This window comes from Stylophora pistillata, chromosome 11, assembly GCF_964205215.1.
Source record: "Stylophora pistillata chromosome 11, jaStyPist1.2, whole genome shotgun sequence".
In the NCBI taxonomy this organism is placed as follows: domain Eukaryota; kingdom Metazoa; phylum Cnidaria; class Anthozoa; order Scleractinia; family Pocilloporidae; genus Stylophora; species Stylophora pistillata.
In genome coordinates, this window is record NC_142529.1 from 6,095,752 (window position 1) to 6,167,840 (window position 72,089).

At 38.7% G+C, this 72,089-nt stretch overlaps 1 protein-coding gene and 3 pseudogenes across 4 annotated transcripts in view; all 4 read left to right on the forward strand.

Moving 5' to 3' along the window:
• Positions 1-1,870, forward strand: part of LOC111342855 (protein sidekick-1-like) — a 33,746-nt pseudogene extending 31,876 nt beyond the window's left edge. Inside the window, exon 21 of the transcript XR_015992882.1 lies at positions 37-1,870. The product of XR_015992882.1 is annotated as a protein sidekick-1-like (transcript). The remainder of the gene's footprint in view (positions 1-36) is intronic.
• A 2,985-nt stretch (positions 1,871-4,855) lies between these two features.
• LOC148719806 (uncharacterized) lies at positions 4,856-6,606 on the forward strand. Its single transcript, XM_088737475.1, has 2 exons — positions 4,856-5,442; positions 5,874-6,606. Exons 1-2 carry the CDS (start codon positions 5,111-5,113, stop codon positions 6,382-6,384), a joined length of 843 nt encoding a protein of 280 aa, XP_088593601.1. The 5' UTR covers positions 4,856-5,110; the 3' UTR covers positions 6,385-6,606.
• Positions 6,607-9,949: 3,343 nt separating this feature from the next.
• Positions 9,950-46,720, forward strand: LOC148719807 (uncharacterized; annotated as a pseudogene). The gene is made up of 27 exons (XR_015992881.1): positions 9,950-10,202; positions 11,727-12,040; positions 12,294-12,438; positions 13,350-13,663; positions 17,756-17,903; positions 18,823-19,128; positions 19,465-19,764; positions 20,571-20,884; positions 23,935-24,079; positions 24,670-24,983; positions 25,508-25,658; positions 26,326-26,631; positions 27,265-27,569; positions 28,019-28,163; positions 28,539-28,861; positions 31,359-31,506; positions 32,539-32,844; positions 33,064-33,366; positions 34,217-34,519; positions 39,861-40,157; positions 40,524-40,817; positions 41,105-41,410; positions 42,041-42,141; positions 42,702-42,888; positions 43,102-43,204; positions 43,732-43,999; positions 44,247-46,720. The product of XR_015992881.1 is annotated as an uncharacterized LOC148719807 (transcript).
• Positions 46,721-66,658: 19,938 nt separating this feature from the next.
• LOC148719808 (uncharacterized) overlaps positions 66,659-72,089 on the forward strand; it is an 8,356-nt pseudogene continuing 2,925 nt past the window's right edge. Inside the window, exons 1-7 of the transcript XR_015993346.1 lie at positions 66,659-66,809; positions 66,861-66,967; positions 68,631-68,819; positions 68,989-69,136; positions 69,716-70,021; positions 70,347-70,649; positions 70,994-71,306. The product of XR_015993346.1 is annotated as an uncharacterized LOC148719808 (transcript). The remainder of the gene's footprint in view (positions 66,810-66,860; positions 66,968-68,630; positions 68,820-68,988; positions 69,137-69,715; positions 70,022-70,346; positions 70,650-70,993; positions 71,307-72,089) is intronic.

Sequence of the window (72,089 nt, forward strand, 5' to 3'; positions counted from 1 at the left end):
TAGCTGGTTCGAAAGTTGTTTGTTTTCTTTTACCAGACACACAAAGCATCTTACTTGCCGGTGTCATCGCATTGTCTTTTATTGTGTTCGTATTGCTCATTATAATTTGTGGGCTGATATGGCAGCGAAGACGAGCTGTTCCTAATAAAAGAATACAGAGTAAAGAAGAAGTTGACTTTGATGGCGTCAAATCTTCACCTGATCAACAGTCAAGTAACGAACAAGCTTCAGACCCAAACACATATATGGAACTCAAACCCAGGCCTTCGAACCAGGAGTCTCATGTTCCTTCTGAGTATCAGTCGTTACAGGAAAAACCCGAGAGTCCCGGATATTACAATATGGTGCTTCAGAAGCAAAGTGGCGAGAAACAAAATGAAGAAGTTTATGAGGAAATACAATAATTCCAAAACTGATTTCGTAAACTTTGAGCTCAGATTGTCCATCCTGTTTAATATGATAAGCTTAATTATATACTCATTCTCTATGTATAATCTCATGGAGAACAGACGCCTAGTTGACGTCACCATTAACACCATCCTGCTTCCCCATTGTATGTTGACGTCAAAATTTGGTAAGAATGTCAGTGCTACACTCGGCTGGACTTCGTGTGCCACTGTTTTATCCTCACTGCATTTTGACGTCATCTGTGATCAAAGACGAAACAGACGCACGGGAACATCCAAGTGTTACTTCGGTTCGTGACACACTTCTTGTTCTAGTTCGCTAAAAGAAGCGATAAGTAAATTTGCAATGAAATTAATTGATTTGAACTGTCTTCCTCATTCATTCAAAATTAATTTCTTAAACCTTTCTTATATTTTACTTGTATCTGTGTGATTATATCTTATACTTTTAATGTCTGTAAAATGTACAGCTCGATCGTAACCTTTAGTTATAACCCTCGGATGAGGCTAGGGGTAAATTAGATTAATAACTTTGGGCGAAGTTCCCAAACTAAATGAAACCTCTTAAAAGAAGATCACACATAACTTCGTCAATTTGGCTTAACGAATCCTTCTTGTCAAATGTGATTTAATATATCTTATTAATCAAGCGCGAGGGCCGTACTGGGAGAGTATCGGCCCGAGGTCTTGACAGTACGGACCGAGCGCAGCGAGGTCCGTACAAAAAAGACCGAGGGCCGATATTCTTCCAGTACGATCCCGAGCAAGCTTGGTTAATAAGAGATTTATTATATACGACTGAAGTTCAAAGGGACACAAGTGCGGTATCATTCGGGACCATTCGGGACAGTGCCCGTTCCAATACTGAGAGAATATTTACCGGCAATAGAGCATTTTGATTGGTTGATTTTAGTTATTGGCCCTCTGACTGCGTGAGTCGTGTAATAAATGTTGATATACCATTAGAGTTAGTGTTATAGCATGAGCATTTGAATTCAAATTAAGGTGTGTTTCAGTAAACCACTAATAAAAATAAGAGCCATTAGATGTAAACAATAGCAAAGCTTAATAAAGTGATATCTCTTTCACTCATAAATTACCTTTTAAAGACTGAAGATTCTATTTTTTTAGTCGTTTATTGGACATTAGGAATGTTTTCAATATATTTTTATGTGCAGTAAATTCTTTTCAATTGTAAAAGCAATATATTACTTTGCTTTCTTTAAAGCAATTGAAAAAAGCGAGGGCACAGAATATTATTGTTGGGTGTTTGTAGATAAGAGAATAGAAGATGGTAGAATATTTTCACTCCTTAAGATATTTTTAGATTGTAGAGTATTTACAGATGGTAGAAAATGCTGGGAAAATTGTTCCAAGGCAATAAGATCTAAATAGGTTCTAAATGTAAAGAAGCAATAGAATAGTTGTAGAATAAAATACTAGAATAAAATGTTTTCACGAAAGGAAGTGTCTGATCGCGGTGGACCATCTCCTTTTTAAACCAGACATTCAAGGCAAAACTGCATGTATTCAACATACAGTTTTAGCGCCAGGCTTGTCGCAGAGCTTCAGTTGCTTTTAAAATTATTCACCACGCATTTACTTGCTCTGCGTTGTGCCCGCAACGCAGCTTCTAATGAAATACCGTAGATAGTTCGAATGTATTGTCATCCAGTGACGTTCTTCATCCTTAATTTCAATACTTTCAGTACATTTGATTAGGTATCCAGTTTTCTTAATTATGGGACTTCGCTTGCACGCTAAAAGCGAGCAACACGGCTGTGGAAACCACGCGTGAGACTCTAACTTGAGGTGTTTACGCCGGGTTTGTCGAAATTATGGACAAGAACTTTAAACTTGTTGAGTGAATATCCCTCGGCCGATAACATTTCAAGACATGACATTCCTGCAAAATAGCGAGGGTCTCCCAGGGGTTTTGGGGAACAGGGGAACAAGGGAACGTTGGCAAAATATTGAAGGGAACAAGGGAACATAAGCCTATTTTTTAGGGAACAGGGGAACGAAACTGTACAAATTAGAGGAGAAAATATTGCTTTTGGTGTCTTTCTCTTTTGCGGGAGGGAATTGAGGGAGGTGATAAGTGGCAAGCAAATTTACTAAACGGGGAACAAATAAGGAAACAGTGTGGGAACATGGGAACATAGGACAATTTTGGAAGGGAACAAGGGAACAAGGATGAACACGAGATAGGCTCTTTTGTTCAGTATAATTAATGCATCTCACGAAAACAGAGGCCATGTGGTTGGGGGCGTGGCGTAAGCGCGGCGACCAACCACTTGGCCTCAAATGGGTGACAAAAATTAAAATTCTAGGCGTTGTTTTCGGCCGCGATACTGAATTAGATAATTGGCAGCCAAGACTAGAGAAATTAGAAAAACATCTAAATTTATGGAAATCCCGCTCTCTTTCTCTTGTCGGCCGATCACTCATCGTTAACACCCTCGGAATTAGGAAGCTCCTATATCTCTCTACAGTTTTGTGTGTCCCAAAATGGGTAATTTCTAAGGTGAATGCTTTAATCTGGCCATTCGTCTGGGGTTGTCGAATTGAAACAGTGAGCCGAGCGACCTGCCACCAGTCTCTTAACAGTGGCGGTCTCGGCATTTTGAATTTCCTGATCAAAGGTAAATCTCTTAAATTAGCCTCAGTAGTTTCTAATCTAGATAATCGCGAATCAAAATCCTTTTATTTGGCCAGATATTTTCTAGGCTCTAGGCTTGCCTCTTGTCGCTCGGAGTGGAGCTCTCTTCGAGATAACTCCACCCCGAGTACACAGATCTTGACGCCCTATTATGAGAATGTTCTCTCGGCTCTCACCACTCTACGTGGGATTCTCTCCCGCACGGAGTGGTGCGATTTTGAATTTTCTTCCAAGAAATGTTATCGAACTCTTTTGAAGGAAAACTCCACATCTCCAATTCTTCATCGTTTTTGGACTCCCTTCCTTCCGATTGACTTTAATCTTGACAAATTTTGGAATTTAGTGCGAGATGACTTTTCTGAAAATTATAAGAACGACATACTCTGGAAAATTGTACTTCGCGCTATTAAGGTCCGCGATTCTCTAAAGAATTGGGGATATATCGACTCAGATAAGTGCACCTCCTGTTCCCGTAAAGAAACTATAGATCACTGTTTTCTCAATTGCCCCCGTGTGAAATCTGTATGGACCTACTTTTACCCTATTATCTCCTCTATCCTTGGAACTAGCTTTTTCCCATCCTGTACCTATGTTTTCTTCTTTCGTTGGACCCCCGCTAGTCCAAAACAGAATCGTATTGCCCGCTTTCTAATTAAGACGATTCTGTGCAGCATCTGGAAATTTCGAAATAAATCTACCTTCCACAATGGGAATGACCCCCCTGAGGGTATAATTCGCTATGCCCTCAGCGAGACCAAAAACAGAATTGCGTGCGACTACTTCCGACTCTCGTTATCTAACTTTAGAAACGCTTGGGAGTCCCCATCAATCTGTACAATTGATGGGGACTCCTATAGAATACTTTTGTAAATAGATTACCTTAAGCTTTAGTTAACATTTTATTAAATTAACTTGGAATTATTTAAAACTTAGAATTAGCATTAAACAATCCTAGAGTTACATTAATATTAGTCTATGTTAGCCCTAGCCATACCAATATTATAGATTAAGCATATATTAATATTAGACCTAACTATTTTGGAATTATTTATAACCTTACATTAATATTAGTAATATTTAATACTCGTATATAATTAACAACTCTTGAACTTTGGAACTTTGGACTGTTTATTAATAATTAGTTGGGGCCGAGCCCACGTGCGTTGGCACTTTTATTTTGTAACTTATGTGGTTTGTTATGAATAAACCCTTTTCAAAACTTAAAAAATAATTAATGCATAGAAACTCTTTGGACGCGTCTAAGAAAGTATGAAGGTTGACACAAGGAAAGGTTTGTTTGATGATTGCTGCCTTTGCTGTATTTCTATGCTGGTCAGGTTTCTCTAAAATGCGTACCGCGAAGAAAGCCTTTTCACGAAATCCAGCAATAATTAGATTTTTCGACACCTTTCTCGCAAAGACAATTTTTTTCCTCCACCCTCACTGCTGTCCGTTAACCCAAACTTGTTTCAATATAGTACATCCGTATTTTAGCAGGATGTCGCAACAGTATAATTTTTAGGATTTTTATGAAGAAAGCAATTGCATTCGGAAACCCTAAAATGTCCGGGATTAACGTTTAAAGAATCCTGATTCCGCCGTTTAGTCAAGCAGTTTTATTTCTTGCAGATGTAATTTTTAAGTCAGTTATAATGATTTCACCGGCTTGAAATCCTTTGCCTTTTCTCTAGTACATGGAAATGAGAATGTATTCTGACTGCCATTAGAGAACTTCGAGGGGCCCATCTTAGACAAAGTATTTACATTTTAAATTGTAAGGCCCGGTTCAAACGTCGAACTTTACATGTGCCGAACCTAATAATTAGGTTCGGCACATGTAAAGTTCGACGTTTGAATCAATTAGGTCCGGCAGATTTGTATTCGGGTCGACCTGCCGTTCTATTCGACCGGGCTTGTCGGATAGAACGGCAAAAGATCAACTTTGATTCATACGTCGAACCGTTTCATGTGCCGAATCTAATGCATACATTACAAATACATTAAATAAATTAATTTTTACCCAGAGTTCTGCACGATTCTTATGTTTGACATGCGCATACGACTTGTTTTGATCTTTTCAAACAAAATGGCGGGAAGAGCGGAAGATATGTGTTCCTCTTGCTTCGAGAACACGAAATATACGTGTCTGAGGTGTAAGAATTACTTTTGTATGCGGTGTTCCGTATTTGAAAATGATGAAAGTGTAGCGGGTTGGAAAGCAGGCAGTTCGGTAGCGTACTGCGAGTCATGTTTTCGAGAGAAAATGATTCTTGAAGAAACCGAAGGCAATGATCACGAGGAGACCAGTGTGGGTCAGAAAAGCCAAGAGTCAAGCTTGAATGTTAAGTCCACAAAGCCACCCGCTATGAAAAGGTATGCTTCTCAGGTCATTCTGATATTATTTCTCTGAAAAGCCCCGAGGGGACGTGAATTAAGTAAAGTACGTAAGCTTAAGCATTGATAATGTCCCTTCTTTTGTTCTAAATGGGCTACACACTCAAATTAAATTTGCTTGTTTGGTCAGTTTGAGCTAATAAGCAAATGCTAAGGTTTGCCATGGATATCTCGGTCATAAACTTGTTTTGTTTACTTTTTTACTGAAAGGTCATGAGAAAAGACATTTTTGAAGAAAAACATGTGATCATTTCAGTTAACATCATTATATTCATAATTTCCTCAGCGGAGATTGTAGGAAGTTTCAAATAGTAAAATTTGGTTGTCTAATTTTCACCAACCCAGGTTATGAAACATAATTATAATAAGCTGATGAAGCTAATATCTAGGTTTGAATGTTTGTCCTATAGCAAAAACATTGACGCAAATGAGGATGAAGATGATGTTACAAGTGAAGAGGGTGATGACAATGAAGATGTGGACAAAGCTTTGTCACTATTTGTAAAGAAAGGAAAGGCCAGGAAGGGCAAAAGACCTGGGCGAAGACCTCAATGGTGCCCGAAAGTTCTTGATGATTTCATTGACATTGTTGTTAACAGCAATGAGTTTAAGACCAAACTGATTTTTACGAACACCAAGAATCAGAGAAATAGTCCAATTTATGCCAAAATCTTGGATGAGCTGAAAGGCAGGGCATCAGCAAGAGGTGACAAGTTCAACATGTCAATTGCCCAGCTGAGGACCAAGTTCAAAAAGTGTGTCAGCCAGTGTAAACAAGCTGCACTAACTCAGAAAACTGCAACAGGAATAAAGAGGTACCAGGAAGACCATGGGTTTGGAAGCTGGTTCAATGCCTTGTTTGCAGTGGTTAAAACAAGGGATTCCTGTCAGCCCGAACGTGCTTTTGCAAAATATACATAACAATCAAAGGAGTTTTATTTAACATGAATAAACTACAAGGAAAATGTGTGTATATCAGAAGTAAAATAATTATATGTTGAATGTTTTTTTTTTCAACAATATTTGCAGTACATAAAAATTGAATGTTTAAACTTTATTTTTCTATTAATATTAAATTTATGAAAGTCATCTTTCATTGTTGTTTCAGAACATAAATGCAATTAAAAGCAATTTACCATTTAAGCTGCATAGTCAATGGACAAGTTCTCCTTACTGGTCTCTTTGTTTCCTTTAGTATTAGTTGGGAGAATTTTTAATTATTCAAGGGGATGTCTATTTGCTGATCACTTCCTTAATTCTCACAACCTTTTTATGACTGGATTGACACTGTGAAGAAAAAATTTGATCTTGACAACAATGAAATCGAAGAGGGGATGAAACTTTTCCTTTGGTACCCTCAACAAGCAGTAATTTTTGTGAAGTGGCTCAACATTTTTCTCCAAGATTGAAGATCTTAGTGGGCACCCATATAAAGGGAATAATGCAAAGTTTATCCAATTATTCCAATACTTAAAATGTGGGACCCAAAATAACTTATAACAACAAAATTGCCACCATCAAATTAACATCAAAATCAATTTCACTGCACATAGACCACATATGCTCTACCACAATATAACCAACGGAAAACACAAGATCTAACTATAAACAACCTAGTATTATCATTAACAGTTCTTTTTTACTGAACATGGCTGACTTTCATGTGGTGTCTCTGTCAGTGCTGCTGATCAGATTGAATGTATAGCCTGCAAGGCAGCCAGACATGTATTAAACAGCAACAACAACAACGAAAAAAAGAAACAGCTGTTTAGTTTGTCTGCGCTGCAGGCTAATTAAATCTTGCACTTGATACAATCATATGAAAACAATTTGGTGAAAATAGTAAATGTATCAGTACTGAATTAACAGACTTTGCCAGTTTCCTTCTCAAGCCATAGTTTTTCACATAGTGCATTCCTTACTTTTTTTGCCTCCAGTGACACATCTCTGATGCTTGAACAATTTCTCATCTGCAACAGTTTTCTTATTTCCTCACGATTTCTCTTTTGACCATTTGCATCCAAACTCAAATCAAGCTTTTTTGAAATGGCATCTCCTCGTGCAATGCATATATTGTGGAGAACCATACATGCCAATGTTGTTAAGCGGACATTATCTTGACTGCTTTCACTCTTTCGGAGTAGGACCCTCCACCTACCCTTGAGCTGCCCATAAGCACCCTCTGCAACCATGCGAGCTCTGCTTAAGCGGTAATTAAAGTAACGTTGCTTGGGGGTCAGAATTGCATTAGTATATGGTTTCATCAACCATGTTCGTAGAGGGAATGCAGAGTCCCCCACTACAAGTGGTGGAACAGTAACATCTCCTACAGTTTTTCCAATTACTGGAATGAGGCCTTCTTGGATACGGGTCCAAAGGTCGGTTGATCTAAAAATAACTGCGTCGTGAGAATTTCCTGGAAACCCGCAGCTACCCCACACAAATCTGTAATGTGAGTCTACCATTGCCATCAGTACAATGGAATAGAAATTTTTAAAGTTATGGTACTCTTTGCATGACTGAAGTCCTCCAGGCGGGCATTTCATAGGAATATGGCAGCCATCCGATGCTGTCCAACAGCATGGAAATTGCCAGAATTCTTCCATGTCAAGAATTTTTTGTTTAAACTCTTCTTCAGTTTGGGGCATGTGACTTGACACATTCTCGTTCCATAAATGGTCCACCAAGACTTAACAGACTTCCTGACAAATTGAGGAAATTGTGGAGACGCCTAGTCCAGACATTTCGGCGATGGTATAGAAATAATCTCCTCGGCTTAGTCTATACAGACAAATAGCAAGCCTCAGCGCTGGTGATATCGGTTCTTCCGTCACAGTTTGCCGAATAAGGAAGGGTTCAATACGTCTCAGGATGAAATTAAATGTCCCCCTAGATACTCTGAAGGTTTTTTTGAATCTTGCGTCTGAATAGATGTTGCAAACATTTTGCCACCAGCCAGAATTTCTTTTTAGCCGACGACACGAACGAACTGGACGAGGAACTGTGACGTTCCTATGGGAAATAAGCAATAATACAAGGCAAGCCAAATTCAAAACTCGTCTTCTCCTGGCAGCAAGGTTGTTTAATGCCAACTGCATCTTAAGTCGCCTTTTTCTACCCTCCTTGATCGCATTTGCAAGAAAAACAAGCTCTTCATTTCCAGCATTTGTATTTGCCACATTTTTTTCCGCCATTTTGGTAAGCAATAACCGCTGACCGCAGTAGAGTCATGTTCAGTTTCTCAATTAAGTTCGACATATTTAGGTACATACATACATACATACATACATATAATTTTTGTTAAGGCAGGTCGGTTTGTGGCAACCCAAAGGCTGGTGTGGACCTGCCAGGAACTAAAAAGGAACTACTTAAATATATGGACAATTCTAAGGAAAAAGTAAAGAAATTTCAAGGACTTAAAAGTATAAAAAATCCGTTTGCTTTGATGTTATCACACAGGCCTCCTTTTCGAATTGAATGCGATCTAATGTCCTTGAGGCCTGTCTAAGTTTTTGTTTAAAAAGCTGTAGAGAGGAAGCATCCTTGATGGCTTTAGGCAGCAAATTCCAGACAATGGGCCCTCTGTACCTTGCACTATTTCTACCAAGGTCACTGTTACACCGTACATGCGGAAAGTCATTAATACGCCTTAGATTATAATTACTATCAATGTTGCGTTTTGTGAAAAGGGCAGTAAGTTGATCAGGTAAACTATTATAATGTACTTGATACATTATAGAAGCGAGTCTACGTTTGTAAATATAGCCTAATGATTTCCATTTAACTAGGTCAAGGACGTCAGAGTCAGGAGTTTCGCTGGGCAGTTTATGGATTAGTTTGGCTGCTTTCAAGTGTAAATGTTCCAATTCATTAAATGTAGATGGTGAACAGGACCCCCAAATAGCAATGCAGTATGTGATGCTTGGGACAATCCCTTTAAAATATATTTCTTCTAGTACACCTGATGGTAGGGCTTTGAGCTTTTTAAGGAATTTTAGCTTTCCTCCAAACTTGTAGTGCAGGGCTTTAACTTGCGGTTTCCAGTTCAGTTTATAATCAATTTCAACACCCAAGCAAGTAGATTTGGTGGTGAAGTAAATGTGAGAGTTTCCGAACATTAGGGGTCTCATTGGTCCGACAAAGACTTGACTGGAAATTAACATTGCCACGGTCTTACCAGTGTGAACAGTCAGGTGATTTTTACAGCACCACACTTTGAAGTCGTTTAATATTAAATTTAACGCATCAATGATTTCTTCGACTCCTTTCCCGAATTAGGTTCGACGTTTGAATCAACTGCCGAACCTAATTATTCGAGTCGACCCGAATTGCTATTAGGTTCGGCACATGTAAAGTTCGACGTTTGAACCGGGCCTAAGCTGCGTACGAAACCAAACTGAAATATGCTGAAACATGAGCTACAGTGCATAGCACTCTGGGAAGTATGAACAAATTCTTGCGCCTGTCATCTTGTTACGGGACTTAAAGCAAGGCCCACGCAGAGTGTGATTGTTTTGCACGAACTGCGGACGATATTGTTACAAACTAAACAAAGACGAGCTTGAGTAGTGAAGATCAAAGATATTTTTTGTCTAATGGGCGTTTTGTTACAAACAGCCGGTTAATCAAAACAATAGTGATCGCACACCGTGACACACTCAATCGATTCATGGCGCAATTTAGTCTCGAGCTTTGTTTCCGGGTAGCTTTTCTCGCTGTACTTCTTCCTCTGACTTTAGGTGAGCACTATTTCATTTGAATTCTATTATAAATATCTTTTTTCAGTGTAATGTTTACGTTCAGGGTGCTTGGCTGGAGATTTCTTGCACTTTTGAGTGCTGTGGCCTAAGGCTTTCTCGCACGGTCGCTTCTTAATCCTCATTACGGACAGCATCAATATAGGGTCCTTCGAGATTTTAATTTTTTTTTTATTCAAATGTCACCTTGAAAGGAACGGTACAGTTGAAAATCCCTCTGCATTTATATCAATGAAGCTATAGACAATCTAATGAGGTAGAGACGTGCTTCGATCAATTTCAACACTTGTAAATTATTCTTCTTGTTATAACCAGCATTAAACATTAAGCTTTTATAGTTCCAATGATAGTCATTAATTTTGTTTTTGCCAATGTTTCTTTCATTAAAGAACTGTACGCATAACAAGGTATGGATCAATTTATTATAGATTATGCCTCTTCCAGCATAGATCTGCTAACTCAGCTATTCTGTTGGATCAGCCCAGACATCCCATCCTTGCACCTCAGAAACTACATAATTATTTTACACTAAAAGAGAACTTCTCTTTGCTCTAAGAAAGCCAGTTTCAAAACCACTTTTCTCAGATTTAAAGAGGCAGTCTATCTACCCAGTGCACCACGATAGTTTCTCTAGGAACTAAAATCTTTCCTTGCTTTCTTTAAAAATGGACACCTTCAGAAATGATAATTATATTCAAAGTATTTCAATGCTGCAGATTGGATTTTTCAGAACCATGTTACCCCTTTGAATGCTTTTAAGCATGTGGGATCTCCCATCAGTGTCACTAATGAATCAAACACTATAAGGTCATCAGAATAAAGGAAATGATAGCAGACTTAACAAAGATCTGGATTCTTAGAAAAATTCACAGGAATTCATAAGAGCAGAGTGTGCAAAACTTCCATACTGATGTTAGGGTGTAAAGCTTAATAAGGACTGACATTTTTTTTTAATTTGTAATAGAATTGGTAAATCATTTTAGAAGCAGACTACCTCTAATTTTAACTACTATTTTTTTTTTAAGTCAGGGAAATTGTTTTTATAAAGGGCTAACGTCACGATTTTCCCTTTTCAGGAAGTATCTTTTATATTTGCGTTGTTAAGCTTCCTGAGTAAACGTCATGTTATGTTATGTTAATGGACATTATAGTAGAGGTAACTGATACAGACACATATAATTGCCTCCCACAGTCAACCCATTATCCCTTTTGCAATAACTATCAGGAATATTTCCATAAGGTCGTAGTAGTAGCAAGTATGATAAATATTGTAAGAAATAGACAACTTTGTTGAGAGACATGTTTTGGCATTCTAATGCCATCTTCAATGAATGAGTAACAGATCAATGAATGAGTAATTACTTGTCTGTTATATAATTACTCTTGTTCTGTTACTCATTGATTGAAGATGGCATAAGCATGCCGAAACATTTCTCTCAAAAAAGTTGTCTATTTCTTGCAATATCAGGAATATGATATAATGCAAATGTAATTTTGTTTCTACAGGAGCTTGTGTTGATTTAGATCTTGGAATGGGAAGGGGAACAATTCCAAACAGTGATATAACTGCTTCTTCTGTACAAAATGCCACCACACCAGCCAAGAATGGTCGACTGAACTACACATCAGGATCATCATGGTGTGCAAGAACAACTGACACCAACCCATATCTGCAGATTGATCTTCAGACACTTCATATCATCTGTGCTGTGTCTACTCAAGGAAATTCTCGAGCAGATCAGTGGGTGAAGAACTACACACTACAATTTTCCACAAATGGGACAACTTGGACAGACTACAAGGAAGGCGGACAAGTTAAGGTGTGTAGGAGATACAATGCGAGAGATAAATTAACTGCTCAAAAAAATGACAGCTATTTTTACAAAAATGATATAACATGGACTCTAAGTCTGATATGAAAGAGTATCTTACAGGTAAAGTGATATTGAAGTCTTGTGCTAAGAATTGTTGATCTTAATGCTATTTACACTTTTAATATTTTTGTTCTCACTATTTTCTTAACTTGCCAAAAAAATTATTGATGATGAGTTGACTATATTTACTATTTTGAAGTTTCTTAGAGGAAATGATGACAGGAACTCAGAAGTGAAGCATGTTGTTTATGGAGTGTTAACAAGATATCTGCGATTCTTGCCAAAAACACACCAGGGTGGGGTGTGTATGAGAACAGAGGTGTTTGGAGTGGAACAAAAGCCTAGTGAGTTTGAAACTTGTACTTATTTTTGCATGTTTGCCATTATCGTATCATTATTTAGTATTGTATAGGGTAGTCTAAGATTATTCTTTAAATAAATATCTCAAACCTACTGTCTGTTATAAATTTTGATTTGGTGTGCCTCTTATGCTTGTTAATTTTTGGATAATAGTTGGTATACATGTGCCTCTGATAATTTGGCTGAAAATCATTGAGTGCATCTTTTTCAAGTTAATTAAGTACAAAGTTGTAACAGTAGTGCAAAGTTGTACCTTAGTGTGTCTTACAAATAGCGCTCATCCACCATCCCTACAAAATTTTGTTTGTCTTGACTTACTATAATGCTTTTTTGTGTAAATAATTAATAAGTATAATGTCATGATTTTGTGTGATTTTGTGTGATTTTGTGTTAATAAGCACTTGTAAATTTTTGAAAGACTACAGAATTCCACTTGCCCCATACTAGCTGGTGCAATTTTGTTTGCAATTTTGAAAGTTTGAAAAATCTGCTCATGCTCATAGTAACCCTGAATTGGACTCAAAATCATTTTAATACCTATGCTAGTACTGTCAGGGCTAAAATAAAATAAAATGGTAGATATTTTTCTTTTATGCACTCATCAAAGAAATCCAGGCACTTGTGATAACCTGTTATTCTTATGATGCGCAATGTTGAATTGCTTAAAAATCCACCACAAGAAACTTCATTCTGAACTTTAATAAAATCTGGTTATTTTTTGTTTGAAGTTAAATTGTAATTTTTGCAAAGTGAAATGCACATTGAAGGGCAGCACTCAACCAAGATGCATTACAGGGGTAGTAGCCATTCTAAGCATTTTCTGTTTTCTGTTTTTTCTACATTTTATAATCTAGGGAGGCAAGGGTTGATTATATATTTATTTATTACCTTACAGGATGTTCTATGCAGGCCATTGGTGTAGTCAAGAGTGACACTATTCCAGACAGCAGCTTCTCAGCCTCGTCAGAATTTAATCCAGTACATTATGCAGCTAAATATGGTCGCCTAAATAATACAAAGTCATGGGCACCTAGGGGGAACAGTAATGCTAATGATTACCTTCAAATTGACCTGCTGTTTGAGTATGTCATCTGTGCTGTAGCTACCCAGGGAAATCCAAGGGCTAGGGAGTGGACAACAGAGTACAAGTTTCAATTTTCCCTCAATAGTTCAAAGTTTGTCACCTATCAGGAAAACAATGCTGACAAGGTTGGTTTACATGAACTTCAAAGTTATTTTAGGTTAGACAAAATGGTTCACTTACAATCAGTTTTTGCAGGACTGTAACACCATGCTTGTATTTACCTAGAGGTAAGCTGAAGGAAATTCATTTGCTTTCTCAAGTCATTTCTTTCCTAAAGCAGGGTTTGAGCTAGGATTTGATCACTGGGGGACAATTTGTCCCCTTTGCTAAAATTTTGGGGGACATTTTTATTTTTAGGGGGACAGACAAATTAATATTTATTGAACATTTTTTTTACATTCATACAGGCAAGCCAACAAAACATTTTTTTTCACCTGATCCTTGATACAAACAAGAAAAGTTAAGTTATTGGTGTGAAGACTTTTTTTTTGTCATATTTAAACGGAGGATCAATGACTATGCTTTATACTTTAAAACATTTCACAGCAGAATCTCGTCCAGGCATCCTCTTGTAAAATTCAATTCCTTTCTTAATTACTGGTAGACGTACATGTATGAACTCTTCTGTTGGTTGGAGCCCAAACATCAAGGGCTGTAGAAAAGTCAAAGTCCTTGGAACGTGGCCCCTCAATGTCAATGGTCATAAGCACATCCAACGTTCTTAATTTGATTCTGTGTGCTAAAACCTCTTTCACAGCCAGCCGTATTAGTAGGCAATACAAGTGTGACTTGACAAAGCTTAATTAGATTTTGGACTTCATCGCTATGATGGGTAGCAAGCATTTTCCATAGTTCAGCAATGTGGCCCACGGGTAATGCTCTCCAACAACCAGCTCTTTAACAAAGTTCCATTCAATTCTGCATTTTTCGGCATCCACAACTGCTGGTACATCTTTACCGCCTTAGGTTCCTTTGCAGATCCATAATGGGAAAGCAACGTTTCCAGCTCTTCATTTCCGTAGGTTGACAGATTTTCATTTTGAAAACGCACATTGTGGAGACTAAGAATTCCGAATGCATTAACTACATTTTTTGGAATCTATGGGGAATCTCTTTTCAAGATTTAGTAAGACATTGTCAAGGAATTTCATTTTCATTGATTCAAATTGTTGAATCTCACAGGCATGCTGTCACTTTAGTAGTGTTCTCTCGACTCCATTTAACTTCTGAAACATCATCTTGTGATGGCAAAATCTCCAACAAGAATTTGCCGTTGTTACTCTTAAGAGCTGTTATTTGAGTAATAGTTGATTTCACCAGTGCCTGAACTGATGCAAGCTCTACATGTTCCTTTTGTAAAGCAAGGCTCATGAATGTGAGAATAAGAATCACATCCATCATCATGCAGAGGGGGGCAATGAAATTGAACTCCTTCAGGCTCTTTTTGAATCCACAGGGGTTGTGTCGGGATTCCACGTAGGCCAGAAGAGACGGCCAAGTGCGGTACATACTCTCTAGAGCACCATAGAATGAAAGCCATCTGATATCAAACACTTCCTTGATTTTTAGCTCAGGATATTCAAAGATCTTCTCAAATTCTGCCAGTGACTGTGACTGGAGGGCAGACTTGTCAAAGTAGCAGTACAGAGCAGTAAGGATCTCTTTGAATTTTGCCAAGTAAGGAATACCATTAGCCGCTTGGCTTGTGCAAAGTGCAAGCCTGTGAGCCATGCAGTGGATAGACACAAGAAATAGACTATCGTCCTTCATTCGTTTTGAAACTCCATATTGTTTTTTTCCTCTCATGACACTCGCTCCATCGCTGCCGAATCCTGTCATTTAGTCTTTACAGTGCAAGTTTCTCCTTTCCATTTATTTAGCAAGTTAACAGCAGTGGTAATAGTTTCGGCCTTTCCATCCTGAATGTTGATGTTTTGTAAAAAGTGCAGTTCTGGTTTAAATTCATTCAATAACTTAACATAAACAAGATTTTCATGATTACTGACGTCTGTTGATTCATCAATTAACAGAGAAAAGAATGGGCTGGCTTCTACTAGTTTGTCAATGTTAGACTTCAGAACAGTAGCAATAGCATCTTGCATACCTTCGACACTTTGGTGAGATTGGTAGGTAGCATTTCCTCCTACTTGAAGATTCTTAACGCTTTCGAAGCCAACTTCATCCAGAAAATTGAGCAGTGAGTCGTACTTGACTGTTGCTATATCCTCCTTGGCCAGGTGAACGTATCCCTCATAGCTTCTTCACTAACAGCATCCTCATGTTCTTTACAGTCTTTGCAGAGTTGAGGTTCTAAAATTTGTACACACTTCTGCCGATGCAAAGGGGTTTGTCTTCTTAGATTTCCGACAAAAATAGCAGAACATCGCCTCCTTTTCGTAGCGCAACCATGTGTGATCTCGCAACCAAGTTTTCTGGAAAGTTCATGACTTTTTCGGTTTCCTTTGATTCTCATCCGTTTCTTCCTGTTCTTCTTCCGTGCCATTTTTTGCAGATTCACGCTGGCTTCAATTTCGAGCTGAAAAGCTTTCTAATGTTCGAACACGTTTTTGATGTGATATATTGTTACACACCAAATGTAAAGTTCACCAGGCTTGGTTGAGCATGAGATGCACGTGTTCAGTAGAGCGTGACTGTGGAAATGTGACTTTAGAATGAACTTTTTAAAACGTGCGATAAAATATTCGTTTCATGTTCTGTTTTAGATGTGGCTAAATTTATGTACTGAACTAAATCTCTTTGTGTGTGCTTCCTTTTGACCTTTTTCCCTAAATTTTGAAGGCAACAAGTAATTGTTCCTTTGGCCATTTTTTTAAGGGACAATTTCAATTGCAGTGTGGGACTGGCACAATGGCGCGGCCTGGCTCAAACCCTGGTAAAGTGGCCACCTCTCCTTAATAGCAGAGTAGCCATTTTCTTGACCCATTTCTAATCCTTGTTTTACATTGTTACAACAAATTTTTAATCATTACAACAAATTGGTAATTCAGTTTTCCTCAAGGTTGCAGTGGTTTTGGACTGTATAGTTACATGAATGATAGTCATGTTTAATATGTACATATTAAAAAAGCCAAAAGTAGCTCCTACTAACAACACTTGCTGATTCAATTTTTTTAAGTTAAGAGGAGGGACACGGAAGATGTGTCTACTAGCTTGGTCAAGACTCAACCTCAGTTATCTTTTTAGTACATTACAAACTGTTTCTGGAACACCCATAATTGTTCATTCAAGCAAAAACACAAACCTGTGTGCTTACTTCATTGCAATTTCTACAGTTTTCTTTCAGTATCCTGTATATATGTTATTAAGTTTTCATCATGTGGACTTTATTACTATAACCATTACCTCATAGCTTCACACTAATATGACTGTTTTATCTTAAAAAATTAGGAAATGTTCAAAAAAATACAGAGGAAATATCAACTACAGTAACTCATATTACCCACACAGAAATACTAGCAGTATAATTATAATCTTTGTGTGCTCATTGAAAAGATTAAAAGGTTTAACAAAAGAGCTATTAAGTGTCTGTGTAATAGGAAAAATAATTTTATGTTTGTTAATGTGATTTCCTTCTTACATTTATGGAAACATCATGGACAATTACAGTTTGCACTTAGGGCTGTGAATATTAATGCAAAATGTAGCTTTCGTTCAGTTTAATCTTAGATTATATAGTTGAAACCCTTAATTGGTTGTTCAAACTATGTCTGATTAATTATTTCAATTGTTTCTTTCATCTACCTTTTCACTGTTAGTATTCAGAACATTGCATTATTCAGTTTTTTACACTTGAGGGAGTATATTATTTGATTTGTGTGGAATCAAGTCCGTTATAAAAAATGTTTAATTTTTTTGTGTTCTGTCTGACCAATGCTTAGAATCTCTCACAAATGACATTTACCTCTCCCTCAAGTATCACTGAAAATTACATTTGAAGTTCTAATGAAATTATATGGTCACATACTGATGTTGTACTACTTTTTTTTAACAAAAGGAACAATAACTCCTTCAATATCTCTATAGCTATTAGAGACATTTTACTTAAACAAATCTCCATGGTTCAGGTTCAATTATTTGCCATCAGTTTTAAAACTTAAAGTCTCTGTTTATGAAACCAATGATACTTAAAGTTGTTCATGATACAGTATATTAGAAAAAAAATTAAATTATTTCAAATTTTGCACCACAAACCACAGGTCTTTCCTGGAAACTCCAATCAAAATGGCATTGCAAAAAACAGTCTTCAGGAAGTTGTCATTGCAAAGTTTATCCGCTTTCAGCCCACAGTATATTATCGCTATAAAGGTCTGAGAGTGGAAGTTTATGGAATAATTCTAACTAAAGGTATTTATTTGCTTTACTTGTGTTGGTAATTCAGCCCCCCCTGAGAAAAATGATCTATTTGTCAGAATCTGAGAGAGCAAGGTTTATCTGCTTTATACTAACAAATTCCACACTCTGGAAGCTAAGGTTCTGAGAGTAATAGTTTATGGTCAGGAATAGTTCCAATTAAAGGGTTTTTTTGTTTTTTGCTCTTATTTTTGTCTCCTTTTGAGGCAAAAATGAGATCACAATAATTATTAATGACCAATTATCTGAACAAGGAAAGGATGCATGGGTAAATGATTATTGAGCTAGATCAGAGTTAAATACTCTTAAGTTATGAGTGTGCCTTGGTTGGATGAGTGTTTGTTTTAGTGTTATTTTAGAGCTACTCATTGGAGAATTTAACTATGACCAGTCATACAGCGTTTACATACATGAAATGTCTCATTTCCTCCTCTGAGATACTGCCAGTTCACTTTTTGTTTAATTGAATAAAATTGAGATCATGATTTATACCAGGTATAATGATACAAATTATGTGTTGGTGTAATAATTGTAATTTATGAATAAAGGCTGATAGTTTCTAAAGAAAGTGTTTGGGGTGCGTTGGTGGGGGTAACGAAATAATTTGGATATGTCAACAAAGTTGAAATGGTAAATTGGCCACTGTAACTGATTAAAAAAGCTGACATTTCGAGTGTTAGCCCTTCGTCGGATAATATTTTATAATAATGTTGAATTCGGCCAACAAAATGCCTATCATTAATATATTGTGTAGAAGATCCCTACTCTGGTGATCCCTGAGTCATTGCTCTGATGTCAATATCTTGTTATCTTTGAAGTTCACATTGATGGTTCAGTCTTTGTTCCTTTCTTAACTTCACATTAAAAATCAACTTCAGAGTAAAGCACACATCTGGCTATATATTTATTTTAGTTCCATCACAACCTCCTACTGATTTCAAGTTGACTGCAAGCTCTTCTACCAGCATTATGGCTTCCTGGCAGTTACCACCAGTCCTTGCCAGACATGGAAGGACCATAACTGGGTTTATATTGTTCTACAAAAAGAAAAGTTCTGGTGTGCCAGCAACAAAGCTGAATATAATGGATGGATCAACATTAAGTAGAAATGTCACTGGGCTTGATGAATACACAGAATATGAATTTCAAGTCTTGGCTTATACTTCTGATGGTAATGGACCAAAGAGCCCAGTTGAGGTGGAGAGAACAAAGGAAGCTGGTATGTGAAACAGAAAAATTATCACAATTTTTGCTTAAATAAAATCAATTGGACCTGCAGATAAAGTCAAGCAAAGAAATGATCACCCTTGGTGGGCTGCAATTTCAACCAATTGCGGTGAAAAGGCAGAAAAAAATTCAGGCTTTGAAGGGATTCAAACTTTTGCTTCACAGATATTGGTTGGGTGCTTATAGCTACTTAGCTATAGCTACCAACTGAGCTAGGGAGCTGCAGGTTGGGAACAACTCAATTTTAAGAGGATTCCTTGTTTTGTAGTAACAGTTTCAAATAACAGGGTCAGTTAGGCATTAACTATCACACTTTTTAAATTCATAGCTCCATCACGAGCCCCAAGCAGCTTCAATGTGATTGCGGTTACTTCTACAATTATCACAGCATCCTGGCATTTACCACCAGCTGACTCTAGAAATGGAGTGATTAAAGGATTCAAATTGTTCTACAAAAAGAGAGGCTCTACTGGATCAGAAACCTTGCCCATCAACAATGGAACAGCATTTAGTAAAGATTTCATTGGGCTTGACAACAACACAGAATATGAATTTGAAGTGTTGGCCTTTACTTCTGTTGGTGATGGACCGAAGAGTCCTGTTGTGGTGGTGAGAACAAGGAAATATGGTAAGAATTCTTAAAAAGGTGTTAATATAACACTTTTTTTAATGGAGTCTGACAACAACAACGTACAACAACAACATCAAAATAAAAGACTTATGAGCTGACTGTTAATGAGAATTTCAAGCATAATTATTTCAAGCATAATTATCTAACAGAACTTTAAATTTGTAGTTATTGTATATATAATTTCAACTTTTTCACTTTTACATTAATTTGCAGTAACCTATGTGGTTCTTGCGAGTTGCTACTATCCAAGGCTTTGTATTATAGTTATCCATGTTTGGCCAACAGATCAAAAACATGTAAAGGTTTTTTAGACAGTGAAAAGTTATAACACTCTGCTTTTGTACAGGTATTATCCCTCTTTTAACATCTCAGGAACTTGAGGAAAATGGAAAATAACCAAAATGGATATTGTAAAAGCTGTATATCACCTCTGTATGGTGAATGAATAATGCTCATCTTACTACTTATTTAAGTGCTGAGTTGAGTGACTGCTTTGCTTAAGACAACAGATGACAAGTGGCATGGATATCTAAGGGCTACCACTGTGTCAAGTGAGGCCTAAGATGAAAATATGACTCCCATAGCTGTCAAATCCCGGGAAAATAGCCATGAGCTCCCATAACAGGCTAGGCTCAGTCTTTCTTAACTGACTGTAAGACTACATGTAGGTCTGAGAGAGCCAAAATGAATGTATAAGTGCTTACATGTAATTATACCCTTGCATGTACACCTTTGAAGCCTACATGAATGATTTTGTTTCATGGTCATTAACTTTGTAATGTTTAAACCCTTGTAATTTATAGGAGGTTGTGATGAGTTTAATCTTGGTATGGAAGATGGAACAATTCCAAACAATACAGTAACTGCTTCTTCTGAACAAAGCGCCAGCACATCAGCCAAAAATGGCCGCCTGAACTACACATCTGGATCATCATGGTGTGCAAGAACAAGTGACAGTAAGCCCTATCTACAAATCGATCTACAGACACTTCATATCATCTGTGCTGTGTCTACTCAGGGGAATTCTCGAGCAGATCAGTGGGTGACGACCTACAGACTACAATTATCTACAGATGGGACAACTTGGAGAGACTACAAGGAAGGAGGACAAGTTAAGGTGAAAAATAATAATTATGTTCTGCATAAAAACCTTTGTCCTTGATAAATTGTTCCACTGAATTTATGTCTGCAATCCTTGAAGCCATGATTCCAGGCAAGTATAGGGAAGATTGCAATATTCACTCTCAATTACTTTGCAAAGCTGCCCCAAAAGGTGGGAAAACTGAATCAATCTTTCACACTTGTGAAAAAATGGTATCACTAAGGCTTCGGTAATTGTGAAGAAGAGCTCCCCAAAAAACCTGTCGGCCGACAGTCGGCCGACTGTCGGCCGACAGTTGACCGACAGGCGGCCGACAGTCTACCGTACCAGTCTACTTGATCCGATGATAGCGTTGAAAAGCCTTTAGTTAAAAAATTATTATCATTACGACGTAATAGTTAGCAAACAACGACATGTCTCAGAGAATCTTAAAGTGTACAGTGTGCAGCGGCGACCATTCTATTTTTCACTGTGAGAATAAGTGTGGCGTCTGCCACGGCGACAGAAGGCAATGTTCGTGTAATGAACGCCCGCCTCAGAAAAGAAAAAAGATATCAAAGTCAACAGCCTCCAGTCAACAGCCTGCAGATACGTCGCACGACGATCTAAAGAAAAAATACGAGTTACTGCAAAAGGACTACAAAAGAGTGGGTCAGGCCTTCCAGAACCAGCAGGAACAGAACCAGGAGCTGACGGCGTTGCTAGAGGAACGCGAGAAAGAGGCTGAAGAGCTAGCCAACCTTGTGCGGAACAAGGACGAGGCACGATTCTACGAGTGAAATATCGGATCACTCAACGTTTCTGGTAAACCAGACCAAAAACTCTTGATCTAAAACGACCACGATACCTCGTTTTGCCACTCTGCGACAAACGCAAATTAAAAAATTAATAATTTAAACCCATATGCTTTTGTAACGGCAAACTTAGAATCCCTAACATTGTGTGATCGTTTCACGGACAAGCTACCGACAAGGTACCGACAGGTTACCGACACATTACCAACAGTCGGCCGACTGTCGGCCGACTGGCGGCCGACAGGTAGCCTATATTTCAGGCAAAACCTGTCGGCCGACAGACGACCAACTGTCGGCCGACTGTCGGCCGACAGTCGGCCGACAGACGACCAACTGTCGGCCGACAGTCGGCCGACAGTCGGCCGACAGTTGGTCGTCTGTCGGCCGACTGTCGGCCGACAGGTTTTTTGGGGAGCTCTTCTTCACAATTACCAAGGCTTCTGATTGGTCTGATATGTTTCACCAGTGACAAAAATCATTTGACCAGTGGGATTGCTTCTCATCGAAGAGAGATGATTTTTATTCAATGACTTTGCCCTGAGTAAATCTCAACACTTAATTAATTGTAAAACAGTATGATAAACAAACATGACAGGGATGACCTTTGTGCCCTGAAATAATTGTGCATTGAATGTGTGATCATGATCCAATGTGTTAATAGAAACAGATGCAACCACTTTAATTTTGTGGAAAAAGAAAAAAAAATTGGATACTCTTGGTCAAACTACAGTAACCTGTTGAGTTTCCATCAAAATTTACTGAACGTTTAGCAAATTATTTTTTTAGGTGGAACTGAGAGATTGTTACCATTCATTGTTAAAAATGTACTTACACTCTAGATAAAGACCTTCTACCTTTGACAAGCAAAATTTTCATCAATTTAATTGAGTATTGCTTGCAGCCTCTGATAAAAAATTCTCACTCAAAAATGAGGCTTAAAAGACTGTTTTATTTAGGAGCCCTGAGAAATGCTGTTGTCATGCAGTAGTAATGACTGACATTTCAAGTCAAGCTAGGAAGAAGTCATCAACAGAGTCAAGTGAAGAGTTGTTGTCAGTCAAGTCTGATAATTCTGTTTGTAGGTTGCAAACGGACATTTCATGATTTTAACATGATGCAACTCTTAGTTGTTACCAGGCCGAGCGAGTGATCTTGTTCGGCCATGTGTAGGATGATTTTGTTCTGAAGATTGTGAATGTGAATTGTTTTCATCCTATTGATTTCGACGAACGTTTTTCAATTATTTTGAGAAGGAACCCTCAGATTGTTTGTAAGTGTTCAACATTTTGATTTATTTGAGCTTTGTATACTTTCATTTTGCTTTATTCTGCTTTGCGTTTGCAAGTTTCGATTGTTCAATTCTACTTTCAGAATCATATTTGTATGCTGTTTATTTCGATGAACCTGGATTAAAGACTCTAAAATTTACCGATCGATTCAGCGGTTACACTGTTTTGTACGTGTAGACTGGTTGGTCAGTTTAGCCACATTGTTATTTTCTATTAGACTCAAGTTGAGAGTGTTGGTTGTGATCCATCAGTAATATTAAGTTGCTCTCTTTGGTTTGTTTCTTGTGAAATTGTGATGGATGAGTTTTTTGTATGGTGCAGGTAGTAGTTGACACCTGTGGAAGGGAGTCTATTCTAGGTTCTGTAAACCAGCTTTCCAGAGTCAGTTGTGGAAAATAGCTAATGCGCTGTAGGTTCAGTAATGTGATTGTTGGGTCACCTTTTCAATAGTGGCTTGCTTGTGCTCATTCAGTCTTGTTCTGAGGTTTCTACCCGTTTCTCTGGTCTAGGAGGCTTGGGAGTCAAAGCACTTGTTCTTATAAACCACTCCCTTTATATTGTTCTTCAGTTCATCCATGTCTTTGACATTCATTTGTATCTGACGTGGTGCAGTGATGGGTTTGTAGGTGACGTGGATATATATTGAAGGGTTATAGTACTAGTAGATGTGTAGGGGTTGCAGTGTTATTTCAGTGAGTAGGTTAAGGTTGGTGAGCATTTTGTCAAATTAAGTTGTCACTGGGTATTGTTTTTTTCATAAAAAACACGGTCAGGGCTATTTGAAATTCTCTTCAGATGAGCTGTCTGTCATGTTGCACACTAGTCACGCTCATTGTGGTAGAGTCCTAATCATCTTGGCTTTGCATGATGAATGACAAACCAACTGGACAGAATGACGTAACATTGCCAATGGATCAAAACTCACCAATCATGACCAACCTTAATGTCACTTATGAGATATTTTCTTTGTTTTGTTTTCTAGGCTCTGAGAGGAAATAATGACAGGTACTCTGAGGTGAAGCATGTTGTTTATGGAGTGTTAACAAGATATCTAAGATTCCTGCCACAAACTCACCAGGGTGGGGTTTGTATGAGAACAGAGGTGTTTGGAGTGAAACAAAAGCCAAGTGAGTTTGGAATTGGATGTTTCGTGATTGTTATTTTAGCTACGACTTGTTTTTGGCCAATGTAAGATGCTCCATTGATCTTTGACAAGGGTTTAAAGCAACTGCAATTTATTCTTGATAATATATGCTTCTTATAAGACTTATTTGGACAACAAGCCAAAATAATCTAAACTATTGTTTACATTTACATCATCATTAAAAACAGCAAGCCATGCGATTGATCATTTTAACTAATTGTAATTATAGCATGCCCTTTTTAAATGAACTATTTTCAAGTAAGAAACTTAATTTTCAATCAAGGGGAATTTATAGTTAATAGGAAAATGCTGAATTTAAAATTACTGTCCCTGCTCAAGACTTTAATTTGGACCTTGAATCTTCCAACATTTGAAATCTATGTATCACATGAAACTTTGATGAATTGTAATGCATGCTGAATGGTTTTAAAATTGTAGGCAAGAAACCAATTAACTGAAGGTGAGATTGATCTGCAGATCCCACACTGCATGGTTACATTCCTTTGATTATCTAATTATTTTACTTATTTTGGGAAACAATGCGAAGGCTGATTTTCAATGTTTATCTTGCAGTATGTAACATGGAGGCCATTGGTCTGGCCAGTGGTGGTGCAATCCCAGACAGCAGTTTTACAGCCACATCATTTTATGATGTTAGATATAAATCTTATTACGGTCGTCTGGATGCAGATGAACTGGGTTGGGCACCAAAGACTAAGACTAATCCTGCTGACTTCTTACAGATTGACCTGCTGTATGAGTATTTTATCTGTGCTGTGGCCACTCAAGGAAGCTCGGGTTCCCTGGAATGGACAACTGAATACAAGATTCATTTGTCTTTGGATGGTACAACTTTTTTTGCATATAAGGAAACCAGTACTGACAAGGTAATGGAGTATGTGAAGGTTATTTCTTTTATATATCAAAAAAAACAAAATTGGCATTTGGAGCACCCATAATATGCTTTTGAATGGAGAGGAGGGAGACAAAAAAGACATACACTTTGTCAAAACTCTGGCTAATTAAATTTTAATTTCAAGCAGACTTCAAACTGTTACTGGTGTATACAGGCCTACACTGTTCCACTTATGGTTCAATCAATGGTTTACCACTAACATCCTGTAGTTTTTAGTAAAGTCAACTGGACTTGATACTAACCATGCATATAACTACCAGAAATGATATTACAATTCATAAGGCACAATCTAATTAGTACACAATCTAATTATTATTTTGATCATATTTTTTGGAGATCAGAGACATGTTCTCATACAGAACTCAATGGCTCATGGTTCATTGGCTAGTTACCGACTCAAAGTCACAGTTTATGAATTAAATGATATTTGTAGTTGTTAATGGTGCAGTCTTTTGGTGCTTAACAGTGATTTCTTTTTTACACAACAAACTACAGCTTTTTCGTGGAAACTCAAATAAAAATGGTGTTGTGAAAAACAGTCTACAGGAATTTGCAAGAGCAAAGATAATCCGGTTTCAACCAATAAGGTATCATAATTGGCCAGTTCTGAGAGTGGAAGTCTATGGGATACTTCTTACTACTACAGGTATTTATTTTTTCTCATTTTTGACTCTTTGAGGTAAACATGAAGTCACAGAAACCAATTATTTTTGGAAGGCAAGATTGGGTAATGTTACAGAGCTAAGTGCAGGTCAATAATTTCTAATTTTTGCTGAAGCTTGATGGGATGCAAATTGTTTTTCATATAATTTTTGGAGCCGACCAGAAAATTTGATGAATTGTGCCATCCATTATATGAGATAAAACTGTGAAATGTAGCAGTAGTTATGGATCAATCATCATTATGATATCGATGCTCACAGCTAGAGCATCAACATTACAATGATCACAGGTACTTGACTATGTGTTTCGAGGTATTTCTCTACATACATGTGGGCTTCTTTTAAAGCTGCAAAATTAAAACCAGGCCAAATAATGCAGACAACAAAGTTGCAGTTAGTGGTAAATATAAAAACAAAATGTATGAGATGGCTTTGCTGATCCTGGAACTTAGTAGATTGTTAAGCTCATAATTATGTCATGCATAGCATTTACACACTAAACATAGGAATAATATTGATTTAATGTGTACACGCATGTACAATCAACATTACTGACTTTGCTCCATACTCCTTTGTAAATTTGTAATGCTTATTACTTATTACTGCTAAGCATGCAATCATTTATTGTACATCTCTTCTTGTTTATTTCAGTTCCATCACAACCTCCCACTGACTTCAAGTTGAATGCAAGTTCTTCTACCAGTATTACAGCTTCCTGGAAGTTACCACCATTATTTGCAAGACATGGAAGAGACATTACAGGGTTTAAATTGTTCCACAAAAAGAAAGGTTCTACAGGATCTGCTTCCTCCTTCACTATAAACAATGGATCGATATTAAGTAGACTTGTCACTGAGCTTGACAAATACACTGAATATGAATTTCAAGTTTTGGCCTTTACATCTGACAGTGATGGAGTGAAGAGCCCTGTTGAGGTGGAGAGAACAAAGGGAGATGGTATGTGATAGATAGAGAAAAACTAGCTTAACTTTTGGGAACATCCACCTGATTCATAAGAGTTCTTTAGCTGTCGACCTCACCATGTTTTATTAACTTTTCCCTTGTTTATTGCCATAAATACCATTATGTTTAGATTTCATGCTGGAGTATATCCTCTGAAACAATGCCCCCTGATTACCTTTAATATGTGCTTTTGGTGCCAGTTCTGAGCTGACTATGAAATTGGCTTTTACTCGCTTTAACTAGGTGAAAGAGAAAAATGATCTTTGTTTTTAATGAAATAAAATTTTACTTGAACTGCTACTGAAAATCACACAAAAACAAATGATCCTTAAAATTACAGAAAAGAAGCCTGAAAAATTCAGGCTTTTACAGGATTAAAAAACATGCCCCTAAGCGTTACTTGAGTATAATTGAGGTTTGGTAAATGTAAAATACATATTTGGATGGCTTCTTAAAATAATGAGAGACAAGCACTTAGTATACTTATCTAGAGGCCTCTACTGTGCCCAGTTCCCCGGCCTCAGCCACCAAATCTCGTAAAAACAGGCATGAGCCCCTATTTCAGGCCAGGGGTCTGTTTTGTGTAATGTTTCCAATCTTTTATTTTATTTCTTTTTCAATTTATAGGAGAGTGTGTTGAGTTTGATCTGGGAATGGAGGGTGGAAAAATTCCAGAGAGCAGAATAAGTGCTTCTTCTTCCAGCACACCAGCAGAGAATGGTCGACTAAACTACGCATTGGGAGCATCATGGTGTGCAGGAACAAATGACACTAACCCATATCTACAGATTGATCTACAGACACTTCATATCCTCTGTGCTGTGTCTACTCAAGGGAATTCTCAGGCAGATCAGTGGGTGAAGACCTATAAACTACAATTATCCACAAATGGGACAACTTGGATGGACTATAGGGAAGGAGGACAGGTTAAGGTATGACATGTGGACTGGTTGAGAATTATACCTCATCTTGCTTTAATCACTGTGCATGTGGTTATGATATTAGTGAGGCATTTATCTTTACATGGCCATCAAAGAATTTCTTGATGTATTACACAACAAAAGGAGAGGAGCAATTGTCATTACGTTATTTGGTTAGTAAAACGTAAACGATCATTTCTGCCCAAACACCGTGACTATCATGAATTTTGGCATGTCGAATGAATAATTTTTTATATAACGAAGATGGAATGTGCCAAAGTTTTTAACTACATAAGAAAAATTTGGCCACCTTACAAGCATAACTATTGTGCTAAAAAATAGCAAGTTGTTAATTTGTGATAATTAGTTTCATGCTGAAACTGTTTTATTTGTCACATCGTGTGATCTACGTGGAAAAAAGAGCTCTATGATGGGTTATGATTATTTGTGATTTTCCTAAGGTTTTAGTAGGAAATGAGAATAGAAACTCAAAAGTCAAGCATGTTCTGTATGGAGTGTTAACAAGATATCTTCGATTCCTGCCACAAACACACCAGGGTGGGGTGTGTATGAGAACAGAGGTGTTTGGGGTGAATCAAAAGACAAGTAAGTAAGACAAGTATGTAAAAACGTTTGTGTAAAATATGTTGCACGCTCTCTCGATCTTATCTTTGCATTTCACAGTTATCAAAGGTATTGATTTTAATTTATTAACAAAGGCTCCAAAGCTAGTTGCTATGTAAGTATGTTAGTAATTGTTCTTTGGAATAGTGGCTTTGTGATGCAAACCACTCTTTTCCTTTCATCTGGTTATTTAGCAAACATCTTGGCTACACTTTCTTTGAAATTTTTCTACCCCTATTCTTTTATACTTCTGTAACAATATCCTGTAGATTGTTATTAGAAGTTATTTATTTGACGACACTGAACTAGATAATTTGGAAAAAACGTGAAGGTCAAATTTGGATTATTATCTTGCAGTATGTGATGTACAGGCCATTGGTTTGGCCAGTAGTGGTTGGATTCCAGATGACAGTTTCTCAGCCACTTCAATATTTAATAGCAGTTATGCAGCTAAATATGGTCGCCTTAATGGAACAGGGGTATGGGAACCTAAGACTACAACTGATCCTAATGACTACCTACAAATTGACCTACTGTATGAGTATGTTATCTGTGCTGTAGCCACTCAAGGAAATCCACCATCCCAATCGTCAGAACTAGAATGGACCACACAGTACAAACTAAGATTTTCACTCAATGGTACCACATTTTTTCCCTATAGAGAAAATAAAGTTGACAAGGTAATAGCATGTCATGCTCTTGTATAAAAAGTGTTCATAACAACCAAAATTAATACTTGTGGTAAATAACTGTGAAGTGGCTTATACGTATAATTACTAAAATCTCATAAAATTTTAATTTTGTTAAAATTCGAATGACATTAGATTTTGTTAGACATTTAAGAATAAACACTAGCGAGAAAAACACAACGTTTCGATGACTCCATGTCATCATTCTCAAGTGAGAAGAGAATAAAGATGAATAGTTAATTTATACCGTACGAAGGTGGCAAACGTAAAAAGTTTAAAATTTTTAAAATATTTAAATAAATAATTGCGCGTGTTGAGTTCATAAATGTAAACTATTAAATAAATAGTTTCGCGCGTATGGAATCCGATTGTTTGTTCAAAGAGGGCTTCATCTTCTTTATGAGAAGCATTTCATGAACTAAACAGTCCAGTTTCCCGGTGCACTTTTTAAGTACGTTGAAATGCTTGGTCAGGTCGCCGATGGTTTGTAGGCCGTGATCGTTCTTTAGATGTTTGCCGATGGCTGAATTACGGTGCTCATTAATACGTTGATGTAAATGCCGGCTGGTGTACCCGACGTACTCTGCATCACACAGATCACATTTATAATTATATACAACGCATTGTTGGCTAACTATAGGAGGTAGTTAGCCAACCTCCTATAGTTAGCCAACAATGCGTTGTATATAATTATAAATGTGATCTGTGTGATGCAGAGTACGTCGGGTACACCAGCCGGTATTTACATCAACGTATTAATGAGCACCGTAATTTGGCCATCGGCAAACATCTAAAGAACGACCACGGCCTACAAACCATCGGCGACCTGACCAAGCATTTCAACGTACTTAAAAAGTGCACCGGGAAACTGGACTGTTTAGTTCATGAAATGCTTTTCATAAAGAAGATGAAGCCCTCTTTGAACAAACAATAGGATTCCATACGCGCGAAACTATTTATTTAATAGTTTACATTTATGAACTCAATACGCGCAATTATTTATTTAAATATTTTAAATATTTTAAACTTTTTACGTTTGCCACCTTCGTACGGTATAAATTAACTATTCATTTTTATTCTCTTCTCACTTGAAAATGATGACATGGAGTCATCGAAACGTTGTGTGTTTTTCTCGCTAGTGTTTATTCTTAAATTTTGTTAAAACAATCGATAATTGTTAATTGGTAAAACAATGTACTAACATTATCCACAATTTGTTTCTGTTGCTTACATTTAACATATCTAAATTACTTTTAAGAGTCAGTGTTGAGCCATTTTTTTTTCCAGTGGCTAACTATACTGCTTTCATACACACAGATGTATATATTTAACAATTATTCACTGAAGGCGAGGTGAATATCGTCGAATAATCCCCCACACGAAGTAGAGGGGATTACTCGACAATATTCACCAAATAATTTGAATATATCAACATAGTTGAAATGGTAAATTGGCCACCGTTACGATTATAAAAGCTGACGTTTTGAGCGTTAGCCCTTCGTCGGAGCGAATAATTAGTCGAGCGTTAGCCCTTCGCTCCGACGTAGGTCTAACGCTCGAAACGTCACCTTTTATAATTGCAACGGTGGCTAATTTATCATTTCAACTTTTTGATATATTCAAATTATTTCGTTACTCCCACTAACGCAGCCCCAAACAGTTTCTTTAGAAACTATCAGCCAATATTCACCAAACCTGAGGCGAATAATTGCTTTAGCATAATTTCAGAGCTGAACAACAGAGAAATTTCTAGAATCATAACATTATTTTTAGTAACATTTATTAACATTTTATTTTAACATTTATGTAAACCGCGTGGAGCAGTTTTTATAGCGTCATATAAGGAACCGCTCGACCAATCAGATTGCTGGAAACTCTTTGCTCAGCTCTGAGATTATAGATAGATAAATCTGTTTTTAAAAAGGTTACAATTTGAAAAGCCCGCAGGAAAACCGCCGAATACGGAGAAGACACAATCTGCCCCAAATCTAACCTGAGCGAAGGCCAAAGTCTGTGCCTCGGAAACCAAAAATTCTTGTTCAAATCCTGTATCTAGTTCTACAAAACTTAAATCCGAGCCCACTAAGCCTGTTAAGTCCGTCAAGGAGATAGAACTAGTTGTTGCAAAACAGACACGTTCAGGACGTTTAGTTAAAATACCAGAGGGATACTCTTCTTAGACTGTTAACGTAAAATTGTTCATTTTACTAGGGGGAAGGTGTTAGGAGATTGGACACTAGTCTAGAGTATTATCGTATGTAGAGGAACCGTGAGAGAGACATTAAAAGGTTGAGTTGAGTTTATGTGTAGTGGTCTCTTCCCTGCAATAACATAATCAACCATTGTTACATTCTTGAGACGACTAGCGGGTTCAATAAACAAATTTTCAATTCCTCACTGTAATCTTGTGGAGTATACCTCACCTGGTTTGACTTTAACCAAGCAAGTTGTAATATGATTATATGACTTTTTTTATCACATACTTCAGGTCTTTCGCGGAAATTCAGGAAAAACTGACACAGTGAAAAACAGTCTTGAGGAATTTGCAAGCACAAAGTTTATCCGCTTTCAGCCAACGGCATATCATAAATACAAGGCTCTGAGAGTGGAAGTTTATGGAGTACCTCTGACTAGAGGTATTTATTAGCTCTAGTTTCTCCACCCCCATCCTGATACAAAAGTCACAATAACACAATAACAAGTTAAATATTCTGTAATATTTATTGTGCTTTGGTTGAATGGGAATAATTTAAGTACCGGTATAACCTATGTAGGTTTAGAGCTGGCATGAAATGATTTTAAAATTAAGACTTATTAGTTCTGGTCTCGGCCCAAAATATTACATCCATTATGGAGGGAAACTGTAGGTTTTCCTTCAACCGAACAAGGCAAAGTTAACCATGCCAGACTTGCACAGCATATGATTGACAATGGACTTGTTGCACCATTTTAGGATGACTCGCTCCTTTTTTTGCATTTTTAAATGAGATGTTGTTGGCAGATAGGTCTGATAGGACATGGCTTCCTGTTCCAGAGCTTTCCAGAAACCTAAAGTTGTCATGGAAGAGAGGAAGTTGGTCTGTGTTAATTTTTCTGGAATGGCTGAATGGCGGTTTCTGTGTTGACAATTAGTATTCAAAAGTCGTGTGCCTTGATATTTTGATAAAACAGCTACAAATAGGTGGGAAAGTTTATCGTTAGCAAGTCACTGCACGTGATTTATCATCTATCCTTTGGTATGTCACTAGGCGTATGAATAATTATTGTTAACGAGTTTTTGAATGAATTTGAACCCAGGAAAATAAAACTAAGCCAGATTATATATGCTGACATTAGAGTTCTTTTTTGTAAACATCAAAAACAAAATAATGCTGGAGATGGCTGTAAAATGCTGAAGCATTTTTGATTCAGGAACCTCTTAGGTTGCCTTTGCGACAGACTAATAAGCTGATGCCAGGACTAACATCTTTACACTCAATGTTTAAGGAAAAGTCTATCACATATATAAATAGAGTCACCACTCCTGATCATCCTTCATTCTGATAGGAATGTCCCATGCTCATTAAGTTTACTACAATGGTCGATTGAGTGTATCTTTCTAAATTCCACATCAATTTCCACTAAGCATGGAGCTATGAATTTTATATTTTATTTTCTCTTTATTTCAGTTCCATCAAAACCTCCTACTACTTTCAAGTTGACTGCAAGCTCTTCTACGAGCATCAAAGCTTCCTGGCAGTTACCACCAGTCTTTGCCAGACATGGAAGAAACATAACAGGGTTTAAACTGTTCTGCAAAAAAAAAGGTTCTGGAGGGTTGGCAGCAACCTTGACTATTAGGGAGGGATCAACATTAAATAGACTTGTCACCGGGCTTGATTATTACACAGAATATGAATTTCAAGTGTTGGCATTCACTTCTGCTGGGGATGGACCAAAAAGTTCTGTAGAGGTGGAAAGGACAATGGAAGATGGTATGTGAGGGATAAAGAAGAGTGATGATGTAATTGCTACATTTATAGTTTGCTGTATGTTCATCAAGCGAGTGTGATGAATAGGTGACCGAAAGTATAAACCAGTACTATCAAGAATTTGAAAACAAAACAGCAATAATATGTGACAAGTAAGGGTTTAATATCAAGTATTTTAGAAATTTTTAAAGCAAGAATGATCAAATCACTGTTCAATTACAGCTCCTTCACAACCTCCATCTAACTTCACTGTCACTGCAACCTCGTCTACAAGCGTAACAGGATCGTGGCAATTACCGCCTGGAAATTCGAGAAATGGAGTAATTAAAGGATTCAAACTGTTTTACAAATGGAAAGACTCCTCAGGATTAGGAACAATCCTTCCTATCAACAATGAATCAAGTTTAAACATAAATGTTACTGGTCTTTACAAGTACACAGAATATGAATTTCAATTGTTGGCCTTCACTTCTGTTGGGGATGGACCAAAGAGCTCCGTGGTTGTTGAGAGAACAAAAGAAGATGGTTAGAACAGCTATTTGTTTTATCTTGTAATAGTAGTGTCACTACTATTTATTAAAAAGCCAGATATGTTTTCAGTACAGTTTTCTCAATTTAAGCGAAAAATGAAAATATAATTGTATGTAGCCTAAGAGTTTGGTGATGGGAATTGCCATAATTTGACAGAATGGTAAAGTAGTTATTTGAACGTAGTTAACATTATGCATGCATTTTCATTGTCCATTAAAGCATTATATTATTTCATAATGAAATTGTGCATGTAGCAGAATTTTAAGTTTGTTCCTGAATTTCGCGAAAAAGAAAGCAATAAAGAAACAAACAAATAGTACTGATATTCTGAGTCAAATTTGTGTTCCCACGTGAAGACACATCCTAGAAATAGAAGTGATATTATTTGATTGGTTCCTTATGCTTATGTTAAGACGCCTTTCGAAAATGACATATTTTCAAAAAACCTTTCATGCCAAATACCCTCAGTAAGTAGCCCAATGAAAAACGCATTATCAAATTGTACCAACACTTGACTGGAGTCAGTAAATTATGTAAAAAAGCCAATTTTTCTTAATGTAAGGGTAATATTAAGCACCCGATAGTTTAAAAGGGGAAAAACGATTGGCAGATTGTGATGATTATATGTAAATGGACGATTAATCATTTGTTGCATGATGTGGAATCAGTCATCAGACAATCCATACGATTGATAGCCTAGCTGTCTCTACATCGTGAGACAAATGAGTAAACGTTAATTTATCTAAAAAAGCATGACGAACAATAACACTTTACTTTGTAACATAGTGATTGTATTTTTTGTTCTGATTATCATCATTTTTGTAATGTTACTTTTCATTAACAGTTCCTTCACAGCCTCCTGGTGGCTTTAACCTTACTGCAACCTCTCCTACCAGTATAACAGCATCTTGGCAGTTACCACCAGAACACTACAGAAATGGAATAATCAGAGGATTTAAATTGCTCTACAAAAAGAAAGGCGCTTCAGGGTCAGGAAGTGTGCAGCACATTAACAATCAGACAACTCGCACTAAAGATGTCACTGGGCTTGATAAGTTCACAGAATATGAATTTTAAATATTGGCCTTCACTTCTGTTGGGAATGGACCAAAAAGTACAGCTATTTTTGAGAAAACAAAAGAGGCTGGTAAGAAATAGGATTCTATCTAATTCCCATTTCTATGAATCTCAAAAAACCATAGATGCCACAAATGTCCTAGAACGTTATTCAGTTTTAAAGAAGAGGTCTGCCATTCATGAGAAAACTTATTTGTTGCTTGTCTAGTCTGTGATGTGAAAGATCTGAACACAATTATAATCCCAAACATAGACTTTCATTTCAGGTGTTTATGTCAAAGTATGCACGCTGCAAACTCTGTAAATCTCAACTGATTTATTTATGACCAAATAAGGAATATACGTAAAATGACAAGTGACGTAACATATCGTAACATCTCCCTTCTTTTGGAGTAAGCTAACTTCCGAACGAAAACTCTATAAACATAAATCAAACGTGACTGTCCAGGTCGAAAAAGAGTTTACTAAAATAAAAATTAGAAATAAAACGAAACAGAACAAATGGAACTTGGTACAGGACTTTAAGTCAGGAGTCCTTATTAAAGTTGTTGCCCGATAGTCAGTTTTTCTAATATAGACACTTCGAGTTCCCTTGAGCTGTAGTCTAGTTTCATATGATAAACTACGCAACAAAGTCATTGAACCTCGAGGGTGGCGTTACAACTCGGGTACGCGTTTTCTTCAAAGGAACAGTTTGTGATGGCATTGTTGGTTTCGGGTCACGATTAGCTGACTTGACATTTTGCTTTGAAGGCTGGTTTACACTCTTGGCAAGCTGGCTATCACTGCTTTCAACTGGTTTGGGTTGTTCAGCTGGTCATGTAGCTGGCCTCAGAAGTTCCCGATTTCGACGGAATACTTGGTTGTCTGAACTAGTTTTTACTACAAAGGACCTGTCCGATAGCTTCTTGGTGCAGGTACCTGATTTCCAGCTTTGATTCTTGGTGCCACTGTTACCTCTTGCCCAACATGTAATTCTGGTAGGGAACGTGATATGCGATCATGGTACCAATTGGCCTTTTGCCTTTTCAACTTTAGCTTTGCATTCACATTTTCTGGAATCTTAGGGAACAGTAAGTTAGAAGCTGTAGGTAGTAAGGTTCTAGTTCGTCTAGACATCAATCTCTGTGCAGGGCTACTTTCCATGAACTCTGTTGGTGAGTTGCGCTGGTCCAATAGGCCTGACCACGGGTCTTTGTTGTCTTTGAGAGCTTTTCTAAAAAAATACTTGACAATTTTCACAGCAGACTCTGCCTTTCCGTTGGATTTGTGATGATGTGGTGAGGAGGACACGTGAGTGAACTCCTAACCAACTGAAAACTTACAGAACTCATGGCTTGTAAACTGAGGAGCGTTGTCAGTAGTTAGTGTATCTGGAATGCCATGTCAACTGAATTGTTCCTTAAAAAATTCAATCACGGAACCAGAAGTGTTTTCCTCCAATCTCTGTACTTCTAGGAAATCTGAGTAGTAGTCAACGAGCACTGTGTATTCTTTGCCATGAAGTTTGAACTGGTCAGCAGCTACTCGACCCCACGGGCGGTCAGGAAGCTCATGGCTTTGCATTGGAAGCTTCTGATTCTTGACTTGAAATTCGTTGCAAATTGAACATTGTTTGATTAGGTCACTCACTTCTGCATTCATACCAGGCCAGAATACAGCGTCTCTAGCTTTGCGCAGGGAAACTTCTACTCCTAAATGGCTGGAATGAATTCTGGATTTGACTTCAGGTTTCAGTAACTTGGGGATGACTACTCTTGAGCCTTTGAAAAGAACACCATAGTGAACTGATAGCTCATCGCAGTAAGACCAATACTCCCGTATCTGGATTGGTACCTGATCTTTCTGCATTGGCCATCCGGTCAGAATTGTGGTTTTTAGTGTCTGCAGAGTGTCATCACGACTTGTGCTACATTGCAATTTATCCAATTGTTCTGGCATGACCTTCAGGGTTTGAATAGGGTCAAGGCTCTCCAGCTCTAAGGAAAATACTTGAAAAGATTCTTCGGGCTCAGAAGTTTCATGTTGTGCGGCTCTAGACAAATGGTCGGCTAAGAGCATTTGGGATCCAGGCTTGTACTTAACGGTCAAGTTGAATCGTTGCAGCCTGAGAAGCATTCTTTGAAGGTGGCATGGAGCTGATAATAGAGACTTCTTGAATATTGACTCAAGAGGCTTGTGGTCAGTTTCAACCGAAATCTGCTCTCTGCGTGCTTGGTTTTGATTGAATCTTTCACAAGCGAAGACTATGCCTAGACATTCTTTCTCTATGGTTGTATAGCTTTGTTCTATTGGTGAGAGAGTTCTGAACGCAAAGGCGACTGGCTGTCCATTTTGAAGAAGGACTGCGCCAAGACCTTTAATACTGGCATCCGTCTGAATAGTTACTTCTTCTTCTATGCTGTAGAATTTAAGGACCGGGTGTTGAGTAACCACCCATCTGGTTTCAGTCCATCCCTTGAAATCACACCACCCATGAAATTAACTTCTGCCTGTCGAAGCTTAACTTTGTTCTTGTTGAGTTTCAGATGTACTTGTTTGGCTCTTTCAAGTAGGTGGACCACATTCTGATCATGATTAAGAAGGGCTTCTGAGTGGTTTTCACCATAGCCAGCAACAAGAATATCGTCTCTGATGACTTTCACACCAGGTAGGTTGGCGAGACGTTCTTGTAGTCTGCTTTCAAAGACTTCTGGGGCTAGATTTATACCAAAGGGCATTCTTAAGTAACGATATCCTCCTAGGGGTGTCCAGAAAGTGGTTAGTTTACTGCTTTCTTGGTCAAGGCCAACTTGATAGAATCCATCTTTTGCATCGAATGAGCTAAAGATTCTGGCTTTGTTGAGGTCTGGTAACAGCTCTTCCAACGTTGGCATTTGAAATTTGGGGCGTTGTATGGCACGGTTCAGGTCTTTTGGGTCCAGAGAGATTTGAATCTTCTGAGGTTTGGCAACTATTAACATACTGCTGATCCACTCTGAGGGTTCTACCGCTTTCTTGATAATGCCTTTCTCCTCCAGTTCTAGAATCTTGTTCTTAACTTCTTTTTGTAGTGCAACTGGCACGCAACGAGGGGAATGTTGCACTGGTTTAAAATTCGGGTCAACCACAATCTTTGCATATCCAATATGTCCTAGTCCGGTGCATACTTCATGATACGTGGTCAACAGTTCTTCCTTTGACAGAGATTTTTGTGGTGGGGTCTCACTTATCTGACGTACATTCTCGGGAACGCTGACATTTAGGGGAATGAATTGCAACTTCTCACAGGTTTCAGCTGATAGCAAGGGCTTACTCTTGTATTTTATTACTTGAAACTTCAGAATCTGTCGTCTGCCATGGTATCTGACTTGTAAGTCGCACTCACCAACTGTCTTTAAAGTTGTACCGCCAAAAGAGCTTCAGCTTAACTGAGGAGGTGTTCATGGGTGGATCTCCTAACTGTGTGATAGCTGAGAGGTCGTCCCAGCTCATAACATTACATGTAGCTCCAGTGTCTAATTGACATGCCAAGGTTGTAGTCTTCTTTAGCTGATTTGCAGAATTCTATATCTGCAAGCCACTGTTTTGCTTTAGTCTGGACTAGAGACAGGTTCTACTTGCAAACAGCTTTCATCCAAACTGTCGTCCTCGTCTTCTTCGAATTGTTGTACCTTCTTTGATGATCGGCAAACAGACGCAAAATGGCCTATTTTTTGATACTTGTTGCACGTTTTATTGAACGTGGGAGACTGTGTTCTTCTTTCATGACGTTGTTCACGACCACAATACTTACAGGTCGGTTTGGAAAATCCTTCCGATTTCTTTTTTTCAGATTCCTTCGGCGAATTTGACGATCTTCCTTTATCTCTCTTCTTACTACGACTTCCGTAGCGGATTTTTTTATCGCTGAACTTCTTTACATCTTCTGACTTGTTGTCTCCAGCGCCTGCTATCGTCTTGATTTGCAGCGAAGCGATTTCACTCCTAGTGCACATTGGAATGGCCTTCTTGAAGTTCAGGGATTTTTCTTTCAAGAGTCTTACCTTATCACCTTGATTCCATAAGCCAATGACCAGCCTGTCCCTTATAAGTTCGTCTGTAAGTGCACGGTATTCACAGGTCGCAGCTAATTTTTTTAAACGTGTGACATAACTTTGGATGGTTTCTTCGCTTTGCTGCACACATGTATTAAAAACATACCGTTCGTATACTAAATTTCTGCTGGGCTTGAAGTAGTTTTCCAATGCTTCCAAACATCTGTCGATTTTGTTCTTGTCTTCCTCTGAAAGGTTTAGTTTGAGTAATATCTGAAGGCATTCTCTGCCCATTGATGAACGCAAAGTCGCTAAACGGACCGATTCTTCTCGTTTGTCTAGGCCTGTTGCTATTTCGTAGTCGCACCATTGCTGCTTGAAAAAGTCCCAGTTGGCCGTAACGTCACCGTGACACTTCATAGGACTTGGTAGCGGAAAATTAGGTGAGATAACTTGAGGATAAATTGGGGCTGCCCATGACGGTGAGGCGATGTGCGCGCCCGACTCCACGTGGTCATTGTCTGACGGCATCTTGAGTGTTTTTTTGTTTTTTTTTTTACACTTTGAGTCCGAAAATCGCTTGCAAGTTACGGACAATAGAAGAAAATAGCCTCAGCAAGGTAACTTCTACGAGTAATTTGCGAAAAAAAGTGCCGAATCGTCAAAAAATTAATTTTTGTCCTGACACCTTGTTAAAGTATGCACGCTGCAAGCTCTGTGAATCTCAACTGATTTATTTACGACCAAATAAGGAATATACGTAAAGTGACAAGTGACGTAACTTATCGTAACAGTTTATGGTTTCCTGAGTTTTATAGAAAGACACCTAACCCTGTATCTGCATGGCTATTAAAGTTGATACAACCTATGGCCAATTGTTCAATTTCATGTTCAGGCTATAGTAGAATACCATGCCAATAGGGTGTTGGCACTTTTTAAAGTGATGTATAAGGAAAGTAATATCAACATTTACTTTAAATTTTTCTATGTTATGGCAATGAGGTTTAGTAGATTTTAAATTTTTTTTCGAACAGTTGAACCTAGATAGCATGCATTGCTTAAACTTGCAATGTGGTATTTTTGTGATAGCAAGCATAATTCTTGTCTGCTAGAAATATTTTATTACCTGCACTAGGATTATCACTTTCCTGTGAAGGTATCTTAATCAAGCATGCACATTATTTTATGTCATTTACAACTCGGACGTCTCAGGTCTGAATTTGCTGCATTCTTAGGAGGCACTGATTTCTGGATAAAGATTTTTGGATAAAGACTTCTAGGTAGAAACTTCCGGTCAAATGCACATTGTCTAGCTATTAGAAAAAGTGACACTTAGTCTGATCCATTAATTAAAGATAAATGTGTACTAGTTAAAAAATGACTTTTTAATCGCAGCTCCTTCACGACCTCCCTCTCAGTTTGTTGTCAGTGTGGACTCTTCAACTAGTATGACAGCATCATGGCAGCTACCATGGGAAGACTCTAGACATGGAATCATCAAAGGATTTAAACTGTTCTATAAAAAGAAAGACTCAGGCCCAGAAATTTCCTTGACTATCGACAATGGAAACACGTCAACAAGAGTTACCATGCTTGATAAATTCACTGAATATGAATTTCAAGTGTTGGCCTTTACTTCTGCAGGTGATGGACCAAACAGTTCCACTGTTCTTAGGACGACAATGGAAGATGGTGAGAATCAGAAGTGCTGTAACCAACATTTAAATCAACGGAAACATCACAATTGCTGATATAAAGCTGATGCTCATTAGTGATCTGTGGTGCTGGCTTTCAAAATGTGGAATCTAGGCTCAAATACTGGACCTTGTCTGTTTAATTAGATTTGTAACTTTGTCGTAATGTTATGAGATCGTCTTCGTCGTTATGCATTGTTTCCATCTTCATACAAACCTACATTTATCCCTTTTTTAGATTATCCCTAAGAAAGAGCCAATTCCTGTGTCCCTTACAAGAGGTGGCGGTATATCCTTGTATATATATGTAATGATTTTCTGTATCATTCCTTTATTTATAATCACATTATCTTTGTTCTTTCAGCTCCCAGTGCACCTATTTCTTTGTCTTCTGTTGATGTGCCACCTAGCAATTTACATGGTCCAAGAATAACCTTGTCCTGGAGTAAGCCTACAGAGCCAAATGGAGTTATCAGAAGTTACACTTTGTTTTACAGTCACGGTGGAGGTGCAGCTAAAGGGATTCCTGGAATAGACAAAGATACATTTAGACACACGGTTGATGTGTTGGGTGGAGTGACTTATCGTTTTCATGTCAGAGCTGTGACTATTAAACCTGGAGCTAATGGGACGATAACTGTAACCACCAAAGAATACAGTAAACTTTGCTTTCATATCTTTGAAATGACTTTTTATAAATGATTACATGTTAGAAGAACAAGGGTTACGATACAGCAATATTTGTACCATAAAAAGACGAATCTTTATATATTGTGTAAATTTAAAAGTACAGACAGTAGCTGGCCACCCAAAATAACTTAAGGGCTAATAACGTGTTGGAAATAATCGCAATTAGACTTTTTATTTGCTTTATAAATCTATGTCTTACAGACTAAAGAAGGGAGTTTTCTCTTGATCATGATGTGCTTTTTGTACTTTTTTTAGAACCCAGTGTTGGCCCAGACTCTCTTTTTTCTTCTCAAGTGAACAAGACGACTTTAAATATTTCATGGGAACCCCTACAGAAAGAAATGAGTTATGGAAGAGTTACTTTGTATGAAGTCAAGGCCAACGTTTGGTGGACAGCACATTTTCACAACTGGACTGCTCCCAGTAACATTACTGCTAATACCTCGGCAACTTTTGTTGTGTTGTTTGACCTGGTTTGTTATAAATATAATGTCTCTGTTCGAGCTTACACTGGAGCAGGGCCTGGGCCGTATAGCGAACCTCTGGTACTGGTAACATCAAGTGAGTTTAGTAATGGTCAGGATTTTATATCTACAATTGGATAGTTTGAAATGAGATATTTCTTAAGTCACAATCTTCCCAAGACTATCTTGTTTAGATTATTTTCAGGGCGATGAAGTTACAAGAGTAAGATTCAAAAAACAAGTTTTTAGGCGGGGGGCGATAGCTTAACACAGGTTCCATAGATTAGAGGCACCATCAAAAACGATACAAAACACAATGCCATACTTGACCACTTGCTTTATAGAATGTCGCCCAAAAATACTACTAAATGCTTTGATTTTGGGAAATGAATATGCATTAAGAATTACTTGAAATATTATTCTCAAGTTTATTAGATTGGTTCGACTTTTAGCGACTGCGGAAGACAAATCAAACTAGCCTTTGGGACTTAGTAAAGGGTGACCTCGACCACTTCCTACAGGTGGCTACTAAATAGAGGTGAAAATTGCCATGTTTAACGGTGCAGCCTAATACAGGTTCGGCTGTATTTTAAACGTTTACTGGTTACGTTTATTATCTTCATGATTACAATCTTAAATTGTTGCACTAGGGTATTCTGCAAAAGCTCTCCATTCCTCTCGAAGGGTCTGATGTATTTGTTCCTTTTTTTTCAATGTTCTACCAAAGTAGCAGAAACACCAGAGGAATTTAGAGCAGCGGACTATGGAACAACCCACGTTACATTGACGTGGCAACATTCCGACAGAAAGGAGTCAGTTACCTATACTGTGAGTGGGGCTAAATTTATAGTTATGTTTTCTGTAGGGAAAGTTAAAAGTTAGATTTGACCAATAAATATACTAAATATTTGTTTTAAAATTTATGTGCATTCAATTCTCTTACTTCATTTTTTCTAAAACTATGAACCTACCTTGACTTCAAAAGGGAAGGTTTTGATGTATTTTCATCCACAACTATTTGCAACAATAAAAATTCATTTCAAGTAGTAAGGTTTTCATGAACTAGTGGATTACCACAGGACCCAGGATTTGCTTCAGATAATATATTTTGGTTCAGTTGTGTCCTAAGTTTAATTTTTTTTAATTTCATGTATTTTACCAAAAGGAATAAACTCAAGACTTCATAAAATTTGAAATGGAACAATCTGAGATCATCAGCTTCAGCATTTCTTTTACGAAATTCAAAAGCAATGACGTTTGAAGAACTTAGCACAACGATGTTTAATCCTTGCTGCTGCTTGATCTTATGGCACAGATAGGTAGTGATTTGTATTTAATGTGAATGTTAAGAAATGCTTCATCTAAAGCTGTTGTTTTCCATCACGTAGGTGAATTACAATGGTACAAAGTTTTACGATAAAAGCTTCAAACATGTTGGCACCAAAAAAACAAATTCAACAACGTCTACAGTGATAGGGTTATTTCCAGGCACTTCATACAAGTTTGAGGTTTATGGTTCCTCCGACTGTGGAGAAACTGCAACCAAAAGTGTCTACATCACAACGCACATCATGGGTGAGTTTGTAGATTTTTGTGATTAATCACTTCGGTGAAAGAGATAACCCATGAAGATCATTTCCAATTGATATAAATCAATACCAAGTAATTAATTGAGTTAGGAAATGGATCATTAATATTATCTATGGTCAATTCTGTCTGGCCTACACGTACACGTACCAATGAGTACAAGTCATATAATGATACAAAATATGTTTTCTTCTTTGTTAGCTCCTAATTCCCCACTACCACTTAACATGACCGATGTTGAGGTCTCTGAGACAGCTGTTGATATTTATCTGTGGCCTGTTGAACAAGAAAATGGCCCCATAAGGTAATTAAATAAAGAGTGTGACTTATACTTATAGGAGAGGAGGTTCGTTTATGAAGTAAGGCACATGATAGTAATTTGTGAAAGTGTAGTGTGACTTGACTCTTGACTTAACTCTGATGATGACTTCCGCGCAGGTTGTTGAAACGTCAGTCACCACCACCGACAACAGTCCTTCTCAGGACCACACTCACCCGGACGATCACACTACACTTTGACATGTTGCCTCCGGGTTCAAACCACTTACTGCATGATAGTAATTGTAATGAAACGCATATCTAGAGTCTCAGGAGATTTGAATGGCTTTCATAGTATCGGTTTCATAGTTTTTAATTTCCGCCTCCAACAAGGGCGATGAGATGTCTTGAGTCAACGCTCTATAACTGTGGTAACTTTCTGCAAGGTCACAGAGCGAGAGATAACCTCTAGAGGTGTGAACTTTGTCTCCTATGTGAACCCAATTTTAGATTCATTAAATCAAAAATAGGATGAATGTTAGATGTAAATGCATTTCGTTGTTTACCTTTCAGTGCTTACCAGGTCATTGTTCTGAAAGTCGTGAATGGTGTTGAAGAGCTTCCAGGCGATTATGGTTCGCAACTGAAAGCTGCCAGTGATGCAAAGAAAGACAACTTGAACTTTTATATTGCTGCTGAGATAGAAAATCTACCAGCGATTGAAAAACCTTGGAAATTTACTGTTGGGGACGGTGAAAAAACTGTAAATTATGAAAATGAAATACTTGAAAGCGGAGAGAATTACATTGTGTATGAAAGAGCTTTAACTAAAACCAAGGATGTAAGTATACTAGTTATTTTAATTGGTTTTACTCGCTTTTGGCATCTCGACTTTCTGACCCTTAACCTATAGAGAAAGTAGTCGTAGGTTAATAACTTGTGCAACTGGAACTACTGATTTTGTTTTAGGGGAAATCATGAAGAAATCGGATGTTGTAATGTAAGAGGTTATGAGCATACCACGAGACGGTCGTATTGTTTGTATCTTAAGGAGCCGTGATGTTTTACATTTTTGTGTATTTTTATAGGGAATTTTAGAAGGGAAAGTCAGCAAAGTTGCAAAAATAACAATCAGTCCAGGTATTGTGTATAAATTATACGTTTGTTTTTCTGGAAAGGTGTTCTTAAGCACGATTCTGTCCGTTACAGTTCATTGTCTTTTCAATCCTGTAAGAGCAGCATAATGAATGAGATGACCCCTACCAAGAGCCCGTAGATAGGCCTCTTGGATACTACAGAAGTAACCACTTTAGAAAGATATCCAAAGTGGTGATTTCTTTTACTTGGAAAGTGGCCACTTAAGGATTATTTTGATGGTGACTTCAGAACGCGTGTTCATTTTACAACTTGTCAAAGTGGTGATGGTTCAAGGGGCCATTCAGGCTGCTTGAAAATCCATTATCCTATGGTCATTTCAACTGTCAATTAAACCCTTGAAATAACCTTTCATGACATCCCATGGAAGCTACTTTACCGAACTCGTCGGATTCGTTAAAGTGGTCTTATCTTTTTTCGCAAATTAATTACTTTTAACCACCTTCAAAGATTTCATAAGGAAAAAAGGTCCTTTGTCCCTTTCTCCTTCAATCTCTTCTTCTGTCTTATTGTATTCTTTTATCATTCCTTCCTTTCTTTAATTTCATTTTCTGGAGATTAGATAAGCAGGGAGGAGAGGGAGGGAAGTGATCTATGCAGAATCTTTTTTTCGGTGTGGGAGTTCTCATTTTTATTTTTCAGCGAACGAAAAAACTACTAGACTGAATCAGGGAGGAAAAATACAGAGATTTATCAAACAACACGATTTAATCATCCAGGTCAGCTGCAGTGTAGTTACTTGGAAATTACTGACTCTCAGAGATTACTTAATTGATTTTTTACTTTGTTTTTCTGCTTTCAGTAAACTTCATTTGTCACGGTCAGAAATATTCACTAAAGGTTTTCTCTCATATGATAGCTATGTATACTTCCACCTAATGAAAGTCTGATTTCACAACTCTTGGAGGCCTTGCAATGTTACGAGGCAGTATGTTTTTTCGTTTTGTCCTCATTGATTTAAAGTTATGAAATCTTCATTCTCTTAGGGTATCGTGTTTCATTGCCTTGGTTTGTTGTTGTTTTTTTTGTTTGTTTGTGATTTTTAGTGTTTTCCAGACTTTTTTAACTCTTCTAAGTGGAGGGATTTACAGGAGTCCATTATGCAGGGTTATTCGTGTTCACTTTCTCTTGCGAAAGTCTACTTGTAAACCAACATTTAAGCACATTATCTGAATACCATCTGCAACAAATGGAGGTTCTGCTCCGCCTTTCGCGACATGAAGATTTTCCGCTGCTTCTCTTTCTCTCCTTGAGGTCCAATTTTCACTTCGCTCGGATTTATAGCATTTATGTAGAACAAATCATTTAAGTCATCAGGTTGGTAAAAGAATGAAAACGAGCTTGTACTAGCTACAGTAAACGTGGCGTTTCAGCTTCGTGTGTGACATCCTTTATAGAACTCTACCTTTGCCCTGTCCTATCTGACATTTTTTAGTATTTTTTTTTTTGTACTCCGTAGTTTCTTCTGAGCAGTCGAGACTTTAAATTGCTTTGCACTTTTACCTTAAATCAGATACAATGAATATATGAATATATTTTGAACTGCGGTTGTAGATACGTATGGCACGATCCTCGCAGTAGAGAGCGCTATTTATGCAATAGCGAAAATCAGACCTGAAAAAAATCAGGCCTGTACGGGATTCGAACCACTGACCTCTGCGATACTGGTGCAGCGCTCTATCGATTGAGCTGGGAGCAGGTCGTTAAGTTGACTCAGTCAACTTAACGGCCTGCTCCCAGTTGGCTTGTTAGCTCAATTGGTAGAGCTAACAAGCTCTACCAACAACTTAACTTACCAACAACTTAACTGGCCTGCTCCCAGTTGGCTTGTTAGCTCAATTGGTAGAGCACTGCATTAGTATCGCAGAGGTCAGTGGTTCGAATCCAGTACAGGCCTGATTTTTTTCAGGTCTGATTTTCGCTATTGCATAAATAGCGCTCTCTACTGCGAGGATCGTGCCATACGTATCTACAACCGCAATTCAAAATATATGAACTTCATATATTCATTGTATCTGATTTATAATAACAGGTTTATTACGTATCAACTTAACGGCCTGCTCCCAGTTGGCTTGTTAGCTCAATTGGTAGAGCGCTGCACTAGTATCGCAGTATTTTCGCTATTGCATAAATAGCGCTCTCTACTGCGAGGATCGTGCCATAAGTATTTACCTTAAATGTTATGGTGTAGTTCTAGGTCAGCTAAATATTATTTAAGGTATTTATAGAGAAAAAATAGAAGGTAGTAGAATATTTGAACGCGATGGGGAAAGATTTTTAGAGAACATAGTATTTCGGGAGCAAAGAATATGCTTGGAAACGGCATTCCAAGGCAAGCATATAAGTAACAGAAATGTGTAGAAGGAATAAGATAGCTACATATTACGGATTAAAATGTTTCATGAAATTATGTGTCCATCTCTGATACACCGTGTCTCATTTAATTTATTAATTCTTTTTTTCGTGACATAGCTTCTTACTTTTATGTTGTTGTTGGTTTTTCTTTGATCAAAAACCATATATTCGACATAAAACTGCATCACATTGATGTACAGTTTTAGCCATGCTTGTAGCGGAGCCTCGCTTGCTCAAATATTAATGCAGTCACCGCGCAATTACCTGCCCACCCGCAAGCAATAACTTGCGTTCTGCTCACAACGCAGCTTGTTGAGAATGCCGATCTTGGGACAGATGTAAACCAGGTTTTTTTTAACTTTAGATATGGGACTTTGCTTGTGTGCTAAGAGTGAGGAGCACGGCTACAGAAAACCCCGCGTAATACATTTTAACTCGAACAGTTTACATTTTATAGACATTATTGACCTGGGCCGAGTTGTTCAAAGGCGGGTTAAGATAACCTAGGGTTAGTGTGAGATTTGATTTCAGATCTGAAAGCTTTAGAAGAAAATTCAGTTTAATTCCATTTGCCTACAATTTGATGATTGAATTCTCTTAAAAGAATTGGGAAAATTATCCCAAAACGGCTTTTGAACAGAGAAATATAGAAACCTGGATTAAAATTTAGCCCTAGGTTAGCGTTAATCGGCCTTCGAACAACTGGGCCCAGAACTTTAAACTCGTTTTGTGATTATCCGTCGGCCTATGGGCGGATTGATGATGACGTCATTTTTGCTCATTTGCATACGTCTTTGCGAAAAGAAGGAAGCACGTTAGATACAAATTGACTTTAGGCAGCTAAAGAGCAAGAAAACCTTAGTACATGGTGAAATTTTTAGCTCTTTGGGTGTAATATTCAAGGAGAAATAGTTCATCAAAAACTGCAAAATTTCTGGGTGGCAAAAGCGCTAATGAGCTCATATATTCTATGTAAAATTTTGAGTTTTTAAACCCATGTTGGACAAAAAGTATTCAATACATCAGGTTCGTATTCATTGGCCGAGTTAATCGTACTTTGACCTTTCGATATTCAGAGCTGATTTATTTTTAGCTCCATCAGAAACTGAATTGCTTATGCTAATGAGGCAAATATTGTAAACAAGGATTCCCCTATATCCTAGAGGGCCCTGTTGATATGGAGTAAAGTTTTCCTGGGTAGAAGTCGGAAGAAAAACAGTCCCAGATAAACCCTAGAGGGATATGTCGAAAGAAAAATATGAAGCCTTTAAAGCGATCCACGACAGGGAAGTAGAACTGATCAGAAAGGATTATACCCGCATGAGATGAAAGTAAAGAACATAAGTCGAGATTAGTCGAAAGCAGTTGGCTCGGCTCAAAGGGGTTAATTTTGTCCTCATTTAAACACTCGCTATAGCTGGCTTGGAGACGAGAAGACACTACATCACATTCAAATCACAGTATAGTGGGGAATATGTTTGTTTACATTCTACTTGTATCTTTTGCGTTTACTTGCATTTTACTTGTAGCTTTTGCTCATGAGAACATATTAAACAGTTTTTATTCTTTTAGGAGTTTGGTGGCACGCGATTATCTGGTAATCCCGACAAATCTACATATTGACATCTTAATGTTTATTTCTGGAGAAGCCAAAGGGGTAAAGCAATCAATTAATTTCCTTTGAAAATTGGGCAAAGAAATGAAAAACAGGCGGAATTGTATATCATGACTATGATCATAGTTAGTAGAGGGGACTAACTATGCTATGATGAAACTGACGATGTCATGAACAAAACCTTTTATAGCCCAATGTAAATAAAAGATTTCCCTCGGCTATTGTAGCATATTCTCCTCGGCCTGCCATAGAGCGAAAGAAGGTTGTAGACATATACTTTTTTAAAAGTTTGTGAGGCTTTTCGAGATTCTACAACGAAAAGGATCGAGGCCGTGTAAAACAGAACGGAACGGAAGGTGTTAAATACGAACTTCCGTACGGACTTACGAATTGAAAACAAGAGGCTTTCCCTTAAATTTTATACCTTTCGGGATGTATTCGATCAAGTTCACATTTCCACTCAAATTAATGATCACCTCGACCCATCATGGAAAGAAAAAAGGTTTGCAAACAGACAAATTTAAAGGAATTGTCGAAGCTTTTTCAACACTGTACCTCACACAACAATAACCAAGATGGAAGTCACGCGAAACAACATGCCCTTTGAGCGACCTGGTACTAGCTCGACCAATCCCAGCTTTCATCCCGACAGTCACAGTGTTTTGGATACCCGAGTTTCGGGTACCCCCTTACCCCGGGCATAACATCAGTGTTTTCGGTATCCCTTGTGGGGTACCCTGAACACTAAAAGTGAATTAAACACGAGACTTGGGCAAGTGACAGTATCCTATTCTATTTTTTCATGCACAAAAAATAATTGCTTGTAGACGTCAGAAAGTTGTAATCTAAAGTTAACTCTCTCACTAAGATTGTGGTTGGTGAAGAAAAGTGTCCACATGTAGTGAAGCTTCTTCGAAAGAGCGACCAGTCAGCATTTTCAAGTGAATTGCCTCACATATAAACAGCCCATCGATTTGAGACACGCACGGAAGGATAACTTTCCACCTGTTGGAATATCTCGTTTAAGAATATAACTGAACCCTTGTACTTTTTGATTAGCTCAGAGTCTGTGATTCATCATATCTGTCTGACTTGTTAACCATGTGTGCGTGTGTGTGGGAAATTTTCCTATTACTTCAGCGTCTTCTAGAATATTGCCAGAAATTTACTTCGAGTCTGGATAAGTATCTGGGCTGCAGTGAATCTCTGGTATATGAAAAACTCTGAGTAAATAACCGACTTAATTTTGTAATTTTGTGTTAAAAAAAAATTCTTAATTTCTCGTAACAAGCGTAAACTCCAGACATCCGTATTGAACTAGGTGGAAATTAGTCTAAGTCCCGAATTTGTCTTGTCTTCTCCTCTCTGAATATCAATATGTATACTGACATCTCAGTAAGGCGGGCGAAGAGACACCAGAGCAAGTTTTATCCAAACCCAGAGCGCATGTTTTTCAACTGTGATGCATTTACATTGTTTTAAGCGAATTTTATAGACGTCCCTCCACCTCAAGGCCCAATTAAAAGAGCAATATTATCTCCCTTTCTACGCGAAAGTCATCTAACGTAAAAATTAAAGGTACTTAAAGCACGCGTATAAAGGAAAAATACCGACAATAAAAAAAGTTCAAGGAGATATGCAAGTGAGGAGATTCTCCTTCCGCGCGTGTCACAAATCGAGCGGCTGTTTACATGCGAGGCAATTCACTTGAAACTGCTGACTGATCGTTCTTTCCAAGACGTTTCAAAGCATATGAACACTTTTCTGCAACACCCACAATCTCAAGTGCGAAAATTATCTTTAGATAACAACTGACGTCCGCAAGGAATTATGTTTTGTCCACGACAATTAAAGAAGAAACCATGTTACTTGCCCCAGCCTCTTTTTTGCTTCACTTTTACCGCTCTGGGTATCCCCAGAGGGAATACCGGAAACATTAGTACTAGGGAGTTTAAGCAAATCACTACGGCTGGCGCTGCTACGGCTATCGTGGTTGACGAGGCTTGGGGAGAGTACGTCGCCGTAGCCCGCCAAAATTCAACTTTAAGCAACGCGAACTACAAACCTAGTAAGGCTGAGAGGTTTAAAACCAATATAATACGCGTTTTCGCGGTAGTGTTTGCAAGTCTCAAAACTCAAAATGACTTCGTTCAAAGAGACGAGGGATTCCAACGTTTGGAAAAAAAAGTTGTAAGCGATCCTGCGCACGTGAATGAGTGAATTAAAATATTTAAGCTTAAGTGTTGTAAAATTGCCAGTTTGGAGCTTATAAACACCTAAGCAAAGTTTCTACACGGTCCTTCATAACCCTCGTCACTCCTCAGCTTCAGCTATTTGAATTTCAAGTAGTCTTTGAGGTTTGAAAAGGAAAAGTTAGACTTTCTACTTACGCATTTCTCCTGTCCGGCGTTCGCTGCGTTCTCCATGCATTTCCACACTGCTTCGATCCTTCGACAAACCCGGCTGCAAAAATAAAGGCAGTGTAACGGCAGGCGAACATCAAGGCCGAATGTATTGCCGAGAAAATCGCGACCGGAGAAAAATACCAGAACGGGTGGAACTTTACAGAGACCGAAGCGACATTTACGTCACATTTATTAATTGATCTCGTAAACTGAAATAAACAATGAAGGACAAGCGTAAGGCAGTTGCACAAACAAACGTTACAAGGTACTAGCGATCGACAAATGAAAACCCTCTGAGGCAACAAAATACAACTAAACAGGCTAAATGCAAACAACCAGAAACGAGCGGAACTATAGAACTAATATAAAGAAATCGACTCAGATATCCACGCGGCCACGAGCTCGCGGTACGTAAAATCACAATGATCACACATAAAATGAATAATATATTAATTGAACTGCGAACTGGGCTAACCACAAGCAATAAGGATAAATTACAGATAAAACGAACCTACATATCTGCCCCGCGACACTGTAGGCCTTATAATTTCCTTTTGTAGACCACAGCGAAAAATGTCTACTCCACACACGCGCCCCGCATGTACTAAATCAATCACTTCCAAAAATAGCTAAAGAACCTAACTGTAACGTAAAGCACTGTCACGCAAGTGACGCGTGTAACTGTAGCTTAAAGCGCCGTCACGCAAATGACGCGCATCAACATATCGCGTTCTTAGCGTAGTGTTCAACCGGGACACAAAGAGTATACAAATCGATGGTTTATTTTCCTTCAGTGTCGAATGGTGAAACTACATGTAAATAAAATACAGAAAACGATGAAACGAAAACAGAAAACAGATAATACGACAAGGCAAAAACAATAAAATAACGGAATGATGAAAACTTACATGAATGGTGCTGCGATGAATGATAAACTGACAAACTGAGGTGATAAATTAAGGTGAAACCTACCGAAACTAAAAAACCGAAACACACGAGCTGTGAACCGAACGGGCCGGGAAATTGAACTCACCGAGTGGGTCCCAGGGCCCACTGACAAAAAAAAGGCGGCAAAACCCGTAACACAACAGGCAGATTCACTCGGTAAGGAACAGCAAGCTTCATAAATATTCACGATAAGCTATTTTTAAAGATGTTAAGGGTATTTCAATAGTTAAAATTGCTCAGGAGAATGTATAAAGCGAAGAAAGAAGCGAGATAAGTTCACGTACCACAGACTACGCCGAAACCTTCCCACTCGCGTAGAAGGATTTCCCGCTACGGCTGGATGGGAACCACTGACATGCGTAATGACTTGTTTCTGGACAATTTTACTCCCGCTAGCCGTAGCAGCGCCAGCCGTAGTGATTTGCTTAAACTCCCTGAAAAAAAAGGCGTTTTTGGTACGGGGAACACCTAAACCTCGGGAAACCCCCCAAACACTATGACACCCCGTACTCCAGTTACAGGACAGAAAAACTCGGCCTACGAAGGGTTTGACTGTTTCGTTGGAACTGCGGACGAAATTGCTATAAATTATACAAAGACAAGCGTGACTAGTGGGGAAACAAAGACATATTTTGTCTGGTGGGCTTTCTGTTACAAAAGGCCAGTCAAGCAAAACAATCACGATCGCTTGCCGTGACTTACTCAATCTAAACATGGCGCAATTTGATCTTGAGCTTTGTTTCCGGGTAGCTTTTCTTGCTGTACTTCTAACCCTAACTTCAGGTGAGCATAATATCATCTGAATCTAGTAGAGAGGTTTACGTATAGTTCATTTCTACTTTCAGGGTATTTTATTGGAGATTTATTTCAGTTTGCGTGCTATAGCCCAAGGCTCTGACTAATCCACGGCTCGTAGCTTAATCCCCAAATGGGACTGCATCAATATCAAAACATATCTTAGAGAGTCCCTACAATTTTCGCGCTTATCTTGAAACGAACAGAAGAGTTAAAGTCTATCTGCGTTTATAACTAGTTTAGTTTAGAAGCAAGGATAAATATGTGAACGTGAATTTAAACTTCAAATTATCCAGCAAACAGATACGCAGACGGTTCAGAACTATTCTACTTGACCGGGATAGTGGCGTCAAATCTCACAATATACAGACTGAAATAGCCACATATTATGTCACTGTATATATTCCCTACTTCAACGAAGCTATCGCCTGGTAACATTTGCCTCAGTTTCAGGTTAGAGCACTTGGAAATTATCGCACCTTTGTACTATCCACTCAAAAGTAATTTTAGTCATATACAAAGAATGCTGTATTATTGCCTACTTGACTATTCTGAAATAAAGCTAGTACCTAAGATGATCAATTGTTTTGACATTGTTTCGGCATTGTTTCTTCTATCAAAGAAATGTATGCATATTGAACAAGCATGGATATGTTATAATCATGGATTATGCCAATTCCAGCTTAAATTAGTTAACTCAGCTATTGCATTTGGATCAGCCTGTACATTGAGAAACTGTAAATTGACACTTAAAGTCAATTAGCTTCTCTTTGCTCCGAGGAGGCCTGTCTAAAACCTGTTTTTTCTCAAATTCATCGCTGCAGTTGTGATCAGATAGAGATTTCATAAATTTATAACAAAAATTGATAAATACTTTTAGAGGTTAGCCCTTATTGTTACTATCTGTGACATGGTTATTTATATGAGACTTACCTCAGAGAGTTTGAAGGTATATATGTGTTCTCACAGGCAACCCATAATCCCAGTTACAATAATAATTATTATGAATGTGTTATAATACAAATGTAAATTTAGTTTCTGCAGGGGCTTGTGTCGATTTTGACCTTGGAATGAGAAGTGGAACAATACCAGATAGTAATATGACTGCTTCTTCTGTGCAAAGTGCCAGCACACTAGCTAAGAATGGGCGATTGAACTACACATCAGGATCATCATGGTGTGCAAGAACAAGTGACAGTAACCCATATCTACAGATTAATCTACAAACACTTCACATCATCTGTGCTGTGTCTACTAAAGGGAATTCTCAAGCAGATCAGTGGGTGAAGAATTACACACTACAATTTTCCATGAATGGGACAACCTGGACAGACTACAAGAAAGGTGGACAAATCAAGGTATAAAGGTCATACAGTGTGAGACATAACTTCTCAAAAAAATTTTGTATTCTCACAGCTATAACAGACTATTAACCGACAGTGTAGAATATCTCACAGAGATGGAAGCCCTGTCTGAAATTAAAATTTTTGGTCTTATTAGTTATTGAGATGGCTGCTATTTACACTACTGATATTTGTGTCCCTGCTATTATCTTCAAATTAATTTTAAAAAAATTTACTCAGATGATAAGTTAATGTTGTGACTATTTCTTAAATTGTTTCAAGTTTCTGAGAGGAAATGCTGACAGTAACTCAGAAGTAAAGCACATTGTTTAAGGAGTTGTAACAAGATATGTGAGATTCTTGCCACAAACTCATCAGGGTGGGGTGTGTATAAGAACAGAGGTGTTTGGAGTGAAACAAAAGCCAAGTGAGTTTGGAACCTATATAACTTATATTATATAGCATGTTTGCTATCTTAATTTTGTTGTTATTATAATTGCTTAACTATTGGTATTTCTAGCTGTTTTATTTTAATGATAATTAAGCTTTTTTTAAGTAAGTGACTAAAACTGTAGAAACTATACTGTTTATACACTCATCAAAGATATCAAGCCACTTTTGATAGCCTGTTATTCTTACTAATGATGTTCATTTTTGAACTGTCCCAATATTCACATAGTGTTACATATCAACATGTGATGGCCATCTTAGTTCATAACATCACATGTTTTTCAATGCTGTGCCTAAAAGGAGTCAGCAGTATACATAACAACTCCCTTCTCTTTTGATAATATCAACAACAAAACAATATTGGGACCCGGCTGATCTCAGATTCTCAAAGCTTGTGGGACACATAGCTATAGGATAGTAGCCTTCCTTCTTGAACTAGGACCACACCTAAGGCCTTCTTGCTGGCATCACTTTGTATGGTCACTTCCTTATTGTCATCAGAGTAGGCTAGCCCATATCTTTGAGCTTTTGGAATTTATTTGACTGTGGCTTATCCCAGGGGAAGAGTACCTCTTTTCTGTTGAGCTATCTTAACAGGGTTTAACTTCTGTAAGTATTGGGAGGAACTTGGCCAAATATTGTGTGGATCCCAGGAATCACCATACATTCCCTTTTGTTTCTGGAGGTGGCATGTCCTTCGTGGCTTTCTCCTTTTCTGGGTCTGGTTTTATTCCTTCTGCTGGTAGTTTGACCTACTTATTGGACTTGGGGCTTGCATACCCAAACCTTCCCAGACTTCAAAATGAGGTCATAGCCTTTGGCTTGCTGGAGCAATATTTGTCTTTAAATGGTACTGGAAGGGTGACGTAACCTTTTGGTCTGATATGGTGTTGGCCGTAGGAAACCAATGTCTTTTTGGTTTTCTTGTTTGGGGCGTTTGGTGTTATTTGTCTGTTGAGAGCTGAGTGGCGTTAATTACACTTGCATAGGCATCAGTGTTAAGCTGACAAAACAGATTGTTGTTGTCCGCTTCCAGGAATTCACCCTATTGAAATCCTTTTGCCCGCATTCTGGTTGTCATTGATCCCGTTTAATTTTAGACTTGCCACATGTAGTGGCTGTAAATCTCTGTCCGGACCTTCTCCATCACTAGGATATTTGTCTGCCAAATACCCAGTTTCATTCAACATGTAGACAATACTTTTTCAACTTCTGCAAACCTGGTCAAAGTGTCCAATTTTCCCGCACTTAGTGTAACGATGTCATCCGGATGGTCATGTAATAAACTAGATTTAACTATAAAAAAAAACTACACCTTATTCAGCCGCCATGACAACCGGATAGCATGGCCCACTCAACTATCCATGATTCTTTGCATGTTTACAATGTCCGAGAAGTTCCGCTTACACAACTTCCGGTGAACAATACTATCATAACATTACATCCCTTCCTTTCTTTAGTGACAAACAGATAACAGCAAAAAAAAAAAACAAATAAATCTATCTGCATGAAAACTGTTCAATAAAACTTAGTAACATGAAACTGAATCTAACAGACTTCAACATAAGTCCAACGTGACAACAGAGTTCAGTTCATAAAGTACATAGTTTTTGTGCTTCTCCTGCATTCTGACAGTCCGCCTTCGTCTTGATGTCACTATATTCTCCTCCAGTGGAAGGGTATTGGAAGTGTCTTGAGAAATGGTCTCAGTGGCTTCCGGTAGTTCCCCTGGTGGGTTGTACCGCTTAACCAATGCACTGTTCCGCCTATGTTCCACACCTTCTTTGGACCTAACAGTCACTTCACTGCCTTCTTTAGTCTGCACTGTGTATGGCTCACTCTCGAAATTTGCTTCCAGCTTGCCAGACGTTTCCGCGTTCTTAAGTAAAACCAGATCCCCAGGCGCTACAGGGCTTTCGGCGGCACCCCGCTTGTTGTCAACATGTTTCTTTTGGATCAACTTGTGATTCCAATCACGATCACTGATCCCCTCGTCCAACAGGTTACCAGCGCACCTTAACTCTGGAAGTTTTGTTTTCAACTCTCTACCAAACATGAAGAACGCAGGAGTAACACCAGTGGCTCTTTACGGTGTGGCTATATATGCTAACAGAAACTTCTGCAGTTCTTCACGCCAGTTTTTTCCCTCGACGTCAGCAACTTTCAAAGACTTAAGCAGAGCTCTATTGTCTTTCGACATGTCTATTAGCCTGCGGCCAGAGTGGTGGAGATGTCAAGTGTTCAATTCCGTGATCAGAGAGAAACTTCTCAAACTCCTCGTAGCAAAACTGAGGACCGTTGTCAGATTTGAGAGTAAATGGAAATCCATATTTGGAGAATATCTGTGTCAGTACATCCACCACTCTCATAGCTGCTGTTGAGCGCATAATCGCTACCTCTTAGAATCTACCGTAACAGTCTACGACTACGAGCAAACTTTTTCCAGTGGGAAAAGGACCCATCAAGTCTATGGCGATGTCTTGCCAGGGTCCAGTAGGCGGCTTTACTCTTTTCATGGGCTCAGGAACTTGAAATTCACCTACGACTTGGCATCCATGACAAGACTTACACATCCGCTCTGTGTCTGAGTCAATCTTTGACCACCAAACCTTTGTCCTTAAATCTGCTTTCATTTTTACGGTGCCCTGATGTCCCTCGTGGGCGAGACGCAAGACTTCTCCCTGTAAAGCCTTCGGACAACAATTCTTGTACTGCGCAAAACAAATTTGCCCAACACACACAATTTATCCTTGACACACACATAATCTATCATGTTACATTGAGACCAGTCCCCACTTAAAATGTACTGTCTCAGGCTAGCAAGGTCTGGGTCACTATCAGAAGCCAGTTCGACTTGTTTCGCTGTCAGAGCAACAGGTAAACTTTCCTCAGTGACTGCCTTTACAAAGTCAAATTCCTCCCCACTTGAGTCTTTACGTTCACATTGATTGAGTCTCGAGGGAGAGTCTGCAATGTTCGCTTTGCCAGGCCGATAAACCACTTTGTAGTCATAACCCTGCAACCTCAGAACCCAACGTTCGATACGTGCTGATGGCTTTGAAAGCCTGCCAAAAATACACTCCAGTGGCTTGTGATCAGTTTCAAGTTCAAATTTCTGCCCGCACACATAAATGTTGAACCTCTTACAGGCCCATACTAGGGCAAGGGCCTCTTTCTCAGTCTCACTGTATCTCCGTTCCACTTCAGTGAGGTTCCTGTACGATTATGAGATTCCTCGCCACTCGCCGTCTTGAAGTTGAGTCAGCACCGCACCTAAACCCTGTGGACCTGCATCGGCAATAATACGCGTGTTACGGCCTTCTCTGAAATATGCAAGCGAAGTGGCCTGTTCAACGAGCTTTTTCAACTTCTGGAAGGACCTTTCTTGTGCTTCACCCCAGATGAAAGGCTCATTCTTCCTCATGAGGCTCCTGAGTGGTTCTGATTCTTGCGCGAAGTTGGGAAGAAACTTTGCAGAATACTGTACAAGCTGAACAAATGATCTGACCTGTGAAACATCTTGTGGAGGGCCTGCCTTTGAGATGGCAGCTACTTTCTCTTCGCTGGGTGTAACACCTTGCCTGCTCTAGGTCATGACCGAAGAATGTCAGCTTGGGAAGACGCACCTGGCATTTGTCCCCATTCTAAGTTAGTCCTTTCTCTTTCAATCGGGTCAATACGGCATGTAAATTCCTGTCGTGTTCCTTTATGCCACAACCATGCACAATCAAATCATCTGCCAAATTAGCCACTCCCTCGCAACCATGCAAAAGATCCGCCACCATTTTCTGGTACTTATCAGGCGCCGATGTTACCCCAAACATCAAACGTTTGTACCTGTTCAAAACATAGTGTTTAACAAACGTTGTGATCTCGCACGATCTTTCATCAAGTTCCACCTGGTGGAAGCCCCACTTGAGGTTGAGCTTTGAGAAAACAGTTGAGCCACTAAGGTCGTACAAGACTTCATCAATTGTAGGGATAGGATGTCTTTCACTCTCTATTGCTTAATTCGCCCTGCGCATGTCCACGCAAATCCGAAGGTCACCATCTGTCTTCGGGACAACAACCAACGGCGACACCCACTCAGTTGGGTTGTGTGACACCTCCTCGATGATGTCTTTTGCTAACAGCTCATGATCATTCAACTTCTCGTCAACCTTGGCTCTTGACCCAAATGGCAGTCTCCGTACGGGTTGTGCAACAGGCTTAAAATCGTCTTTGATATGTAATTTCAGCTGGAAATCCTTCAGTTTCTTGAACCGTGTCAAAACCTCTCTGTACTTCTTACGGATGTCGGCATCACTTCCTTCAGCAGTTAATGAACACACATCTGGACCAACCCTTAATACGCCCAACTTTTCCCCAGTGTTCTTTCCAAGTAGAGGTCTTCCTGGACCTTTAACCAATGTGAATTCATCTACACAACTGATGCCACTGATCTCGTATACAATCTCAGACACAAATGTCCCGATCACCTCAATAGGATCTTTCTACCCATAAGCAAACAACTTTTTGCCGGATTTCTTGGATTTGCACTGGACACTCTTCTTCTTCAAAATTTCCCAGGTTGCTTGGTCGATCACATAGCAGGACGCGCCAGAGTCAATAAGTACCGCGGGTAACATCACTCCTCCAATCTTCAAATCTACTTCACTATCACGTGTAGGCTGACCAATTCCAACTGCAAATGCATAATAATCTTGTTGGCAAGTGGCTGAATCCTCTGATAGTTGGTAAGCTCTCCCCCGTACATTATTTCTTCGCTCATCATCCCTTGCGAAAGGTTTTCATTCCTTTGTTTTGCAACAGACTGCAAAATGTCCAATCTCGCCGTATGCATTACATTTCTTGCTACAGGGAGGACAATTCTGGTCACGTGCCATATGGTCAGTGTAATTACAGCGAAAACAGCCTCTCACTTTTGTCTCCTGAGAACCACTAGACGGTTTACCGGGCCTTTTTCCTCTGCCTCTACCCAGTGCTGTCCTTTTTCCTTTTCCTTCGCTGTGAGGTCTGCCGGAAACAGCATTTACCTGACCGGATGACTAATCCATAGCCTTAACCTGCATGTTCACTGCTTCCTGCACACAAGCCAAATTTTGTAAATCCTTCGGTGTAGCATTTTCTTTCTCAAGAAACTTACTGCGAAGGCTGGGATCCCTGCATTTCTCAATAAGCTGATTTCTCATGGCCTCATCGACATTTTCAAACTCGCAGGAGATCGCTTTCTGCCTCAACCGACAAACAAAGTGATTCACCGACTCTCCTGACGCTTGCTCCATTTGCCTAAACTGATGCCTTTCCAATGGAACATTCAACTGTGGTGCGAAATAGTTATCCAACAACTCCATACTTTAAGCGAACGGCTTGATATCCGCACCGGTCAATAACGTGTAATAAAGCTCCTGTAAATTCAACCCTCCAGTATGCAACAGCAATGCAGTTTTCTGTTCATCCTTGGTAATAATTTTTGCCACCATACAGATTAAACAAGCGTTTCCACAACTTCCAGCGAACTGCAAGTGTGTTCGGATCTTCCTTTGGATTGAAGGGAGTAAGGATGGCCACATCAGGAAGAGGAACAAATGTTGCAGCTGGTGAAGCTTGCGAACTTGAAGTTGTACTCAAACTGGTTCTACTGTCCATCGTCTTCCGAAAATATGCCAGGACTTTCCGCACAAATGACTTCGAAAACCATCCACTACCTCACAAAACGAATTGAATTCTCGTCGCCAATGTAACGATGTCACCCGGATGGCCGTGTAAAACTAGATTTAACTATAAAACGAAACTACGCTTTATTCAGCTGCCATGACAACCGGAAAGCATGGCCCACACAACTATCCATGATCCTTTGCGTGTTTACAATGTCCGAGAACTTCCGCTAACACAACTTCCGGTAAACAATACTATCAAAACATTACACTTAGGTGGAGGGTCGCGTTTAAAGACGTGTTCATATCTCGCTGCCAAGAAATGATCGCGGCCAATTTCCGACAACTTAATCCAATTTATAATGGTCAGGCTTGCGGTCGCGCACGTACGACATATAGCGTCTCTTGTTAGGTATCGCTTTACTGGCGGGTACTGGCGGGAAACTCGTTTCACGTGGAACACTTTGTTTACATCAGGTTCAGAGTACTTCTCCTGCTCGCCCCTTTTATGCAGGTCTATTTTAATCTCATGCATTTGCAGCAGATGATTACTATCAATGCTTTTCATGGTCTCTGCCGCAGAAGGTTGATTGCCATTCAGCTTCAGAGGAGAATCCTCAGACGGCGAAGACGAAGGCATCGACGAAGGTTTTGGCGCCTGCCCCGACCTATGACTTCCATGCGTTCGATATTTTCGGCCCATAACTGGACCAGGACAGCATCGTCTCTTGTTTTCCATCGCTCGCGGCTCTTCTGAGTCGAAGGTCCAGGCTTTGATGGCTCAGTTGGGAGTGATGGCGTTTGTACAGTGGGATTAAACTGCTCTGCTCCTTGCTGCATACCATGACTTGAAGAAATATAAAAACCCAGGAAATCGGAGAAATTCTCTCGAGCCACTTCCAGGAAAGTTCAATGGAGACCCGGGTTGGTAAGGAGAGTACTGGTTAAAAGGATCGTTTGGATATCTGTTCGCCATGATGGTGAGCTGAAAGTGCGGGCGAGTCTCTATATTGTGAAACCCTGCAGGTACCAGGAAATCTGTCTGTCTTAAAACCTGGTGTCGACATATCATTGACAGCACTCCATTGTTTTTTACCTCTTTTGCCCGATATGACCCGCTCCGAGGCATGACATCGGCTCCTTTGATCTTATGCCCTGCGAAGCTCGTATGTCGGTGAGCACTACATAAGGGTCGCGCTTGTCTGAGGCTAGCGATGACAGGTCAAACACCTATCCAATCACGTTTTTCCTTGAACGCGACCTGTACCTTAGTACATGACTCATTAATAATACACTTTATTTAGAGAGGGTGGCACGGAATAGTTTAAGTAACTAATAAACTTGTGGCCCTCTATTTAAAAAATTATAACAAGCAAATATGTTGAATTCTAACATAACTATCAATAAAAACTAGGAATATCTACTAATAAGAAAACGAATTACGAATAAAAATAAAATGTAACTTGAGAGCAAATGATGAATCGTATGTTAGACTATAAAATGATGTAGTTTCTGTTGTACATTAAGAAGATTGTTTCCATGACTGTTCTTAAAAGATTCTAATGATACAGAATTCCAGAGTTCTAGACTTAAGCTATTCCAAAGTTTACAGGTAGTGACTGCGAATGATCTACCACCTTCTGTCATACGATTAAATCTTGGGCAAATAAAATCAGTGTTGCTGTAGATATCGTGTAGCACGATTATGTTGCTGACTATTAAGTATTAAAGAGCCTTCAGTATATAAGGATACTTCACGCTTGATACGTTTGTAGGGAACGCAGCATTTAGCTATTTTGGATTCCTCATAAAAAAGGAGCCACTGAAGTCTATTGAACAGCTTGACACTGATCGTATCTTTTTCAATATTCCGATTCGCTGGGACAGCTTTTTACATAGTTTCTCAACATGGGAATTAAATGCCAGTTCAGAATCAATTTCAAGACCCAGCAGTTTAATACTGGGGACAAGTTGAAGTTCAGTTCCATTAATAGTTAAAACCATCTCGTAATTTATCTTTGAAGCTAGACGCTTACCAGTAATAAGTATAGCTTTGGTCTTGTTTTCGTTGATCGGTAGTTTGTTGGAAGCTGCCCATTCGGCAATTTCAGCAACTGAGGAATTCGGGTTCTGCTCTAGTCAAACAAAGAAAAAGGTGGTTTGGAATGCGATGGCGGCAGTTAGCTCGTTTTCAAGCTCCGCATCTAGTTCTTTCTTGCCTCTGCCGTTGCTCCTGTACTGTCTCATTATCTATCCGTTCTCAAACGTAAGTTTTATCGCTTCAAAGTGGATCAAAAAATGCAGACCAACCTTCCTCTTTCAGCACCAAAATAGGCCTTTCAAGTAGCTGGCAAAGAAGTCAGTCCACCCGCCATCTTGAAGTCGGACCATCATCGAAGGACTTCTCGCACACTTATAGACTCCTACATCAGGAAACGTTTTCTAAGACGTAGAATCTACTTTTCTTCAGCGTCGTCTGCGTCTTTCAACCCCTGGATAATTATGCTCATGAGAAGCGGCATAAATCTTGTTAACCCGGGCCCAAAACAACACCATCGAAGAACCGTTGGTCACAATGCTAAGATTTTAACGAACACCTGCCGTCTACCTACTGACCATACTAAACGCGAACCTTGGCTGGCCCACTTCAATTGTAGAAGTATCATGGCTCATATCGACCAACTGAGACTAACTTTTCAAGACATTCGTCCTTTATTTATCGGCCTTACGGAGACATGGTTGGAAAACTCCATGTCGGACTCCGAGTTTGATTTATCGGGTTATTCTGTACATTGTCTTGACCGGAGGAACGATCGTAGGGGAGGACGAGCTGCCCTGTATATATTGGACAGTGTGAAACACACTGTGAGAAGGGATTTAGAAGATGATTTTGAAGTCATTTGGATACAAATGCAACTTAAAGAGTGAATTATTTAATCGGATGCGTATACAGGGCTCCAGACGAATCCCTTGAGGTTTTCGACTACTTGAACGATGTTACGAGGCTCGCAAATATGAATGATTTAGAAGTCATTGTTATTGGAGATCTCAATTGTGACTTACATACCACCTCTACGCAAGTGGACAGGCTGCTGGAATTTATCATGGCCAATGAACTTGAACAAGTGATAAATGAACCAACTCGTGTGACTCCTACAACAAGCACTCTCATTGAAGTGTTAATAGCTACAACACCCAGTTTGTTTAAGAAGGCAAGCGTAATTAACATAGCCTTCAGTGACCATTATCCCATCTATGGAATTATGCACGGTTTAGCGACTCGCTCGAACAAACATAGATCATAACAACGCACCCCTGGAACGACAGAAAAATAAATGATTTCATAGCTGATATGAAGCAAGCTCCGTGGAGCGTGATTGACTGATTTGGATGACATGTGTTCAGTATGGGAGTCGCTGATGAAATCCCTGATTGACTATCATTTCCCATCAAAGAAGAAGCGTATTCGAAAACAGACGCACCCTTGGCTTAATAGTACTGTTCTCAAACTTATGAGAACACGCGATCAAGTACACAAAAGGGCTAAAACATTCCGACTATCTTCGGACTGGGACGAATACAGACTCCTTCGTAACAAAGTTACTGCCATGAACAGAAAGGCTCGGAAACATTACTTTAGAAACAAGCTTGAAGAATATCGATACAAGCTAAAAGCCTTCTGGGATACTCTACGTCTTGTGTTGCCATCCAAGAATAAGAGCAACCGCACTGAGATCGATAAGATAATAGTCGACGATAAAGAGCTAATCGACAAACATGATATTGTAAATTCTCTGAACGAATATTTTACAACAATAGCTTCCTCGTTGTTAGCCAGTCAGCAATCCCATGGCAGCCCGTTTGACCCACAACAAGACGGTTCTTCATCCATTTCCAACCACTACTTTAAATTTCATGCCGTGAGTGAAAACGATGTTGTCAAGGCTCTGCGAACTATGGATATTTCGAAGGCCACAGGCGCCGACTCTATTCCAGCTCAAGTCATTAGGATCGCTGCACCGTACATCAGTAACGTTGTAGCTAACTTATTCAATGCATCCTTTAAATCCGGCCGCTATCCGTCTATCTGGAAGACGGCTAGGGTGACTCCCTTATTTAGAGGTGGGTCCCAGACCGAACGTGACAATTATAGACCAACTTCAGTACTTCCCTCTATATCGAAAGTCTACGAATCGTTTGCCAACAATGATCTCCAGCGATTTACAGGCGACAATGGCCTCATTAGTGATCATCAATTTGCGTATGCTAGATACTCGTCTACCACAGTTGCGCTTATCATTGCTGTCGACTCTTGGAAACTCGCCATTGACAAAGGGGAAAAAGTTGTCTGTACCTTCTTGGACCTAAGAAAAGCTTTCGATCTTGATTAGCAAACCGTCAAAACGCGGAGTAAGTTAAAACGGACTCGAATGGTTTAAGAGCTATTTACAGGGGAGAAACCAATTCGTGTCATGTGCAAGTGTTGATTCCGAGCGTCATTTGATCACGCACGGAGTCCCGCAGGGTTCAGTCCTTGGACCCACTCTATTTAACATCCACATAAACGGCATCATCGGCATTTTCACGGAGAGCGAAGCGGTACTTTGCGCTGACGACACGAATATCCACGCCAGTGCGAAAGACATCAGTGTTGCGGAAAATCATGTCAACAAAGACCTAGCTGATATTGTCTCCTGGTGGAACCAGAACGGGTTAATCAGTAATCACAAGAAATGTGAGGTAATGTTGATTGGATACAAGTACGCTGTTAAAAACACCCGACCGTTACAGATCATCCTGGACAGCAAACCAATGAAACAAATAGATTATTTTTAAGTACTTAGGAATTTACATCGACCTTTTGTAATCGTTACGGTGGCCAATTTACCATTTCAACTTTGTTGATATATCCAAATTATTACATCGACCATTGTCTGACATGGAGCAAACATGCAACCTATATACAATCAAGGGTATACCTCAAATTGAAATTGCTGAACAGAATATCGTGTTTTCTTAGTCACGATGTTTTACTCAGAATTTACAGACTGTGCTACCCATACTAGATTATGGATGCGTCATATGGGGTGAATACAGCAAGGAGAACGCCCAATGCTTAGAACGCCTTCAAAATCGGGCAATGCGAATAATATTACATGCTGACCGGAGGAATTGAGCTGTAATTCGCACAGGAAGTCAACGTTGTATCGTCAGCTTACAAATCAATCGTAGATGAAGTAACGTGAAAGGGTAAATCGTTGATGAAGACAATAAATAACAAGGGGTCGAGTATTGACCCCTGGGGAATGCCATGAGGGACGTTGGGAACATTGAATTGTTTATCCCCCATTTTGACAAGTTAGCGTCTATTTCTCAGATAAGAGGTAAACCATTGGAGGGTTTCCGTAATAAGCCCATAAACTTCAAGTTTCTTTAACAACAGGGTATGATCTATCATGTCGAACGCTTTACGATAATCAATTATGACCATCCCACTAACATAGTCATTGTCGAGGTTGAATAGGAGATCGTTGATGACGTTGATTAAGGCAGTTTCTGTGCTATGTCTTAGACGAAGGCCGGATTGTCTGGTATAAATTAAGTCATTTTCGGACAGAAAGTGCGTTCTGAACATGACTAGACTGTCATCTTGTGGCTTGTGTGCATTGTATCGACACCTGTCACATTTTGTAGCCTGCTTTTCCTTACAGATAACAGATGTACTTTTCAGCTTCTTGGAATTTCTCACCTTCTTAAGCTGCATAGAAGAGTACTTCATTCATGAAACTTTACGCTGTTTTTCAACTCCCATGTCTTCACTTGATATCACCTGCATTCCATCCCTCGTGGTCTCGAACAGTTGAAGGATGTTGATGGGTGTTTCAAGTGTGTCAGGTTTTTGCTTTTCTCTAGGCAATGTTGTTGTACTTGTTCATCCAGTGATTTGCATAAGATGGTGTTCGAGTTCGCTTGTTTGTATGGGTTATGTCTCACCTTCAGGCAACGAGTTTGAGGTCTGTGACAAAGAAATCAAAACATCTCCCCTCGCAGTTGGCGTCTTGTATCCAATTAGACCGCCACCTTTATTGTATAGTTTTTGGCTTTGAGGTGTGCTTGGTGACTTGTTTAAGTATGTCCCTTTAACTGATTTCATGCATGTTTTTCCCTAATCCAACTTGAATGGTGTTCCACAGGTAAGTAAGGTAAGTTTCTTGGCCCTTGTCACTAACAAATCTCATCAGGGTGCTTATTTTCTCTTTTTGCATCCATTCGCTGAGTGGTCTTCTGAAAGCAAATTGCAGTGTCGATAAGTCTTTCCCGCTCTTTAATCAGGTCCAAAGTGACCCAGTTCATCGTTGACCAGTTGTAGGATGAGTTAGTATATACTTTGCCATATCTTTAGCCTACGTTTCGTTTGATGGCACTTGAAATCCCACTATTTTGACACCATATGTTACATAACATCCGACTACTATGTTGGATTTATAACACTCCATGTTTTTTAATCCCTTCTAACGGTGTAAAAAATGCCCAAGAAACTAAACTCCTGTCAAAGGAGAATAACTGAGAGGAGATTAGGTGCCAAAGCCAAATTAGTTGTTGGTTCTCAAAACTTACTCATGAACTTTTAAAGAATGTAGGGTTTTTTTTATTCATTCATTAAAAGTTATTTTAATGTGTGAAATGAAATGCACATTAATGACCTTAAAGTATTTAGTACTAAGTTGAGGTGATACTTGATCTGCCGATACTTAAATTTATCTTGCAGCTTGTGAAATGGAGGCCATTGGTCTGGCTAGTGGTGGTAAAATTCCAGACAGCAGCTTGTCTGCCTCTGCTTATTTTAATAATGCACAATATAAACCATCTTATGGTCACCTTAATGGAACTAAACCGGGATGGGGACCCAAGAAAAGGGATAAAGATGGTGACTACCTATAAATTGACCTGCTGTTTGAGTATGTCATCTGTGCTGTAGCTAGTCAAGGAGCTGATAGATTTCCAGAGCGGACAACAAAATACAAGACTCAGTTATCTTTGGATGGTACTACTTTTGACACCTATAAAGAAAACATTGTTGACAAGGTAAGTTTATATGAAGGTCATGTGGTTACACATAATTATGAAAAAAAAGCAAAAAGCAGATCCTGTTAACACTGATTCAATTTTTTGAGTCATGAGCAAGGACAAAAAATAATTCTCTTCTTGATCAAGACTTGACATGCCTCAATTCTCCTTCATGTGAATTATTATTTAACTGTGTCTGGAACATGTATTGTTCATTCCAGCAAAAACACAAACGTGTGCTTACTCTAGCGCATACATGAAATTCTATTGTTCACTGTCAATATCATTTAAGCTATCGCGTTGTGGACATACATGTTATAAGAAAACAGGAAAGATGGTGACTATATTAATTACCTACAAATATATGGGCTGTAGTTGCTTAAGGAGCTAATGGTTTTGTTGAGTAGACAAAAAACCACAATATTCAGTCATCATTAAATGGTACCACTTTAGTCCCCTGGCCATAAACTTTGGGAAGATTGTTACGAGGATCGAATTACTTTTACTGAATCTGTCACGCAATCCCAGACTTTTCTAGAATTATCTATAATCTGTAATATTCCAGAAACTTCCTTCATGTGACTCAGCAGTTTCCAAAAATAGTACAACTTGTAATACGCTATAAATAGTAATAGAACATTCTAGATAACTAAAGTAAACGTATAAAAGCTGGCTTGTGAGAAGTACAAAGGAGATTTGCCCGAGGGCTTACCCTCGTGGCTTGCTGACTGAACTTTTGGAAGCTATGGTATGACAAGGCTATGACCTTTCGACCTTGCGATATCCGGAGAGAAGAAAGATATGAAAAAGACGATAGCCGAGAAGGGAAGAAGATAAAGAATACAGAGTTCACTAGGAAGTCCTCCGGAAGAATTTGTGTACAAGGAAAGAATGCGATAAATCAAGAAAGCCAAGCGCTGTGGTCTTCAGTCGGCGGATGTTGGAATTGGAAGTTGATCAAGATGACGAACACTTACACGGCACGAAGGATTGTAAGCCTGCTTTATGAACTGCTTAACTTAATCTCTAACCTAAGTAACTTAGACAATGTAAAACTAATTAAATAATAGTTAAAATGGGTAACTGCTTGTTGTTACATTTTTGTTGCGTGCCATATATCGTACTCGGGAGTCTATTTTCATATATGCTTTGTTAGCGGACATTAGTTGGTCATCCGTGCACGTAACAAGATATTTAGCAACAAGGTTAGCTTATATTAAGGTCATGCTTTAAAAAAAGCCAAAATTAGCACCAGGAGCTTCCGTTTAATTTTATTGCTCAAATCAAGAGGGGAGACACTTTAAGTTTGCTACTTAATTGGTCGAGATTCAGCCTTGGTTATCCTACTAGAAAATTACAAACTGTTACTGGAACATACATACAGTCCATTCAGCAGAGACAGAAATCGGTATACTTGGAACATACATGTACTGTAATGATTTAATTTAGTTCCCACCTTCCTCTAAGCACGCTTTCTCTCTCTCTCTCTCTCTCTCTCTCTCTCTCTCTCTCTCTCTCTCTCTCTCTCTCTAATAAGTGCCCCCCTTGAATTTCCTTATGTTAATAAGTAACCCTATTCTACTAAGTGCCCAGTTGAGTATGTGCATATTCATATCAAAATAAGAGTACCTGCACATTGAGATCAAATGTGGTTAATTTTTTTTCAATTGCTTACTTAAAGCCTCATTACAAAGAGTGTGACTTTGTCCATGTGAGTGTTCAGTTCATCCAAGTAACTGATCTTGTCTTTAGATTTTGTTATGATTACTTGGCTGGTCGTTCTAAACAGGAAGGATCAAGAAAACTGGAAAACAGACTAGCTGTCTCTGGATCCTTCCTGGTTGGGTGCCCGACTCATGGAGCTCCCACAGTGCGTAAGTTAATATTAGAGCTTCCGTCAAAATGTTAACATCAATTTTTTTCATTGACATTTTTTGATTCGCGCAGCAGATTTTGCCAAAAAGGAGGGACTCCACATAGTCTAATGCAGTATTTAACTAGTAATTAAGAATATTTTAATACACTTATTTCAACTTCAGGTCTTTTTCGGAAACTCAAATGGTGATAGCATCGTAAAAAACACTTTACAGGAATTTGCAAGTGCAAGGTTTATCCGCTTTTTACCAACAAGCTATAAAGCCTGGAAGGTTCTGAGAGTTGAAGTTTATGGAATAGTTGTAACTAAAGGTATTTTTTGCTCCTATTTGTGTCTCCTTCTGAGGCCAAAAATCTGGTTACAGTGACCAATTATTCGAACAAGGTATAAGGATAAATTAATTGAGCTACAGTGTAAATAGGAGTTTAGTATTCTCCAACTGTGACTGAGCCTTGATTGGATAAGAATTTGTTTTCTCATAATTTTAGAGCTAATGAATGGACAATTTGACTATGATCACATACTATTTTTGGTTTGAAATGAAATATGCCACAATCCCTCTTCTGGGATACTGCCACTTCTCTTTTTGTTAAATTGGAAAAAAATTAAGCTTATATCATGATTTATACTAAGTGTGATATGATCTGTTGGTATACCATTGTTGATTCTGGCAACAAAATGCCAATCTAATATTTTTTAGAAGATCTTCACGCCTTCTAATTAATGTTGTATGCAAACAGTCCCTACTCTGATGATCCCTGAGTCACTGCTCTGATGAATATCTAATGTTATCTAAGTTCACAATGACGGTTGAGTCTTTGTTCCTTTCTTAACTTCGCATTGAAAATCAACCTAAGAGTAAAGCACATATCTCACTATATTTATTTTAGTTCCATCACAACCTCCTACTGCTTTCAAGTTGACTACAAGCTCTTCTACCAGCATTATGGCTTCCTGGCTGTTACCATCGGTCTTTGCCAGACATGCAAGAACCATATCAGGGTTTATACCGTTCTACAAAAAGAGAAGTGTTGGTGTGTCAGCAACAAATTTGAATATAACAGATGGATCAACATTAAGTAGAAATTTCACTAGGCTTGATGAGTACACAGAATATGAATTTCAAGTCCTAGCATATTCTTCTAATGGTAATGGACCAAAGAGCCCTGTTGAGGTGGAGAGAACAAATGAAGCTGGTATGTGATAGGGGAAGGTGAAAGAGAAAAATTGTCACAATTTTTTGGTGAAATAAAAAATAACTGGACCTGCAGATAAAGTCAAGCAAAGAAATTATCTTCCCTGGTGAGCTGTAATTTCAACCGATTGTAGAAAAGAAGGAAGAAAAAAACCCAGGCTTTGATGGGACTCAAATCTGTGCCTCCCAGACAATAGTTGGGTGCTACTACCAACTGAGCTGCGAAGACACGGATGGGTAGGAGGCAATGTTTATAGGGTTCCTTATTACCCGGTAAGAGGGTCAGTCTGGCATTATCTAGCTCCCATATTTTTTTCAATTTTAAGTTCCATCACAAGCGCCAAGCAGCTTCAATGTGACTGCAGCTACTTCTACAATTATCACAGCATCCTGGCATTTACCACCAGCAGACTCCAGAAATGGAGCGATTAAAGGTTTCAAATTGTTCCACAAAAAGAGAGGCTCAGCTGAATCAGCAACCATCTTGCCCATCAACAATGGAACAGTATTAAGTAGAGATGTCAGTGGGCTTGATAGCAACACAGAATATGAATTTGAACTGTTGGCCTTTACTTCTGTTGGTGATGGACCAAAGAGTCCTGTAGTGGTGGTGAGAACAATGAAAGATGGTGAGGGTTCTCAAAAGGTGATTAACACTTTTTTAACCGAGTCTGACAAAGCAAGAGGAAGAAAACCTTATGAGTTGATGAAATGAGACAGCATATTCGGACAGCACTTTGAAGTTTTAATTGTTGTATGACTTCAACTGTTGACTAGAAGAGTCAGTCAAGTTGTGGCCATAAACTTTGTTAAATTGTTACAGCAATGCATTTCACTAAATTTTAAAAAGGTCACAGAGACAAAATTCCTAAATGCTTATGTTTGGAGCTTTACTCTTTTACACCTTTCAAGTGTACACAAATGATTCTTTTTCATAGTCCTTTTTAATGTTTTAAATCTTCTTAATTTATAGGAGGTTGTGTTGAGTTTAATCTTGGAATGGAAGATGGAAAAATTCCAAACAATAGAGTAACTGCTTCTTCTGAACAAAACGCCAGCACACCAACCAAAATGGCCGGCTGAACTACATATCTGGATCATCATGGTGTGCAGGAACAAGTGACACTAACCCATATCTACAGATTGATCTACAGACACCTCATATCATTTGTGCTGTGTCTACACAAGGAAATTCTCAAGCAGATCAGTGGGGAAAGACCGACATATTACAATTATCTACAGATGGGATAACGTGGACAGACTACAAGGAGGGTGGACAAGTTGAGGTAAAAAATATGTTCTGCGTGGAACCTTTACGTCCTTGATGAATTGTTCCACTGAATTAGTCTCTTCAAACCTTTAAGCCGTGATTCTAAGGCAAGCAGAAAACACTGCAAACATTCACTCTCAACTACTTTGCAAAGCCACACCAAAAGGCGAAAAATTTGATATGATCAGACTTCTAATTGCAGGTCATACAATATATTTCGCTAGTGAGAAAAATCATATGAGCAGCAGGATTGCTTCTCATCAAAGAGAGACGATTTTTATTCGTAAATCTCAATACCTATATGATAAACATAATTATACATATCATATCCCCATAAACGTGTGGGGGGGATGGCTTTTGTGTCCCTGAATAATTGTGGAGTGGATGTCTGATCCAATGTGTGATAGAAACATATACAAGCATGCAAACACATTAGCCTCTCTCCGTCAAACTACAGTGACCTGATAAGTTTTCATCAAAATTCACTGAACCTTCAGTAAATTATTTTTTTTAGGTGGAACCGAAGGTTTGCTATACTCCAGTATTAAAATATACGTATGCTGTAGATATAGACCTTCTGTCTATGGCAATTAAGCCAAATGTCCATCATGTATGTTCTTTTGTTTATCACTGTCTTTGACCTTCATGAGTAACTGACATGGTGAAGTGATAGGTGGGTAGGTGTAGTGGATATTGAATGGTTAAAGGAAGCGTAGTGATAGGAGTTGCTTCTGTTTGTTCCACTACTTGTGTTAGGTGGGTGAGCATTTTGTCGAATGAAGTTGTCATTGTTTTTTTT

Excerpts from the sequence above, each read along its gene's own strand:
- LOC148719806 (XM_088737475.1), top strand. The coding sequence starts at position 5,111 with ATGTTTGACATGCGCATACGACTTGTTTTGATCTTTTCAAACAAAATG. Across the intron at positions 5,443-5,873 it reads AAGCCACCCGCTATGAAAAG|CAAAAACATTGACGCAAATG; the intron begins GTATGCTTCTCA and ends TTTGTCCTATAG.